Genomic DNA, 72,089 nt, shown 5'->3' with positions numbered 1-72,089 from the left:
AATCAGATTGTAGAGCTGTGAAGAACCAACCCAAGGTCAGCACATAGAACGTAGAACACAGAACGTTACAGCGCAGTACAGGCCCTTCAGCCCTCGATGTTGCGCCGACCTTGAATTTAATCTGATGCCCATCTAACCAACACCGTTCCATTATTATCCATATGTATGTCCAATGCCTATTTAAATGCCCTTAACGTCGATGAGTCTACTACTGTTGCAGGCAGGCCGTTCCACACCCTGACTACTCTCTGAGTAAAGAAACTACCCTGATATCTGTCCTAAATCTGTCACCCCTCAATTTACAGCTATGTCCCCTCGCGTTAGCCTTCACCATCTGAGGAAAAGGGCTCTCACTGTCCATCCTATCTAACCCTCTCATTATCTTGTACAACTCAATTAAGTCACCTCTCAACCTTCTTCTCTCCAGTGAAAACAGCCTCAGTTCCCTCAGTCTTTCCTCACAAGACCTCCCTTCCATAACAGGCAACATCGTAGTAAATCTTCTCTGAACCTTTCCAAAGCTTCCACATCCTTCCTATAATGCAGTGACCAGAACTGCAAGCAATACTCCAGGTGTGGCCTTACCAGTGTCTTGTACAGCTGAAGCATGACCTCATGGCTCTGAAACTCAATTCCCCTACCAATGAATGCCAACATGCTATCTGCCTTCTTAACAACCCTATCAACCTGGGTGGCAACTTTCAGGGATTTATGCACCTGGACACTGAGACCTCTCTGTTCATCTACACTACCAAGAATGTTACCATTAACCTCGTAATCTGCATTCCTGTTATTTCTTCTGAAGTGAATTACCTCACATTTTTCCGCATTAAACTCAATTTGCCACTGCTCAGCCCAGCTCTGCATCTTATCTATGTCCCTCTGTAACCACAACATCCTTTGGCACTATCCACAAGTCTACATAGTGTCATCCGCAAAATTACTAATCCATCGTTCTATGCCCACATCCAGATCATTGATAAAAATGACAAACATCAATGGCCCCAAAACAGATCCTTGTGGAATACCAATGGTAACTGAGCTCCAGGATGAACATTTCCCATCAACCACTACCCTCTGTCTTCATTCAGCTAGCCAATTTATGATCCAAACCGCTAAATCACCTTCAATCCCGAAACTCCATATTTTATGCAATAGCCTCCTGTGTGGAACCTTATCAAATGCCTTACTGTAGTCCACATAGACAACATCAACGCTTTACCTTCATCCACCTGTTTTGTCACCTTCTCAAAGAACTCAATAAGGTTAGTGAGGCATGACCTACCCTTCACAAAACCATGTTGACTATCCCTAATCAAATTATTCCTTTCTAGATGATTATATAATTACGAGGATTGTCCTGACTCTACTTCTTAAACAAGAGAACATTCGCTATCCTCCAGTCTTCTGGCACTACTCCTGTCAACAATGATGTCATAAAGATCTTGGCCAAAGGCTCTGCAATTTCCTACCTGGCTTCCCAGAGAATCCGAGGATAAATCCCTTCCTGCCCAGGGGTCTTATCTATTTTCAGATCTTCCAAAATTGCTAAAACCTCCTCTTTGTCAACCTCAATCCCATATAATCTTGTAGCCTGGATTCTGTATTCTCACTAGCATTGCCCTTTTCCAATATGAATACTGATGAAAAGTATTCATTAAGCACTTCCCCTGTGTCCTCAGATTCCACACAACTTTCCACTATTATCTTTGATTGGCCCTAATCTTACTCTAGTCATTCTTTTGTTCCTGATATATCTATAGAAGGCCTTAGGGTTTTCCCTGATCCTATCCACCAACAACTTCTCATGTCCCCTCCTGGCTCTTCTTATCTCTCTCTTTCAATCTTTTCTGGCTAACTTATAACTGTCAAGTCCCCTAACTGAGGCTTCACACCTCATCCTCACATAAGCCTTCTTCTTCCTTTTGACAAGAGCTTCAATGTCTTTAGTAAACCCCATGCCTCCTTCTCTTGACAACTACCTCTCTGCCTGATAGGTATATACTTATCAAGGACCCACATTATCTGTTCCTTGAATGAGCTCCACATTTCAACTGTGTCCATCCCCTGCAGTTTCTATGCATCCTAAATCTTGCCCAGTCACATCATAATTGCCTTTCTCCCAGTTATACCTCTTTCCCTGCGGTATTGTAAATGTAACCAAATTATGGTCACTATCGCCAAAGTGCTCACCTACCTCCAAATCTAGCACCTGGCCAGGTTCATTCCCCACTACCAAATCCAATGTGGCATCGCCCCTTGTTGGCCTGTCTACATACTGTGTCAGAAAACCCTCCTGCACACATTGAACAAAAACTGACCCATCTAAACTACTTGAACTATAGCATTCCCAGTCAATGCTGGGGAAGTTAAAGTCCCCTATAACAACAACCCTGTTACTCTCGCTCCTATCGAGAATCATCTTTGCTATTCTTTCCTTTACATCCCTGGAACAATTCAGAGGCCTATAGAAAACTCCCAACAGGGTGACCTGTCCTTTCCTGTTTTTAACTTCAGTCTCATTGGGTCAGTCCTCAAGCATTCTCTCAACTGCTTTAAAACTACAGAGCAAGAGTTAGTGTGGGTGAATTCAACGTGAAATCAGATACAGTAAGGGTAATGAAATACGGAAAGAAAGATCCATCAGGAGAATAAAAATAATGGAAAGCCAAATATTTGTAAAAATTTAAAAATGTAAAACCACAATCAAAAGCGGAAGGAATGAGATTCCATGATTCTAATAGTTAATTTTCATTGCCAAAGAGGCTAACTAGCAAGTGAACACTTATTATGTTCTTAAATGGCTACTTAGAATGCACTGGACAAGCCAACTTGCTGTAGGGAGTTTAGATAAGATCTAATGTGAAAAATAGCAACTTCACGCCACTCAAATGTATTCCAATGGGAACTCAACCAGCAAAACGCCTTCATGTGCAAATTTATTGGTGAATGTATAACTCAGACAGCAAACCTCACATCTCCCCAGTTAGACCATATACTTGCCCTTACCTGAAGTTGTTGTACCATTTGGGCTTAAGTAAGATTCAGTATCTTTGATAGTAGCCGGATAGCCAAAAATGTTTTCCTATTTGAAGCGAAACGGAAATTGCTGGAGAAATTCAACAGGTTTGGCAACATCTGTGGAGCAATAGCAGAGTTAACATTTTGAATCCAGTGAGTTCTGAAGGATGGTTACTGGACTTAAATCGCTTCCTTTCCACAGATGCTGTTAGACCTGTTGAATTTCTTCAGTAATTTCCATTTTTGCTTCAAATAGGAAAACATTTTTGGCTATCAGTCACTGCCAAAGGTATTGAATCTTACTTAAGTCTAAATGGGATTGAGTGTCACTAGCAATTTCTGTTTTTGTTTCAGATTTCCATGATCCAGTTTTTGGTTTTAGTTTAATGTTTTTTCTACTTTCTATTCTGTGAGAGTACACAGCATTACTACATCTGGTATATTGTATGTTCAGAAATATAGATTGACTGTTTTCCTTGTAAAGGGAGTAGCTACCTGGGGTGCATGTACGCAACCTTTTGAAGACAGTCGACCAAATTGAAAACACTATCTGAAAGCGTGTGCAGACTGTTTGGTTTGGAAAATAGAGGAATAGAACTTAAGAGCAAGGAAATAGTACAGTAATTGCACTTACATTCCAGCAGCTGCCATGGTGGGTTTAGAACATGTATCTCATTACCACTGCACCACTGTCTCCCCTCCCAGTCAATGGCATGTTTGATTACCCTGGTTCTAATTGCTCCCCTACCTCTGTTTGGGATCCAATCTCACCCTTGTTTTCATGAAGTGCCTTAGGACACTCTATGTAAGTAATGAAAATGCTAATAGAGGCAAAATATACAGTGACGCGGCTTCTTGCTGTTCTTCTCCACACATTGTAAAGAGTAAGGCAGCAACAACTTCATAGACACTTATAGGAGGAAGATGGGAATCACTGAATCCACAGGTCAAATATTCCAACATGTATATGTTAGTCTGTAAGTGGAAAATTATCTTCTCAGATGTTGACCTCCTTTAAACAGATGAATGACAAATTATTTAATACCCGCTGAAAATTAGTGAAACAGATCCTCCCCTCAGCAACCTGAATAAGCAGCTCCACTAAAGTCTGCTTTCTGAAGTATGCATCAAAGGCTCAGTATTTCAGCTGCACAAATTATAGGTGTGGGATTTCTTCCCAAGGTTACACATGAATAGAAGAGGTTTGAAGAGAGTTATTGAAGAGAGAAAATGATATACATGTAAAAGCAGGGGAGGTGAGAGTGATCTTCAATGATGCTGGGAATATATTACGATCCACTATATTTGATCTTGAGTCAATAATGCTAGTTTGTTTTTGGAGCTCAATCACACTTTAACCCTTTATGCCACATGCTTACAATGGGAGAGGGAAGTGGGTAGGAAGAGAATGGATGGACGTTCCCAGGATTCAGGACATTCTTGTGAAAGTAGACTAAGCAAGCTGGTCTTGTATTCTTTTAAGTTTTGAGGAATGAGAGGTGATCTCATCGAAACTTACAGAATACTTAAAGGGATAGACAGGGTAGGTGCAGGTAAGATGTTTCCTCTGACTGGGGAGTATAAAAACAGGGGCCACAATTTAAAAACAAGAGGGCTGCCACCTATGTCCAAGACAACAACATTATTTTCATTCAGAGATTATGAACCTTTGGAATTTTCTACCACACTGCTTTGGAGGCTCAGTCTTTGAATCCAGTTAAGGTACAGATTGAGAGATTTCTGATTACCAGTAAAGTACAGAGTTATGGGATTGCAGTGAATAAAAGACATTGAAGTGTTCAATCAGCCACGATCATAGAATTGTAGAGTTGTACAGCATGCAAGCAGACCCTTCAGTCCAACTCATCCATGCTGACCAGACATTCCAATTGAACATGATCCCATTTGACAGCATTTGGCCCATATCCCTCAAAACCCTTTCTATTCATGTACCCATCCAGGTGCCTTTTCAATGTTTTGGACTCCTCTATCCTGGAGAACAGATCTTGGCTACTCATTCTATCCATGCTCCTCATGGTTTTATAAATGTCTAAAATGTCATTCCTTAGCCACTGACACTCCAGAGAAAATAGCCCCAGCCTATTCATCCTCTCCCTGTAGCTCAAATTCTCCAACCCCAGCCACATCCTTGTAAATCTTTTCTGGACCCTTTCTAGTTTAATAACAGTTTTCCTATAGGAAAGAGGCCAGAACTGAATGCAGTATTCCAAAAGTGGTCTCAGTAATGTTAAATTGAACTGTGAGGCAGACTCAATGAACTGAATGGCCTACTCCTGATCCCATGGTACTACGAGGAAGGCTGCAATGAGATGGGAGTCTTTAACCAGAATTGTTTGTGTGGAGTAACTAATTTTAATGATTAATTTTGTAAGTGTAAAGTACAATTTATTTATGATCAATCAGTCTGATAAAGAAATTAATTGACATTTTCTAACTAACTTCAAAAGTCCGTTGATAATGGATATGAGTTGATGACAATAGTCCCAATTTGTACAACGTTGTATAATTCTGAAAGCTGATCAATGAAGTAAAGGTCAGACCCTGTCTCTGACAAACACTAGACATGAGCATTCATGAACATAGCAGATATAAATTCTCAAACACCAGCATAACCTTGCTGTGCGTGAACATCAAAGCATTGAGGACTACTCTCACGTGACCAGTTTAGTTTCTGAATTTGTCTTAATCAGCCAGACTCAATCTGGGATTATTCTGCTTTGGGTCTTGAAGTGTTTATTAATGTCAATATTCTTCTACATTAAAAGTTAAAAATCACACAACACCAGGTTATTATCCAACAGGTTTATTTGGAAGCACTAGCTTTCGGAGCACTGCTCCTTCATCAGGTGATTGTGGAGAATAAGATTGTAAGACACAGAATTGAAGCAAAAGTTTACAGTGTGATGTAACTGAAATTATATATTGAAAAATACCTGGATTGTTTCTTTCATATGTAAATCGTAAAACCTTTTTTAAAAGTTACATTCTCAAGTGCACTTTAACAATTAACATTTTAGACCTCTGCTACACCACTATGACAGTTGCCTACTGCTCCACCCCCCGCCCTCATTTAAGGAACTCTAACCACAATGCCATGTTTTCTATCCTGGCTTAGAGGCAAAAGCTCAAGCAGGAGATCCCCTCGCGGATACAGGTCCAATGCTGGTCGGAGGAGGCAGAGGATCAACTCCGGTGCTGTCTGGATTCGGCTGATCGGTCCATATTCAAACAGTCCGCAGGTACTTTGGACGGGTACGCCACCACCATCATAGACTTTACCAGCAAGTGTGTGGAGGACTGTATACCGAGGAAGTCAATCCAGGTGTTCCCCAACAGGAAACCCTGGATGAATCAGGACATCCTGATGAAGGGATTTTGCCCAAAAAGTCGATTTTCCTGCTCCTCAGATGCTGTCTGACCTGCTGTGCTTTTCCAGCACCACTCTAATCTAGACTCTGATCTCCAGCATCTGCAGTCCTCTCTTTCACCTAGAACCTGCTAAAAACCAGGTGTGAGGCCTTCAGATTAGGAGAACCACTCAAATATAAGGAATCCAAGCATGACTTTCACTCAGCCATTAAGACAGCCAAGGACCAATACCGATCTAGAGACCCAGGCGGACATCCGGCGGTTATGGCAAGGACTGGATGACATCACAGGTTCTAATGAGACAGTGCAAGATAGCAGGCAATGACACATCCCTCCCAGATCATCTCAACACCCTATATGCTCACTTTGAGCAGAATTTCAGCAGAGAGGTAACACCTATTGCGACAAGTCCTGATGAACCTACCCCAACAGTCACTGCATCAGAGGTCAGATCAGTTTTCCTTTGTGTGAATCCAAGGAAAGTGATGGGACCAGATGGAGTACCAGGCCGTGCACTCAGAGCATGCGCAGGTCAACTGGCAGAGGTCTTCTCAGACATTTTCAACCTCTCCCTTCAGGAGGCCACAATCAGTGAAGATTAGGGACAATATTTCATCCTCACTAACATTCAACACTGGAGCCCCCCAAGGATGCGTACTCAGCCCCCGACTGTACTCCCTGTATACCTATGACTGCGTTGTCAAATACCAGACACATGCCATTTATAGGTTCGCTGATGAGACCATAATCGGTCGAATCTCAGATGGTGACGAAACAGACTACAGATGGGAGGTGGAAGACCTGGGAAAATGGTGCACTGAGAATAACCTAGCTCTCAATGCTGACAAAACCAAGGAACTCATTATTGACTTTTGGCAGGATGTTACTTATGTCCCCCTACACATTAACAGCACAGAGGTGGAGTGAGTGGAGAGTGTCAACCTCCTGGGAGTGGTCATCCACAACAAGCTTTCTTGGACTCTTCATGTGGAAGGACTGGGTTATAAAAGCCCACCAAAGTCTCTTCTTCCTCAGGTAGCTGAGGAAATTTGGCATGATGGGGAATACTCTTGCCAACTTTTATAGGAGCACCATCGAGTGTATTCTGTCTGGATGTATTGCTACCTGGTATGGCAACTGTACCATTCAAGGTCAGAGATGGTTACAGAGAGTGGTGAACTAGGCCCGGACAATCACAAAGGCCAACCTCCTATCTATAGAATCCATCTACCAGGCCCACTGTCAAGAAAAGGCCACCAGCATTCTCAAAGATTCATCCCACCCTGGGCAATGCTTTTCTACAACCTCTACCATCAGGGAGAGGGTACAGAAGCCTGAACACATGCACCAACCAGTTTTGAAACTGTCGTTAGAATACTGAATGGACGCAAAAACTCTTAACATTCGCCTGAACCTTTGTTGCTATTTACCTATTATTTACTGATCTATGCTACTTCACTCTGTGATCTGCCTGTATTGCTCGCAAAACAGAGCTTTTCACTGTGCCTTGGTACACATGACAATAAATTCAATTCAATTCAATTCATAATATATATCAATGGTTTAGACTGAAAGGCCTGATTAAGAGATCTATAAATGATCCAGAAGTTGGTCATGTTATTAATGACGATTTTATTATTTTATGACTTCTTTAATGTTTTATGATAATAATGGTTATGAAAAGGCATAAAAGCACAAGGTGTTGATACTTAAGATATAATAATAGAAGAAACACAGTCAGCATGTAGGTACAGCAAGCAATTTGAAAAGTAAATGATACATGGATTTTTATTGCAAGGGATGAGAGTACAAGAATAAAGACGTCTTGCTGCAATTATACAGGGCTTTTGTGAGATTACACCTTGATTAAGTTGTGCAGTTTGGTTCCCTACATTTAAGGCAGGGTATATTTGCATTGGCAAAAGTGAGGACTGCATATGCTGGAAATCAGAGTCTAGATTAGAGTGGTGCTGGAAAAGCACAGCCGCTCAGGTGGCATCTGAGGAGCAGGAAAATCGACCTTTTGGGCAAAAGCCCTTCATCATGAGGAGACAGTACAGCAAACGTTCACTAGATTGGTCCCTGCAATGATGGAATGATGAGGGGCTAAGTAAATCGAGACTATACTATCAAGAGTTTAGAACAATGTGAATACCATTGAATTGCACAAGATTCGAAGGGGATTGACAGGGGAGACGCAGAGTTTGTTTTACCTAGCTCAGGACTGTAGAACACAAGACTCTGAAAAAGGGACTGATCATTTAGGACTGAGAGGGAGGGAAATTTCTTCACTCAAAGGCATGTGGGTGCTCCATCAAAAAATAGATTTAAGCCCAAGAAAGGCCAAGTTTTAATCTCGAAGGATCTGAGGAAGGGGTAGGAATATACAGTTCAAGCCCAAGATCAGCTGTAATCGTATTAGTTGTCAGAGCAGCTCAACAGGAAATTTCTGGTGAAAATTGGCAAAAGTTTTTTACATCAATACAAGTCACAATCAAAATGTCAACAAATGTTGGTGTGCCTCCGAGGAATACAATGGGTTCCTCAGGTACTGAAACTGTGGATGTTATAAATTATTAAGTGAAAAATTATAAATTCTGGAAATAAGAGAGGAAATAAGAGAGAATAGGAGTAGGCATTGTAAATCAAAACTATTACTTTCACCAGAAGGTACTTAGAATATGCACAAATCTTAGCCAATAAGTTGTCAGGTTGTTTGTGATACATGGTCATCTTTCGTGGGCGGCACGGTGGCACAGTGGTTAGCACTGCTGCCTCACAGCGCCTGAGACCCGGGTTCAATTCCCGCCTCAGGTGACTGACTGTGTGGAGTTTGCACATTCTCCCCGTGTCTGCGTGGGTTTCCTCCGGGTGCTCCGGTTTCCTCCCACAGTCCAAAGATGTGCAGGTCAGGTGAATTGGCCATGCTAAATTGCCCATAGTGTTAGGTAAGGAGTAAATGTAGGGGTCTGGGTGGGTTGCGCTTCGGCTGGTCGGTGTGGACTTGTTGGGCCGAAGGGCCTGTTTCCATACTGTAATGTAATCTAATCTAATCCAATAATCTCCCCACATTGAATCAGAATCCCTACAGTGTGGAAACAGGCCATTTAGCACAGCAAGTCCACACCAACCCTCCAGACAGTATCCCACACCAGATCCATTCCCCTATTACTATACAGTTATCCCTAAATAATGCACCTAACCTACACACCCCTGAACACTATGGGCAATTTAACATGACCAATTCACCTGACCTGCACATCTTTGGATTGTGGGAGGAAAACGGAGCACCTGGAGGAAACCCACGCAGACATGGTGAAAATGTGCAAACTCCACACAGATACTTACCTGAGGCTGGAATTGAACCCGGGTCCAGTGCTAACCATTGAGTCACAGTGCCACCCTCCATTGATTGAGGAAGTTTGATATTTTTATTTTGCAAGGGATTATCTTGATATACTTATTAATCCCTTTAACTTGGTAGATGTAACTTCGGTGGAAAAGCATGGACTCTCAAATCCAAGTTAAATCTCAGTCATGGTTAATTGCTTTCATTTATAATATATTTTTACTGGAGTCTTGGTTCCTGACACACAAACATAGTGCAAATTATGGTCTGTGCAAAATGAAGACGTGCAGGAATAGAATGGAGAAGATCTTTTGCTGGTGTACAGATGTTGGGGTGAAACCACATCTGATGTACTGTGCACACTTTTGTCTCTTGATTATGAAAAACATAGAATTGCTTTTGGAAGTAGTTCAAGAAAGGTTCACTTAATTTATTCCCAGGTTGCAGTGGTTGCCTTATGAAGGAAGGATAAATGGGTCCTACCTGGTTGAAGTGCATTGTTTCATTTAGTTATTTGGATACAGAACTGGCTCGAAGGTAGAAGACAGAGGATGGTTATGGAGGGTTGCCTTTCAGACTGGAGGCCTGTGACCAGTGGTGTGCCATAAGGATCTGTGCTGGGTCCACTGCTTTTTGTCATTTATATAAATGATTTAAATGTGAACATTGAAGGTACTGTTAGTAAGTTTGCAAAATTCACCATAATTGAAGCGAAGGTTACCTCAAATAACAATGGGATCCTGATCAGATGGGCCAATTGGCCAAGGTGTGGCAGTGGAGTTTAATTTAGATAAATGTAAGGTGCTGCATTTTGGTAAGGCAAATCAGGGCAGGACTTGTACACTTATTGGTAAGGTCCTGGGCAGTGCTGCTGAACAGAGACCTTGGAGTGCAGGTATGCCATGCTTTGTCACAATTACTGGAGGTGGAGATTGTGGGCTGTGCAGGCAAGATTTTCCAGTCTCTATTTTCTCTGGGCAGTTGAGTGTTAAATTTCTTCTCACCTTTTTCAGTGCGTCTCCATACATTCAGCGCCCGGAGGTCACGGCTCTCTCTCAGATGTCCACTATTGCATATCTTGATTATAAGTGTCCAGCAAATTATGAACCAGTGAGCAGTTCTTTGTACACTATGTCTCTGGGTATGCATCTGTCATCCATCTGATGAATATGGTTGAGTGACCTTGTGGAGGTTTACAAAATTATGAGGGGCATGGGATAGGATCAGATACCTAAGGGGAAACTTTTTCCACACAGAGGGTAGTACGTGAATGGAATGAGCTGCCAGAGGATGTGGTGGAGGCTGGTACAATTGCAACATTTAAGAGGCATTTGGATGGGTACATGAATAGGAAGGGTTTGGAGGGATATGGACCAGGTGCTGGCAGGTGGGACTAGATTGGGTTGGGATATCTGGTCGGCATGGACGGGTTGGACCGAAGGGTCTGTTTGCATGCTCTACAACTCTGACTCCATGACCCTAAGACCTCTGAATTAGTGACCTGGTTTTGCGAAGAGATGCTGAGAAGAGAGATTGGAGACAGCGAAGGCAGAAACCATCGAGCCTTTTTTCTTGCCAGGAATATTTTGTCCAGGTTTCACTGCTGTGGGGGAGTATACTGAAATCACAGGCTTGGTAAAGTCATAGTTTGTTGTTTTCAGTCAGATTGCTGTCATTTCACAATCTCTTACTCAGCTTGGACACAACAGCTGTTGCTTTTGCAATATGTTGATTTGAAGTGACAGATTTAGACATCTCTGTCAAAGTAGCTATATATTGATCCCAAATGATTGCCTCAACCATCTCCCCTAGCCACCTTATCCTTCATGCTTCTAGGCAACAGGATGGAAAATCAAGATTGGTTTGACAATAGTGACACAGAAATCAACTTTGTGAAAATTTTAAAAAGTCTTGCCTTCAAGACAAATAAAAGCTGATTGAGCTGAAGGAAATAATTTACAATTATATGTCACTGAATGTATTTAAGACCGAGATAGATAGGTTCTTGATTGGTAAAGGGATCAAGGGTTACAGGGAGAAGACAGGAGAAACATATCAGCCATGATCGAATGAGAGGGCAGACTTGATGGGCCAAATGGCCTAACTTTGCTCCTATATATTTTGGTCTTATACAGCACTTTTCATGCCTCCTGGACATCAAAGCTCATAGACATACTTGCTGCAGGACTGGACAGGAGCAAGGGTGAGGACACTGGCTTAATTTTTATTGCTTTTAGCCAAGAGTCATTGTGACATTTGTAACAATCTGATTGCAAAAATTCTGTCTTTATCTCAGCAGGCATTAAAACTTCTAGTTAAAATGAGCAAAGTCACACAGCAGAAACACCTGCAGAGAAACCTACAACTGCACATCTTTACTGCAATTATGCTGTAGTGCAGTTTTACAACAGGCTGTTCAAGGAATTCAGTCTGTCCAACTCCCTCTAGTTCGGTGCCACTGATCTTCGATTGTACAGATCAGTGCCGCATATTCACTCAACTCTGACCATTTGCTTTGGGAATTCTCTCTGAAAGGAGAGACCATTAATCTTCAACAATAATTATTGGAGTTAACATCTTCACCACCTGTAGGGTGTGCTTTAATGTCTGGGCAGTTTGTTCTTGCTATATCCAGTGCATTTCAATGTGTGTTCTCTGTAAACAGGTTTAGAATTTTACATATGGTACACTGAAGAAATCTCTCCCTCAAATAGCATCATCAGTAATTCCATCTGCTTCACGGGGTGAAGATGGTTTGCAGTAAGGGACATCCCAGGTGAATAAATTAATTGTTAGAGGGAGGGAATCTGTCAACCTGTTTGTGGAATACATCTTCACGTGTGGGTCTCAGAGGGAGGGCCCTGTGGTGCCTGCAGCTTCTGTCAATCTCTCTCACCTTGAAAATGTCCTTTAAACCTGGGCATTACCTCAGCCTCAGTCACCATAGAAACCATATCAGTTTGTATTCTGCTGCCACCTTCTGGGATGTCCAGGTATAACGGGACTCCTTGGGCTGCAAAACTTATGCAATGAAGTGGAAGGAAAATGGAAATTTGTTCCCACCCTGATAAATAAATATCATTGAAGAATACCATGCACACTGTATCTGGGGAGTCATTGTACAAGTGTTCTCTCTCACACACACATTCACACAGAAATGTTTCCCCCTAAAAGGCCAGAAACTTTATTTATTTGCTGTTGTCACAGTCGTAGTTGCAGACATAAGCAACAGCCCGGTCAACGGCCAGATGGAATTCTTCAAGGCCATCTTCAATTTTAGTCAGCGGACACTATTTGACAATGTGAGTCATTGTTTGGGCTGTTCCAGAGCTGCTTCCTGAAGTTGCAGCAAGCGAGGGCTGCAGAATAACTTGATTGTTTCAGAACGTGGCTGAAGAGCTTCAGGGCGGAGGAGATGACCAGGGGGTCGCAGTGAGAAAGAGAGACTCACTGAGATCTTTGCAAAAGGAGGAGGAAAATTTCTTCAAGATGGGCAACCTTGGAAGACTCTTCACAAGAGCGATGAAGGAACAATGATACAAGCCTAAGTAAGGACAGTCAAGGGGATTGACTGTTCCAAAGCTCTTGTTATAGCTTCCACGGTCCATTCTTTTGAACCCATCCAGAACGGTACTCTCCATCTCCACCACAATCTAAGTCCTGTCCGACCATCATTTCCATCAAAGCAAGAACCTCAAAATATTAATTTTTGACAAGAACATTTGAAGACGCAGAGGATGGTGCGTGTATGGAATGAGCTGCCAGAGGAAGTGGTGGAGGCTGGTACAATCGCAACTGTACATCTCTCTGACTCTATGAGTCTATGTCAAAACCATTTTCTTCTCAACCCATGTGTTGTGCATACCCTTGGCTAGATCAGCATTAAATGTTCACCTGTCATTTCCCTGTAGTAGGTGGTAGTGAGCTCCATTCTTGAACAGTTGCACTCCTTGTGATATAGATACACCCACAGGGCTGTTAGGAAGAGAATTGCAGGATTCTGACCCAGGAATAACAGCAGTACAGTTCCAAGTCAGGATGCTGTTGGACAAGGAGAAGTAGTGCCCTTTCCTTTCTAAGTGATGGAGGTGGTGGGATTAGAAAGTGCTTGGTGAGTTGCTACAGCATATAAAAGCTCTGAAGAAGTCGCTTAGACTCAAAACATTAACTTGCTCTCTCTCCATGGATGCTGTCTGACCCGCTGTGATCTCCAGCATTTGTTGTTTTCAGTACAGATGCCAGCATCTGCAGTAATTCGCTCCTATAAAAGGTGTAATACATGGCTGCCACTCTGCATCAGTGATGCAGCTATTTAAAGTGATGGATGAGATGCCAAACAGGATGTTTTGTTGTGGATGGTGACAATCTTCCTGAGTGTTGTTGGAGCTGCACCAATCCAAGCAAGTGAAGAATATTCCATCACTCTCCATCTTGAAGATGGTAGTTAGGCTTTCAGGAGGCAGGAAGAGAGTTACTTTCCATAGAATTCCATAGAAGTTTGATTTGCTTTTGTACTTAGATAGCTGGTCCAGATAGCTGATCAATAGTGACCCATAGGATATTGGTGGTTTGGGATTCAGCAATGGTAATGCCGTTGAATATAGTGGGAAATGTTGATATTCCTCTTTGTTGGGCATGTCATTGCCTGATTTCTGAGTCCCTGAACTGTGGTTTCACAGAGCTAGAAGAGGACAAAAATCAGTAATAGGACCAGCAGTGTCATTCAATCCCAATCCAATTGATAAAGTATAAAAGCAAACATTAATTCTTCTCTAAATAATTGGTTACAAAATTACATATAACTGCTGCTTGCCTACACAATTTCCCAGCTGCCTCATTTTACAGTTTTTTGAGCAACTAAAAATCAAATAAAGCAAATTAACTATGAACTGCCCCTTAAAGGGGCACCATACCTAAATCAAAAACTTCAAATACAACTTATCAAATTAAATTAAAATATCATTCCTGGATGGTTGTTGATTCTAGACCCTGTTGCACCTACCCATTTCAGAAGACCTAAAGTACACCGTAGACATCATGTGCTTCTCTTTCCAAGGACTGGACATAGCCACAAAAGAGAAAGGCAAGCAATAGGGCTGAACAACTCCCTCACCCATCCATTGCCTGGACCTTTAAACAGCCAGGAAAATCGAGGTTTGGGCCAGAGCCCTTCATCAGGAATGAGGCTGGGAGCCTCAGAGGTGGAGGGATAAATGGCAGCGGGGGGGCTGGGGAGAAGGTAGCTGAGAGCGCAATAGGTGGATGGAGGTGGGGGTAAAGGTGATAGGTCGGAGAGGAGGGTGGAGCGGATACATGGGAAGGAAGATTGACAGGTGGGACAGGTCATGAGGATGGTGCTGAGCTCGAAGGTTGGAACTGGGATAAGGTGGCAGGAGGGGAAAAGAGGAAACTGGTGAAGTCCACATTGATGCTCTGGGGTTGAAGGGTCCCAAGGCGGAAGATGAGGCACTCTTCCTCCAGGTGTCGGGTGGTGAGGGAGTGGCGATGGAGGAGGCCCAGGACCTGTATGTTCTCGGCAGAGTGGGAGGTGGAGCTGAAATTTTCAGCCACAGGGCGGTGGAGCTGATTAGTGTGGATGTCCCGGAGATGTTCCCTAAAGCGCTCTGAGAGAAGGCGTCTAGTCTCCCCAGTGTAGAGGAGACCGCATTGGGAGCAACGGATACAATAAATGACATTGGTGGATGTGCAGGTGAAACTTTGATGGATGTGGAAGGGTCCTTTAGGGCCTTGGACGGAGGTGAGGGAGGAGGTGTGGGCGCAGGTTTTGCAATTCCTGCAGTGGCAGGGGAAGGTGCCAGGATGGGATGGTGGGTTGTTGGGGGGTGTGGACCTGACCAGGTAGTCATGGAGGGAACAGTCTTTGCAAAAAGCAGATAGGGGGTGAGGGGGGAAATATATCCCTGGTGGTGGGTTCCATTTGTAGGTGGCGGAAATATCGGTGGACGATGTGATGTATGTGGAGGTTGGTGGGGTGGAAGGTGAGGGCGAAGGGGGTTCTGTCCTTGTTGCAGTTGGAGGGGTGGGGTTCAGGGGTGGAGAAGCAGGATGTAGATGAGATGCATTGAAGGGCATCTTCAACCACATGGGAGGGGAAATTTCAGTCTTTAAAGAAGGAGGCCATCTGGTGTGCTCTATGGTGGAACTGGTCCTCCACCTTACACCAGTTCCAACCTTCCAGCTCAGCACCACCCTCATGACCTGTCCACCTGTCAATCTTCCTTCCCATGTATCCGCTCCACCCTCCTCTCCGACCTATCACCTTTAACCCCACCTCCAACCACCTATTGCACTGTTACCATCTTCCCAGCCCCACCCCCTTCCCATTTATCTCTCCACACCCAAGGCTCCCAGCTTCATCTCTGATGAAGGGCTCTGGCCTGAAACGTCGATTTTTCTGCTCCTCGGATGCTGCCTGACCTGCTGTGCTTTTCCAGCAACACTCTCTCAACTCTGACCTCCAGCATCTGCAGCCCTCACTGTCTCCTTTAAACAGCCTTTAGACACAGGATCCAGCTGGAGAGAAGATTCATTTGATCTGCCTGTCCTTCCGTACCAAGTGTGACTCTCTTTATTAAACGATGCCTTTCACCTATGTACGTACCTTAATACAATAATCTTACCGTTAACAGGCAGCGCTGGCAAGGCCAACATTTATTGTTGGTCCCTAATTGCCCTTTCAACAACACTTGCTTGAACTGCTGTAGTCATTGGGCTGATAGCAAGGGAGTTCCAGGATTTTGACCCAGTGACAGGGAAGGAATGGCGATATATTTCCAAGTCGGGATGGTGAGCAACTTGGAAGGGAACTTGTAGGTGGTGGTGGTCCCATGTAGCTGCTGCTAGTGTCCTTCAAGGTTGTAGAAGTTTTGAAAGATAGTACAGTTAGTACAGAAGTGAGTTCTTTAGTACAGAGCAGTCTTGGTGAGTTCTTTAGAAGGAGAAAACACTGAAGACTAACAGAAAATTAATTTATATTATTTCACAGAGCAGGTTGTGCAGCACATTTCCTTATAACGTGATACATTTGGCCTTAATCTTTGCACATACTTTATTCTGCAGAGTTCATTGCTTGCTCCCCTAAAACTCAAAGTAGAAATAAATTCTTATCCTCAGCTTTAATTTTATAAAAGAAAATGCACACTGACAATTAAATGCAAAATGAATGAAACGTATAGAGAAAAGGTCAGTTGAGATAAAACAGGAAAACAGGTGGCTGCTAATTCACATCATATTCTTATCTACAGAAATTACAATTAAGTGCCAAAACAATTTGCATATCTAGCTTCCAACACAGTGTGATAATTTCTAGTTTACCTTGCGATGGAGCCACTTTCATTAGCTCAGTGCAGCAGTATTATACCATGTCTCTTCAGATTTTAACAACATACTCCTTGCTAGAACTCTGCCTCTGCAAAACTGATTCACTCACAACGATCGACGATTTTCCTGCTCTCGGATGCTGCCTGACCTGCTGTGCTTTTCCAGCATCATTCTGATCTAAACTCTGATTTCCAGCATCTGCAGTCCTCACTTTTGCCCAGCTCCCAAGAGATCTATCTGCCTCTATCCTCCCTTTCCCAAGCCTTTCTCAGCCCACTTTCAGCTTTTCATATAAGACCATAAGGCATAGGTGGCCATTTGGCCCATCCACCTGCTCCACTATTCAGTGAGTTCCTGGCTGATCTGATAAACACCAACTCTACGTACCTGCTTTTCTCCATAATCCTTCTTACATTACTGATTAAAGGTTTTTCTCGAATATATTTAACAACCAGCCCCTACAGCCCTCTTTATTCTTCCTGCAAAAGTATATAATCTCACAGTTTTCCACATTACGTTCTATCTGCCAAATGTTTGCCCACTCACTTAATATTTCTATCTCCTTCTGCAGACTTTTTGTGTTATTTTCAGAACTTGCCTTCCCACCAATTGTTGTGTCATCCACAAGCTTGGCAATAATACAGTCACTTCCCTAATCCATCATTACTTGTATGCATGTTGTATGTAATATTGTAATGGTGGCCCCCGGCATTGTTCCCCATGGCACACCACTGCTTATAAGTTACCATTATGAAATTCTATTTTTACCCAAACTCTTTATCTTCTACCGGTTAACTAACCCTCTCTTCACTTTAATATAATACTCCTAATACCATTAGCTCTTATCTTATCAAGTAGTCTAACGTGCAGTACCTTTTCAAACACCTTTAGAAAATCCAAATACAATATATTCACTAGTTCCCCTTTATTTATCCTGTTTGTTATTTCCTCAGAGAATTCTAAAACATTTGTCTGGTGTGAATCCCTTTCCTGAAGCCAAGCTGACTTTATTTGATTATGTATTTCGAAATGTGCTGCTATTACATGTTTTATAATAGACTCTAACATTTTCCCAAAGACTAATGTTAAACTACCCTGCCTATAGTGAACTTTTTTTTAGTCTCCTTGGCTTTTTGAATAAGGATATTACACTGGCAGTTTTCTAATCCTTTGGACCTTTTCCAGAACCTAATAATTCTTGGAAGGTGACTACCAGTGCATCCATTATCTCTGTAGCTACTTCCTTCAATATCCTATGATGCAACTTATCAGATCTGGGGGCATTTATTAGTCTTTAGTCCTATTAGTTTCGATCGCAACTTTTCTCTAGTAATCAATATTGTATTGTATTCCCTTCCCTACTTGTCAAGTTATTTAGTAATTTGGAATGCCAGTGTCTTCCACTGTGAAAGATGATGCAAAGTATTTGTTCAAATCCTCTGCCATTTCCAGTTTTCCCACTATTATTTCTCAGCCTCATCCTATATGTTTCAATAAGATTTCTCTTACTAAACTCTAATGGATAAGGGCTTAACCTGTTTAGCTATTTTTGATAAGTCAACCCCTCCAGCCTAGTGAATCTCTTTTGAGCTGCCTCCAATGACAGTATATCCTTTAATAAATACAGGGACTAAAACTGTATTTGTACTCCAGGTGTAACCTCACCAATAGCCTGTACAGTTGTAACAAGAATTCCCTAGTTTTAAACTCCAACACCCTAGCAATAAAAACTAAAATTTTATTTGCCTTCTTAATTACTTGCTACACCTGCAAGCTAACTTTGTGTTTCATGGATAAGAACATCCACTGTCTTTGTTGCAGAGAATAGCATCTATTCCCCAACTATACCATCCCCAATTACTACTACATTCCATCCCCCCCACACCCGCCATTTAAATGGCACTCTCTACCAATGTTTTGCACCAGTTCACTCATCCTCCCTGCAGTTTGTGCCCTCATCCACACCAGGAGTAGGAAGTTGATTTGCACTGACTACTACTGTCAGTCACCTTGGCGGGCAACTTACATTAAACAAACAGTAATGCGTCAAGAGACTAATATCATCTTTTTCTGTTGGTGCATCTTCAAAAATAAATGTTGGTCAAAGTTACAAATGATATCCTTCTTATGAATGGTTGTAGGGTTTCCATCCCTTTTTCATAACACCCTCAGAATAAAGAATAAAGGGTCGCACATTTAAGACAGGGACGAGGAGGAATTTTGTTCTCAGTGGGTAGTGATCCTGTGAAATTCTCAACCACAGAAGACTGTCAAGTCTGGGTCATTAGGTATATTCAAGACTAAGAGATTTTTAACTAGTAAGGGAATGAGGGGGAAACACAGCAAAGTGGAGTTGGGGGTTATAAAACCATTCACAATCTTATTGAAATGCTTGCTTCTGCTCCTACATTTTGTGTTCTTATTCTTACCTAGTCCAGCACCATGGAACAGCCCTTTGTCCTAGATCCCTGCCTCAATACGGACAGCACATGTCCTTACCTTCTAGCCTCCTGCAGCATCATCTTACACAAGAAGCTAAGTATCAGGAGCAGGAGTAGACCATTCAGCCTATTGGAATGTTTCCACTTTACAGGGCATTGAATCCTGTGCGCAGCTTTGGTCTCCTTATTTAACAAAAGGTGTTAATGCATTGGAAACAGTTCAGAGCAGGTTTGCTAAATTGACATATAAAAGGAGGGGGATGTATTATGAGGATGGGTTAGACAGATGGGCTTGTTTCCATTGGAATCTAGAAAAGTGAAGGGTGACCATAGAACCTGAACAATGATGACAAGGTGAATGTGGAAATGTTTCCTCTTATGGGTGAATCCAGATCTCGGAGACACTGCTTAATGATTGAGACGTGCCCTTTTATGACAGGGATGAAGTGAAATGACTTCCCTCAGAGGATTGTGCAACTTTGGAACTCTCTGTCTCCGAAAGTGGTGGTCGCCTGAACATTGAATATTTTTAAGGCAGAGGTTGATAGATATTTGCCAGAAAAGGATATCAGGGTCGATGGAAATTTGGAAATTGAAATACGGGTGAGCCGTGATCTTATTGATTGGCAGAGCAGGTGGAGGGGCAAATCTGCATATTTGCAATTGCAATAAATATTATTCCTTTTCTTTTTCAAAATAAACCAAAGCTATTTACAGTCACAGTTCAAAAACACTTCAGTAGCAAATATATCCTTTTAAAAAGAAGTGAGGAAAGGCCATGTTACCACCTTCATGCCCCACCTACCTCTCACCGTCTCTGATAGCAATGCTAGGATGCAATCATTTAGTTCCGAAGATGTCAGTCTTTCGTCTAGTCCCTTAGGTTTTTCTGCTGATAATAACTCAAGTTCATCACTCTTGAAAAACAATCACCTGTTCCTGGAATACCTTTATTAACATGCTTTGAAATATCAAAGAAAGAAGTGTTCATCCAATTTCAAGTGTTAGACGTCATATATATATATGTTTTCACTGCAATGAATGACTACAGGACTCTGCTTCATTAGGGTTGGCCATAACATTGGCCAACATTGTGTATGTGCTACCATGGATTATGGTCCTTTTCCCATTTGGGGGAATTCAAGACAGAACAAACCACTGCTTGGAAACTCTGGAGTAATTATCTGAAGTGATCTGAATATTCAGAGCCCTTGAAAAGTAACAACTTTCAACATGTATCAGCGAAACAGGCCCCAGGATGGCTTTAATTGACCAGAAATCTGGAATAACTTATATTGCTTTCTTTTTAGTTTTGATGGAGACCATTGCTTATATTTTCATTCGGCTCAACACATTATGAATCCTTGGCTGAGTTTCAACGGTCTAAATCTTTACAGGGGGGTAGATAGGATTACATTTTGCTTGTTGTTTAACAAGTTGTTGTTAATAATAATTTATCTGCCCCTGATATGTTTAATTTGTTTTTGCAACAGATTTATTACTTTGGGGGATTCAATCTTCTTAACTCAGTTTTATAAATGAGATATTTTCTCCTTTCAGTATGAATTGTGTTTGCATGACAGGGTATATTAAATTGTGAGAAGTATTTTTCCTCTCTGCATAATTCCTGATATCTTCCCATACACTGAGTAGCAATGGAGGGAATGGGAGTAACAGAGAGTATGGATGGGGAATGTCGAGCACAAGAAAGAATAGAAGGATATGTGAGGAGTGTGTGTTTGAGGCCTGATACTCATCTTTAAAACTGGGTCAATATCACAATAAACAGGAGTGTTCTAACCTGCTAGCTTAGCTATAGGCCTTCTTTTATTCTCACCACCGGTCTGCCTCTGGGGTTGATCGACCCACTCAATATGCCCATGTTCTAATCGGTTCCCCAGAGTGAAAATACAGCAAACAGGGATAGCTTTGAAGGAGATGGACCTGCCAGGACAGGACGTTACCTGACTTGATGGAAATCCACCAAAATATTTGGTCAATATATCTGCAATTTCTCATTCCTAGGTCAATATATCTGCAATTTCTCATTCCTATATCTATTCCTGTTTCTGTCTCCAATGAAACATTTTCTTCAGCTACTTTCATGTATTAGCTCATAATTCCTCCCTTTTTCATTGCTTTGAGGTCAACGTTTGCCGATTTCTACAACTTTGCCACTCATCAGGCTTGCTTGTGTTTGGCACAATATTATAAGCCTATTCTTTTAAGTTAGTACTAACCTTAGTTCTTTAATTAGATCCTCAATGTCACTTGTCAACTTAGAACATAGAACATAACAGCACAGCACAGGTCTTTCAGCCCTCGATGTTGTGCCAACTTCTTCTCTTCCTAAGCTATGTATCTTTAGTTCTTCCATACAGGTGACTTATACACTTTTTCTCTGTATCTTAATAAATACAAGTGACAATAAATTACGATAAAATAAAAAAATCTTTTATACTTTTCTGCTCCTTGCTATAATTTTTCCAGCAGGCCCCTCAACATGTCTTTGTTGAAAGATTCTCAGATGTGGGCAATACTGACCAGACGTGTGTTTGCGTGTGTGTGTATTACCCTTCCCTAGATGGGGCTCTTACATTTTTGAGGTAATTATACTCAATAGGAAATTGTAAGACAATGATCAAGGATTGCAACAAATTTAGAGGTGAGGTCAATTCCAGCACTGCAACAAAGTTCCACATCAGCATGCCAGCGATGGTCAACTGGATTTTCAACCGTCTGTGCATTTGAGGCAATATATAAATATTGGTCAGCATCGTCTTGGTAGTAACCCTATTATTCCAGTTTGGTCCTGAAAAAGGAGGTTTCCTTATCTTACCTTGACCCAGAAAAACCAGACGGAGACATTTGGAAGCTTCACTGGTGTTTATTCATGCATTTGTAAGTGAGAAACATGCTTCCCATGAGGAAACCGGATCTCCCTGAGCTGTTACAAAACACTGATTTTTATATTACTTTTTACATGAACGTTACATGATTTGAAAGTACCAGCAACCTATAATACATATGATTACATTCATTCAATCATTCATCATCTGCTGTGGCAGGATTTGAACCCAGGTTCCCAGAAAGACCTGTGCTGTGCTGTTATGATCATTCAATCATGTTTGAATGGTAAGTTAACACAAGGGCACACACACAGGTAATGGGGAAACAAACAGACGGCCAACCGCTGTCTTTAATCTCGTTTTGATGGGACACCTAACCTTTACTTACTGTAACATCCTATCTGTTCAATGCTCCAGTAACATCTTAGGGTGGCATGTCTGCCTCGTTTGTTCTGCTGACATATCTGACCCTAAGTGGCCTCAATAAGCTGAATTAATAAAAGGTAAGGGAAGAAAAGGCAATAAGAGCTGGAATAGGCCATTTGGCTTCTTTAGCCTGCCCTCCATTCCATAAAATCACAGCTGAATTGATTGTCATCTCAACTTGACTTTCCTGTCTGCCTCTCCAGAACCTTTGTCAATCAAAAACCTGTCTAACTCAGTATATTCAAAGGCACCGGCTCCAATTGTCAGGATTAGATAATAATTTCAAAGGTTTAAGGCTTTCTGAAACATGCAGTCATTTATTTAAATTCTTTGCACGTTTCTAGACTCCCTCATGAGGGGAAACATGCTCCTTTAACGACAGATGTGGCTTTGAAATGGAGGAGAGCTCTGCTCCTTGGTCAACCATATTCATTTGGGCATACTTGATGTCCATCAGTCATCCAATACTGATTTACCAAAAGTCAGAGCATTGGGACAAAAAAAAGATCATTAGAAATTCTTCAGAAAAGGAAAAGGAACAGTGACAATGAAAGTCACTGGATAGCATTCAGGAATCAAAGGAGCATCTGATTTGACCATTTGACCTTTAGCCAGGACATGAAGGTTAATCGTAATGTTCCATCAGCTGCCATAACTCAGGCTGACAAAGTCAGCACAATACAGGGGGTCAAGGTTGCGCTGTACAGCTCAGTATCTTTTATTGATTTTGATCAGTGATTGAGCCAGCCCTTCAGAAAAGCTACTTCAATTGTTGTCAAAGAATAATAAATAACAAAAACAAAACTGATCAGCGAAACATTAAAGCATCTTTTCTCTTTCTCAGCTTTTCAGCTTTCAATAACCAGTGGTAAAAATCATTGGCCCTTTTCATTTTAAACTGACCAGTCCCCTCTGCATTGTTGGCTGCCCAATGTCCCTGGGTGCTGCATTTCTTCACAGTTAAAATGCGATCAGAACCCTAGGTCAACTGGACAGCTCCAAACAAGTACATGGTGATGCAGTGCAAGATGTTTAGCCAAATCTAGTCATTGTCTTGGCATTGTTCATGTGTTACCAGAGTGGACTCTTCTTCTGTTCTGCTCCCCAGCAGTCTTGGGTCCTTCAACAGGGACTTGTGTAGACTTAGGGCTGAGGCAGTTACTGAAAACATCACACCAAAGACAGCAATCACAAAACTTTCACCCAGGGTTGCCTGCATCGCTATCTTCTGAAATTCCTTTCTCCTCAGTTTTGTCTTCACCTGAAAGAACAGGTATGAGCATAGTGCCAATGACACCATGTCCAAAGTGGCTGCAAAACAGAAAATCAAAGCAGTCTCATCATTCATTCTAACAACAAGACTTTTCAATAGATTTGATGGGGTAATGGTATCTCTCATATTGCTGATGTTATCTCCTAGATTCCCCAAGTCTGTGCAAGTCTCTGTTGAGTTAACCCTAAATTGAGATAACCTCATATCTACACAAGCCCCTAGACTCTTCAAAAGACTTAATCAGAGAAAGTCTTGAAACACACTGGCTGAGGGTTACCTTAACAATATGTGAATGGTTGCACTAGCAACTTCCATTTCTATATAACTGTATATGCACAGAATTTTACCTACCCACAGATTAGAGACAGGATAAATGGGATAGGTGGTAAGGGAAGCAAGTCCAGTAATTGAAGAGGTGACAATCTAGTGGTATTAATCCTGAGACCTAGGTAAGGTTCTGGGAACCTGGGTTCAAATCCTGCCACAGCAGATGATGAAATTTAAAGCCAATAAAAATCTAGAATTAAGAGTCTAAAGATGATCATGAAACCATTATCAGAAAAAGCCATTTGTTCACTAACGTCCTTTAGGGAAAGAAACTGCCATCTTTACCTGGTCTGGCTGACACGTGACTCCAGACCTACAGCAATGTGCAATTAGGGATGGGCAATAAATGCTGGTCTAGCAAGCTATGCCCTCATCGAATGAATTTATCAAGAGCCAAATGCATTGCCAAATGAAAGTGCATTTAAGGAACTATCCAAAATGCGGCAAATTAATGGCTGATTAATGCGCATTCAGAATAGTATTGACAGCAAGCAATAATCAGATATTCAACTCAGGTGTTGATTCTGTATAGATTACAAAGGAGAAATTCTGAACGTTGCATTGCTTCAGAACCTCCAACATGCCCACAGGAAATCAAAATATGTCAAACTCAACAATCACAATAAATATATTTTGGCCTTTGTTGCTGTCTTGTCAAAATTTCACTATTTACCCTTTCACATTTTTCAACTGGAATTTGGAATGTCTTTTCCTTGCTTGAGGTTATTAATTTTAATACTGTAAAGAACATCAAGATCCATTGCTATTAACGCCTAACAACTGCTCCTTATGGGGTCCAGAGACATAGAGTCATACAGCATGGAAAATGACCCTTCAGTCAACTTGCCCATGTTGATCAGGTTTCCTAAACTGAGCGAGTCCCATTTGCCTACATTTGGTCCATATCTCTCTAAACCTTCCCTATTCATGTACCTGTGCAAATGTCTTTTAAACACTGTAATTGTACCTGCCTCTACCACTTCCTCTGAGACAAAAAAACTGCAGATGCTGGAATCCAAAGTAGACAAGCAGGAGGCTGGAAAACGACAGCAAGCCAGGCAGCTTCAGGAGGTGGAGAAGTCGATGTTTCGGGTGTAACCCTTCTTCAGGACTGGGGGTGGGTGTGGGGGGGGGGGGGGGGGGGGGGGGAGCTGCAGATAAAGGGAGAAGTGGGGGCAGAGTGGTGAAGTGGGGATAGGTGAAGACATGCAGAAGGTATTAGCTTATTGGTAAATGGGAGGGATGAATCCGCTTGGTGGCAGGTAGCAGTGGAAGGGACCCTCTGGCAGTTCATTCCATATATACACCATTGTCTGTGTGAAAAAGTTGCCCCTTAGGTCTCTTTTAAATATTGCCCCTCTCACCTTAAACCTACACCCTCTAGTTTTGACTCCCTTATGCTGGGTTAAAGACCTTAGCTATTAACCTTATCTATGCCTCTCATGATCTTATAAATTCTATAAGGTCAATTGTCAGCCTTCTATGCTCCAGAGAAAAATGTTTAGCCTCTCCTTATAACTCAAACTCTCCAGTCTCATTAATGTCCTTGTAAATCTTTTCTGCACCCTTTTCAGTTTAATAATATACTCCCTAGAGTTGGGCGACCAGAACTGTACACAGTATTCTAAAGTAGCCTCACCAATGTTTTCTCTTCTACTCAATGCTCTGACCAAGTAAAGCAAGCATACTAAACACCTTCTTCACTACCTTGTCTACCTGTGACACAACTTTCAATAAACTGTGTACCTGCGCCCCTAGGTCTCTCTGTTCAACAACAGGCCCAGGGCCCTCCCATTAACTGTGGAAGTCCCGCATTGGTTTGTCTTATCAAAATGCAACACATCACATTAAACTCTATCTGACACACCTCAGCCCATTGGGCCAGTTAATATCTCATTGTACTCTTAGATAACCTTCTTCACTGCCTACTGTATGACCAATTTTGGTCTCATACTGTACTTTTTCAAAACCTGTAATCAACTCTCACAGGAGTTGGCAGATATAGAGGATTTTAAAAACTTGCACGATGTGTATATATTTACATAGATGCCATTGGGAATGATTAAAGATTTGGAGACAATGCTAAAATTAGACAAATAGCAAAGGGCTACTTATAAGACAAGTACAGCAATAAAAATAGTGGATGCTATTCATTGCTATGAAATGTGAGGAAATAATCATAGAATCATAGGATCTGTACGCTGTGGAAATAAGCCATTCGATCCATCAAGTCTGCACGAACACTCCAAAGAGCATCCCACCCACACCCAGCCCCCCCCCCCTTATCCCTCCAACACTGCATTTATAATGGCTAGCCTGGACACTACAGGGCTATTTAGCTTGGCCAATTCACCATACCTGCATATCTTTGGACTGAAGGAGGAAACCAGCGCGCCCAGAGGAAACCCACACAGACACGGGGAGAACATGCGAACTCCACACAGACTGTCATCCAAGGCTGGAATCGAACCTGGGTCCCTGACCTACTGTGCTGCCTTACTAATCCGTGATTAATAATAATTTGCCAGTTTTCCTCCTATCCTCAAACCCACATATTCAAACATATCCCTCACTACTGAAATTAAACCCTACATTTTCTGTGCTCGTGTCTCCCTCTGCTTGCTGACTGATGTCGAGTTCTTCAGCACAATTCCTGTGACTACAGAACTGCTAAACATTGATCTGAGCATCAGCTCCTTCCTTTCATATTTCCTTCAGAACATTAAGAGTCATGCCCCATCTGGTTTAGGTTTCCTGCAGGATTTCATTTTGTCTGTTAGTGCACTGTTAAATTCATTTGCATAAAATTCATAACATGTCATTTTAATTAGGTCATTCATCAACATAGAATAAGTAACTGCTTCAAAATTGCAACAGAACTTTCCACGAGCCCATTAACTTGTAGGGTACCAAAGGAAATTTAGCTCTTTAATTCACGGAGTTTCTGCATAGCACGCACTTTACTGATAGCACATTCTCTTATGGATTCTTAATGAAAGAAAATGACTGGGTCGAGCCTGAATATCAGAATAGCATGTCTGTGATCTCTCGGTTCTCCAAATCTCTCACTTTCGTCTTGTCTGTGTTATGAAGTTATAGGCATGTACTGTACCTTTAAGAGAGAGTGAAAGCTGGCAAGGACTTAACAAGCACAGAGTGTGCTGAAAAATTTAAAACTGTAACATTTCCCTGTGAAACAAATAGCTGGAGCTGAGTTGCTATGTTACATAACATATTTGAATTTGGCCAATCAGTTTAATTTATACCCCAGATACCGAAAGACTTATCATTTTAAATTATGCCCCAAGATACCAAAATCCAATCAAATTCGAATTTTATTGTTTTGATAATATCAAACCAATGAGACAACCTGATCTTTTGGGGTATAAAAATCAGGCATTTTGAACAGATAGCCAGAATGGCAAAGCGCATTAACAAACAAAAAGGCCCACAGAATCAGTCTCTGAAAGGTACCTATTCATGTGAAATCTGTGCAGCAGAAGACGGAAGAAAAAACCTTGAGCCAGATGAAGATTTTTCATCTACAGAGGAAGATTCAGAGGAGAATCGACACCGCTGACTGGTTTTGAAATTTGAATTTTTTGTAAATCTTAATTGAGGAGTTTTATCGGATCAGTATATTGTGGTAGAGTGGGAGGTCAATAAATCGTTAAGGAGAAAGTGAGGTCTGCAGATGCTGGAGATCAGAGCTGAAAATGTGTTGCTGGAAAAGCGCAGCAGGTCAGGCAGCATCCAGAGAACAGGAGAATCTACGTTTCGGGCATAAGAAGAAGGGCTTCCTGAAGAAGGGCTTATGCCCGAAACGTCGATTCTCCTGTTCCCTGGATGCTGCCTGACCTGCTGCGCTTTTCCAGCAACACATTTTCAGCAATAAATCGTTAAGACAAAGGAGGATTACAGCATTGATAGCTATTGTTTAATGTTCTCTTTTTCTCTTGGACTTAAAGAATAAATTATTAACTTTCCTTTAAATAGTGGGATTTGGTAGTTCTTTGTCACTCATACTTTAAAAGGACCAATTTTTAAATTCCAAGAAAATAAATTCCCTCCCTGTTTTATAATTTATAAAAGTCATAAAAAGTTTTCATTTATAAAATAAATTTAATAAGACAACAGTGCAAAAGAAGACACTAAATATTTGGATTGTAGCCCACAAGAGGAATAAAGAAGCAAGTCTCTGCGCAAAATAGAATGAGCGTTCCAACCATTCAATTTTAATGATTTGCACCAAGTAGATAATCCATCTCAGCCCCCGCCTGAGCCACTAACAATGCTGGTCTTCAGCTAATCTGTCTCACTCCATACGATATCAAAGTAACAGAGTCAAAATGTGTTGTGCTGGAAAAGCACAACCAGGCAGGCAGCATCCGAGGAGCCAGAGAGTCGACGTTTCAAGCAGAAGCTCTTCATCAGGACTGCCACGTTCTTGGTGAGCTTATGATCAAAAGGTTGACTCTCCTGTTCCTTGAATGCTGCATGATCGACTGTGTTTTCCTAGCACCAGACTGTTTGACTCTGATCTCCAGCATCTGCAGTCCTCTCTTTCCCCCGATATCAAAGTAACAGCAGAGTGTACGGAATACAACTCCGTGGGCTTCAACAACCTAGTATTAAGTACTGAACACCAATGCTCTACAACTAGTCTTGTCTTTTGCCAAGTTCTTTCAGTACAGTGCCATAAGACTGGAGGATAGCAAATGTGGTTCCCCTGTTCAAGAAGGGGAGTAGTGACAACCCTGGCATTATAGACCAGTGAGCCTTACTTCAGTTGTTGGTAAAGTGTTGGAAAAGGTTATAAGAGATAGGATTTATAATCATCTAGAAAAGAATAATTTGATTAGGGATAGTCAGCACAATTTTGTGAAGGGTAGGTTGTGCCTCACAAACCTGATTGAGTTCTTTGAGAAAGTGACCAAACAGGTAGATGAGAGTAAATAGGTTGATGTGGTGTATATGGATTTCAGCAAGGCGTTCGATAAGGTTCTCCACAGTAGGCTATTGTACAAAGTGCGGAGGAATGGGATTGTGGGAGATATAGCAGTTTGGATCAGTAATTAGCTTGCTGAAAGAAGACAGAGGGTGGTGGTTGATGGGAAACGTTCATCCTGGAGTCCAGTTACTAGTGGTGTACCGCAAGGGTCGGTGTTGGGTCCACTTCTGTTTGTCATTTTTATAAATGGCCTGGATGACAGTGTAGAAGGATGGTTTAGTAAATTTGCAGATGACACTAAGGTTGGTGGAGTTGTGGATAGTGACGAAGGATGTTGTAGGTTACAGAGAGACATAGATAAGCTGCATGTTATGAAGGTTTCATATTTTTATTATTGTTGAGGATTTGAAATAAATTAGTGTTTTTGCAATCCTTCAGAATTCAAGTTCAGCAGAGGTATCTTTTGTTTTTAAATGGTCAATGAACAGACATATTGAAAGTATTTTCAACAAGGCATTCCTTGTAAATTATGTGGTTTCAGTTAATTATCAGACTTGTTCACTCCCTTTGTGACTCTCTGTGGCTGTTTGAACAGTATTTTGCAGGCAGGATTTCCTGAAGAAGGGCTTATGCCCGAAATGTCGATTCTCCTGTTCCTTGGATGCTGACTGACCTGCTGTGCTTTACCAGCAACACATCTTCAGCTCTGATCTCCAGCATCTGCAGACCTCACTTTCTCCTTGGTTACCAGTTCAGGGAAGCCTGTTGAAGAAAAGGCTGAATTTGAGAGGTGAGGTTTGAGTGTCTGCCCTTGACATCAAGGCAGCATTGATACCATTAACCAAGTGTGGCATCAAGGAGCCCTAGCAAAATGGGCATGGGAAATTCAATGGGAATGAGAGGAAAGCTTCCTCTTTTTCCTGGAGTGTAAGAGGTTGAGGGGTGACTTATAGAGGTTTATAAAATCATGAGGAGCATGGTTGGGTAAATAGACAATGTCTTTTCTCGAGAATTAAAAGGTGCACGTTTAGGGTGAGAGGGGAAGAACTTAAAAGGGACCGAAGAGGCAACTTTTTCATGCAGAGGGTGGTGTGTGTATGGAATGAACTGCCAGAGGAAGTGGTGGAGGCTGGTACAATTACAACATTTAAAAGGCATCTGGATGGGTATATGAATAGGAAGGGTTTAAGAGTGCTTGGGGCCAAATGTTGGCAAATGAGACTAGATTAGGTTAGGATATCTAGTCGGCATGGATGAGTTGGACCTCAGGGTCTGTTTCCATGTTGTACATCTCTATGGTTGGAATCATAGCTGGAGAAAAGGAAGATGGTTGTGGTTGTTGGAGGTCAATCACCTCAGCTCTGGGACATCTCTGCAGGAGTTCCTCAGGATAGTGTCCTCGGCCCAACCATCTTCAGCTGCTTCATCAATGACTTCTGTTCCATCATAAGGTCAGAAGTGTGGATGTTCACTGATGATTGCACAGTGTTCAGCACCATTCATAACTCTTCAGACAAGGAAGCAGTCCATGCTTGAATGTAACAAGATCTGGAAAAGCTTGGACCAATTTGTTGCAAGTAACATTCAAGCCACACATATGACAAGAAATGAACATCTCCAATTTAACCCTCTCCCCTTGACAATCAATGGCATTACCATCATTGATTACTACCGCATTAACATCCTGGCTGCTTATTATTGACCAGAGACATAAGTGGATCAGCCATATAAACACTGTGGCCCCAAGCACCTGTCTGGAGTTGCATATTCGAAGCAAGTAACTCAACCCCAACCTATCTACCACCTATAATGATTGCAACTGAATCTCCACTTGCCTGGGTACATACAGGTCCAATGACAATCAACAAAGTAGAATCCGTACAAAATAAAGCAGGATCCTTTCCACCTCGTTAAACATTAACTCCCTCTGTATATGCCATAAAGAAAACCCCCTACATCAATTAGCCAATCAGACAGTGCTTCATCAACAGCACTTTCAAAACATACAACCAATGTTACTTAAAGGAACAAAGACACCAAACACCACCACTTGCAAGTTCCCTTCCAAATCACGCACCTACTTGACTTGAAAATATACCATCGCCATGACTGACATACAAAATGCCAAATGTTGTAACTGCAGTCAAATTCCAGTAAGACAACATTTCTGCTATTTGTGATGTAGATTTGCAGCATATTATTATTTGGGAACTTGGATTCAAAAGTGGAGGAAAAAATGATTTGCAGTTTCATTTCTGCAACTCAGGTTTTTTACACAAAGGTTAGAAAATTATTTTTAGTAGTGATCTAAAGACAGCTTTACCAAGAAAGCATGAACCTTAAGTTACATAACTAGCAGCTAACCTGACAGCTCGTTATTGAATGCTTAGAAAGTTGAGTTGTATTACCACAACAGAAACAGATGGTTCTGATGCCTCTAGTGGGTCGAAATCAGGATTAAGAGTCCTGAAGATTGTGCTGCCTGCCTAGTGCTATGGTTAAGGATACCACATGTGGGCTGCAGAGGAACTTGGAGTGAGAGGGAAAGGTTCAGTTGTTGTGGTATATTTAGGTACCAACAAAATAGGTACAAAGAGGAAAGACGTTCTGAAAGATTAAAAGTTTAAGGGGGATACACGCAGCAAGCACTTTACTCAGAGGGTGGTAGGTGCCTGGAACGCATTGCCAGCAGAGATAGTAGAGGCAGGCACGGTAGATTCATTTAAGATGCGTCTGAACAGATGCATTAGTAGGTGGGGAGCAGAGGGATACAAATGCTTAGAAATTACTCAGGTAGTAGTAAGGGTATGGAATGCTTCGCCTGCAACGGTAGTAGATTCGCCAACTTTAAGTACATTTAAGTCGTCATTGGACAAGCATATGGATGTACATGGAATAGTGTAGGTTAGATGGGCTTCAGACAGGTCGGCACAACATCGAGGGCCGAAGGGCCTGTACTGTGCTGTAATGTTCTATGTTCTACGCTGAGGGACTGCGTGCAGTTTGGTACTACCTTAAGCAGAACCCCAAGGGAAATAATCTTCAAACTATTACCTGAGCACAAGCACTTTGGGATTCAAATCCATGCCCCTCAGAACATTAGTTTGGGATTACCAATGTCCAATGAAATTACGACTATGCTACACTGTCACCATAAGGTTACTCAATTCAGTAAATGGGCAGTGACTAAAGACCTGATGAAATTGTTTCAGCCAACAAACCGAATATGCATAAACACTTTATTCCACAAACAAAGACCTCATCTTGCCTTGTATCAATGGATGAATGATGTTCCAATTGGACAGGGAAACCTTGTTTTTAGCACATTCAATCTGGAGACAGTGCAACAAAACCTGAAAGAAGATCGATGTACAGCCATGACAGGCAAGACCTAACCTACTGGATTTCAGACGTTTGTGAACCAGAGTGTCAGATTAGGGAGGTCCAATCTGTATACTTTAAAGTTTAGTCATTGTTGCCATGTAGAAAATTCAGTGGCCAATTTGCACATTTCATACTTTCACACACAACAATTTAATAATGTTTTTAATTGTTTGTCGGACAAATTATGGACAGGGCTCCAAGAGAATTTTCTTTGTATAAATAATGCCATGGAATCTTATAAATCCGACTGATGAGAGGGCCAGATGGGGTCCAATGTTCACTTCTCATCTGATAGACAGCCCTGCTGTCAGTGCAGCACTCCCTCAGAACTGCTCCAGTCCCTGGAGAGAGAATTGAACTCAAAGCTGTCTGACTTAGAGGACAGGCTGCCTCAACTGAAATCACCAGAAGAGTGGTAAGATTAGAATCAGAGACAGAGAAAATTTACAACATGTGAGGCCATTATGTCTATGCCTATAGAAAGATAGCAATCCACCCTAATGCCATTTACCCACTGTGTAGGTTACACAAGTACATATTCAAGTGTCTTTTACATGAAATGAGGATTTCAGCTTAACCCACTTTTTCAAGCAGTAAGTCCAGTATGCTGCTGGTTTCTAATTGAAAACATTTCTCCTCAAACATTTCCTCTAACTAGTCTGCACTTCTTGACTTCTCTGATCATGGAGAGAGCCTGTCCACTCTGGTCTCTCATTATTTTATTTGCCTCAATTAAACCTTCCCTTCAAATGAAAACAACCCCATCCTATCCTGTTATTCCCATAGGGAAAATTCTCCAGTCTGGACATGATCCTCATCAATCTGTGACCATCTGCAGTGAACCTGTAAAATAGGGAGACACGTAAAAAGCTGAAAACATAAAACAAAGAAAATGTTTACCTGTTATAAAATGCAGCGTAATCGGCAAGTTAAACAAAAGTGGATGTCTTGATCCCAGGAAGCTGAGAATGAAAGCTCCAAAGCCTGTTAATATTCCAAAGTAGCTGCACGTGGCCATCACAATAAGTAGAGAAATCCCTTCATAGTTCAGGACGGTATTGGGATCTGCAGATTCCAATTGAAGAAAGGCTGGTTAATATAAAGGTAAAGTTGCCATAGTCCTACTAGAGTCGAGAATGTTGGAAAAGCACAGCAATTCGATTTTCCTGCTCCTCAAATGCTGCCTGACCTGCTGTGCTTTTCCAGCGCCACACTCTCCACTCTAATCTCCAGCATCTGCAGGACTCACTTTTGCATAGTCCTACTGGACCATAGGGCTGCACTCTCATTAAGCAGAGACAACTGGTGGTGGGTTAACCTGACGGTCACTGCACCTGAGGCAAGGGGAGAAGGTGAGAAGGAAAGTCCTTCGTGGTAACCTTAGCTGCTGCAGGAATTGGACACATGCTGTTAGCATCACACTGCATAACAAACCAGCCGTCCAGCCAACTGAGCTAACCAACCCCGGGTTAACATAATGCATTAATCAAAAGAAAAATCTTGTACACAAGAGGCTATGTCAATCAACTGCCATTGGCAAAACCGTTAACATGTTTGAAGCAGGCAAGGTCAAGCCAGGTTCAAAAAGGTGTCTGTAACAATGTCGGTATTCTACCCTCGAAATGCTCTTGGGTTCAGCATCACCAGTCCCTTCTCTGATGGATGCTCCAAGCCCTGTGACCCAAAGTACAAGGGTAAAGAAGTGATGGTGAACTTGTATAAGACACTTGTTAGAGCTCAACTGGAGTATTGTAGATGACAGTGTGAGCCAAGTGAGAGGAAGGGTGTGGAGAGGGTGTGGAGAGGGTGCAGAGGTAGTTTGCGAGAATGGTTCCAGAATGAGAACCTTCAGCTCTGAGGATAGATTGAAGAAGCTGTGAAAAGAAGGCTAGGAGGAGATCTGATAGAAGTCTGGAAAATCAAGAGTGGGCTGGATAGAGCAGATAAGGAGAAACTGTTCCACTCGTAAAAGGAACAAGAGCGAGACGGCATAGATTTAAAATGCTCCAGAAAAGAAGCAGGGGTGAAGTGAGGAAACCCTTTCACACTTAGTGACTAGTCACGGTCATGAAGTGCACTGCCTGAGAATGTGAAGGTGGCAGGTACAACTGAGGCACTTAAGAGAGCTTTGGATCATTATTTGGATAAAAATAAGGTGCACGGGGACAAAACAGGAGATTGATACATGTTTGAAGAGCTGGTGCAGGAATGAAGGTCTGAATGGCCACTTTCTGCACCATAACGACTCTGTACTACTGACCACCTGGATCCAACAGGCTGCCCACCAGTCAGAATGTGGCTGCCAAGGATTCCTATCCAGCCCACACCATGTTCCAAATCAGGGAAGAATACATGGAAGAGACTGCAACTCCAATCAGATGCTCTTTCCCTCCCGTCTTTATGTAAGAACTAGGAGAAAAATAGGTCATTTAGCGCCTCACGCTTGCTGCCAGTCAATAGGATCATGGCAGATCTCATCACGCCCTTAACTCCACTTTCCTGCCTTGGTAAAATTAGATTACATGGGATTCTGGGAGAGCTTGCCAAATAAGTACAGATTTGGCTTGACGGTGGTAGAAGGTTGATTTTTGGATTGGAACCTTGTGAACAGTGGTGTTCCGCAGGGATTGCTGTGAGGTCCACTGCTGTTTCTCATTTAAATAAATAATTTGCATGACATTTTAGGAGGCATGGTTAGTAGGTTTGCTGATGACACACAAATCAGTGATATAGCCTGAAATAACTCCACAGAGGCCAGCATCCCATCACCTAATCACCCTTTACTCACACGTGGAGAGTCTTTGACACTGGCCCAGCTCCCTCAGAGCCAGCTCTCAAGAGTGTCAGAATATCTGACATATCTTTTTATCTTGCAGCCAGGGCTCCATGATTGGACCAGACTAATATGGGTCCCCCAATCAGGGGACCCATATTCTATCATGTTTAGCTAGTTCACCTGGCTGGCTACATTACAATCATTACATAGATAATCTTTCTTCACTGTTGACTAAGATTTAAAAGGGATCTTGATCAACTGGTCCAATGGGCCGAGGTGGGGCAGATGGAGTTTAATTCAGATAAGTGCAAGGTATTGCAGTTTGGTAAAATAAACAAGGACTTATACAATTAATGGTAGAGCCCTGGGCAATGTTGTTGAACAGAGAGATTTAGGGATTCAGATATATAGTTCCTTGAAAGTTGCATCAGAGGTAGACAGGGTGGTTAAGAAGGCACTTAGCATGCTTGCCTTCATTGCACAGATCTTTGTGTACAGGAATTAGGACGACATATTGAGGTTGTATAGGATGTGGTGACCCTGCTATAATTAGGAATGATATTGTTAAATTGGAGAGGTTCAGAAAATATTTCACAGGATGTTGCCGGAAATGGAGAGCTTGAGTTATAAGGAGGGGCTGGATAGGCTGGGACTTCTTTCATCAGAGAACAGGAGGTTGAGGGGAGACCTTATCGGAGTTTATAAAGTCACGAGGGGCATGATAAGGTGAATAGCAAAGGTCAAAACTCAAAATAGAATTAGAATTAGAATTCCTACAGTATGGAAACAGGCCCTTCAGCCCACCAAGTCCACACCGACCCTCCGAAGAGTATCCCATCCAGACCCATTCCTCAATGTTTACCCCTGACTCATACGCCTAACCCACCCATCCCTGAACACTATGGGCAGTTAAGCATGGCCAATTCAGCTAACCTGTACATCTTTGGATTGTGGGAGGAAACTGGAGCACCCGGAGGAAACCCATGCAGACACAGGGAGAATGTGCAAACTCCACACAGACAGTCGTGCGAGCCTGGAATCGAACCTGGGTTCCTGGTGCTGAGAGGCAGCAAAGCTAACCACTGAGCCACCATGCCGCCCCATTTTTTAATATATTTTTTGGATTTATATTTTATATTATTCCCAATTCTTCCGCCGTATATGCTCCCAAGAGGACCAATTCCACCATAGACCATCCCAGATGGCCTCCTTCTACAAAGACTGCAATTTCCCCTTCCACATGGTTGACAATGCCCTCCAGCACATCTCCTCCACTTCCCACACCTCCATCCTTGGACCCCACCCCTCCAATCACAACAAGGACAGAATCCGCCCCCACCCCCAATCCCGGCCCTCAACTTCCACTTCATCAACCACCAGGTACATCGCATCATCCTCCGTCATTTCTGCCACTTACTCACAGACCCCCACCACGAGAGATATATTTCCCTCCCCATCCCTATCTGCGTTCCGGAGTCACCATTCCCTCCGCGACTCCCTTGTTAGATCCATGCCCCCCCCCGCTCCCCCCACCAACCCACCCTCCGTTCCTGGCACCTTCCTTTGCCACCACAAGAAGTGCAAAACGTGCAACCACACCTCCCACCTTAACTCTGTCCAAGGCCCCAAAGGATCCTTCCACATCCGATAGAGTACATCTACACGTCATCTACTGTGTCCATTGCTCTCAATGTGGTCTTCTCTACACTGGGGAGACAGGATGCCAACTTGTGGAACATTTCAGAGAACATCTCTGGGACACCTGCAATGACCAATCCCACCGCCCTATGGCCGAACACTTTAACTCCGCCTCCCACTCCGCCAAGGACATGCAAGTCCTAGGCCTCCTCCACCAGCAAACCCTAACCACCCGACACCTGGAGGAACAGCGCCTCATCTTCCACCTTGGGATCCTCCAACCACATGGGATCAATGTCGATTTCATCAGTTTCCTGATCTACCTCACCCCCCCCCCCCACCCGTCCCGTCCCCCCCCCCCCCCCCCACCTTACGGGGATCTAACCTTCCAACTTGACACTGCCCTCTTGTCCATCTTCCTTCCCACCTATCTACTCAACTCTCCTCTCTGACCTACCACCTTCACCCCCACCTTCATCTACCTATCAAATTCCCTCCCCCCAGCCCCACCTCCTCCCATTTATCTCTTGGTCTCCTTGGGCCACAAGCCTCATTCCTGTTGAAATGCTTATATTTGACACATCGATTCTCCTGTTCCTCAGATGCTGCTTAACCGGCTGTGCTTTTCCAGCATCACACTCTTCAACTCTGAGCACCAGCATCTGCAGTCCTCACTTTCTCCTTGGAAAAATATCACCATTCCTCAAGGTCACTAGATTAAAATCCGGGAATTCCTTCTCTAATGGCATTGTGGGTCAACCCACAGCATGTAGACTGCAGCGATTCAAGAAGGCAGCTCATCACCATCTTCCCAAGGACAACTAAGGACAGACAATAAAGGCTTGCACATTCTGTGAGTGAATAAGAAAGTCCGCAGATCATGAGCGAGTAATTTCTGGGCACACATTTCTCTTCCTAATGAAAGATGCCAATTCCTACAGTTGGCACATGCTACATCTTTCCTGGTACAAGACCCTCCCTCCCAGTATTACTTTCTATCTCTGTTCACCAACATGGTAAACACCACTACAATGTGCAGGATGAGAAGCTAAGCAACATAGCAATCTGATTTATTCATATAATGCTAATTGTGGTCTGTCATCAAGTAAAAACAAATGAAATGGGATTTTTGACACTTAGGAAATAGCAGTTTTCAAATAATATAAATGTACTGTTTGAGCTGAGTATTGTTAATCATTGTTAAGTGTCCACTAATTTATAAGATTGGTAAGAGAGAGGTGTGATATTAATTAATGGACCGAAGATTGGTTGGCTACCAGGAAACAGAATAGTCATAAACAGGTCACTTGGCAAGACATGACAAGTGGTGTGTGACTTCAAGTTTTTATCATTGATATAAATGACTTGGATAAAAGGATCAAAGATTTGGTTGGCAAATCTACTGATGATGTTTAGACATATAAAAAAGTAAAAAATAAAAGCAAATTACTGCAGATGCTGGAATCTGAAACCAAAAGAGAAAATGCTGGAAAATTTCAGCAGGTATGGCAGCATCTGTAAGGAGAGAAAAGAGCCGACATTTCAAGTAAATTGTGAAGTAAATTGTGAAGAGAACTTTAAGAAACTTTAGAGGGATATAGATTAATTGAGTGGGCAAAGATCTGGCAAATGTGGGAAAATACGAAATTGTCCATTTTGGCAGAAAGAATAAGTGGTGAGAGATTGCAGAATGTAGATATGCAGAGGGATCTAGGTAAACTAATACGTGAATAGCAAAGTTTAGTATGCAAGGACAACAAGTAATTGGAAAAGACTGGAGAAGCTAGGGCTGTATCCATTGGAGTTTTGAACATATAAGGTGCTAAGGGTCTTGACAGGCTGGATGTGGGAGAATGAACACTGGAGGAACTCAACAGGTCTGGCAGCATCTCTGAAGGGAAAAAGAGGGCTAACATTTTGAGTCCAGTTGTCACCCATTTCAGACAGAAATTAGGAGAATTTTTCTTCACCCAGAGTGTCATGAGTCTTTGGAGTTCTTCAAAAGGCACAGGATTTGAATGCTTTTAAACACACAGGGAGATTGACTCCTCAGTTCTGAAGAAGCGTTATACCCAACATGAAACATTAACTCTGGTACTCTCGCCACTGATGCTGCCAAACTGGCCAATTTTTTACAGTATTTTCTGTTTATAAATCAATGGAAATTGCTCTCTTCAAGACTGCAGGAAAGAAAATTGAAAGAGCAAAGGCCTGAGTTAATTAATCTTCATTGTATTTCTAAGATACATTACAAAATGCGTGATTCGCTGACCGTGACTTGATAGTGACTCATTGAGTGGCAGATTAGCCCACTCATCAAGTTAGAAATTACACAGTTCTGAACCCATGAAATACCTACCACTTCTAGTGTACAACACGGATTGGAAAGTATGACTCTAAGATAAGCTGCACTGTATCACCCCCATAAAGACCATATGCAATGGCAAAGACAAATATAGAATCAATTTTGGCACAGGAAGAAACTCGATATGTTGAAGGTGCGGGGTGACTATAATCATTAAACGATATCATGTCACATCCACCCCAGCAGGCATTTTATTTCATTCTACCTTTCACGGAACTAATCTATGGTGATGTATTGATCATATTGACATCTTCCACTTTTAGACATGAACCCAGGTATCATGGCATCTTTGGAAAGTCCCTCTCCACATCCTCCCCTAATAACTCATAGGAAATGTTTGCAAGTCATGGTATGTACAATACTGTTCTGCTCATAATGCTCTACTTCCAACAGGTCAAGTTCTGGACACTACGCTCACAATAGATTAGACTCTCATCATTCAAATAGGTTCTGGTAAGCAAAGGTAGTACATGGGAAACAGCCCCTGGAAAGAGAGAGCTCCTGGGGGCTGTGTCTAAAATCGATGAGCTAACCCACATCACATGGCTAGAAGTGAACATTTTAATGCTTACAGAGCGTTCAAGTCCAATTGCTATTACTGAGGTGGTGAAGGGTACCATACCCACATGTAACTGGACCTGGGTACCAATAATGGAAAGTCATTTTCAAATGGCAGGCATTGACCAACCCCAACAGCAGTGGACCTAATCACCCTCACTCTGCCTAAACATCAAGGTCATGTCAATTATTGTTAACCTGCAGTACGTCAGCCACAATACCACTGCAGCTGGTGGAGGTGGCCACTGTCTGGGTCTTCTCCATGAAGCAGCTCAACTTCAGATTCTCCAAAGACTTTCCACCAACTACAATCCACATCAGGAATATGATGGAATATTCCTTAACCTGTCTGGTTCACTGTTGTCCTCTAGGGAAGAAAAACATCCTTGCCCAGTCTGGCTAACATAAGACTCCAGAGAGACAGCAATATGGCTGTCTCCTCAACTGGCCCAGCAACCCACTGAGTTGTATTCAAGGCCAACCACAGCATTAAATGCTGGCTCAACCAGCGACACCCATGAACAATAATTCTTTTAAAAATCTTAATTTGGCTATCACCTCACAGCTGCAAAAACACTCATGATGCTTGACACCCCATCCAGGACGTAACAGCGCACTCAGCTGACACAGCAGGCACTAACCTAAACATTCAGTCACTCCATCCTCAACACTGTATAGTGTTAGAATCATCAAAACATTAGAGCACAGAAAGGGCCATTCAGCCCATTGCATCTGTACTGGACAAAAGAACGCCAGCTGCCAATTCTAATCCCAACTTCCAGTAACTGAACCATAGTGTTTCAAGTTAGAGCACCTCAGGTGGGAATTCAAGGTACTTTTTTAAAAATGGGTTGAAGGTTTCTGCCTCCACCACCAAAAACCTTTTTTTAAAGTTTTCTTGAGCTATAGAATTTTATTTGCTTCAGATTTGGTTTATTCATTCACAGAATGGTTGCCCATCCTCAATTGCCCTTGCGAAGGTGTTGGAGGTGACCTACTTTCTTGAACTGCTGCTGTCCACATGATTCAGGTACAGCCATTCTGCATCATCGACAAAGCCAGCACTGATTGCTCATTTCCAGTTACTTTTGAATACAACTGAATGGCTCTCTAAGCTGCTTCAGACAGCAATTACGAGTCACCCACATTGCTGTGATCAGGAAACACATGTAAGGCCAGACCAGCATGGTAGATTTCCTCCCAGGAAGGACACTAATGAACCAGATGGGTTGTTGCAATTATTACTGAAATTAACATTTCGTTCCAGAAGTGATTTTAAATTCCCTCCTTTGCTATGATGGGATTTGAGCTCATGCATTAGTCCATTTGCTTAGGAATTACAAGTCGGTAACATTGCCACTCTGTTACCTTAAAGGATGCACTACAGCAACATTGTTTGGTACAGTTCCCTAACTGCCTCAGATCAGACTTGAACTAATTTTTCTGCCCTCAAGAGTAGCTGGGCAGAACACTGAACACTTTGTGATATTTCATTGCAGGCCTCTGCTCAATAACTATAACAATGCCTTAAAAGCTATAGATACAGAATAAGGGACACACGTTAGCACTACATATATTTAGGGATTACTAATTGCTCAGAATGTAGACATTGTCACTGTGGCAACCATATGGTCAAAACTGATAAAATAAATCTTATTCTTTTCTGAGGAAATCATTATGAGTTTCGGAAATAAGCTTCATTGACCCAAAAGTAATCAGATTTGGCACAGACCTTCTTTCGTTTATGGCTCCTATAAATATCAACCTATAAGTAGCCCATGTAGCTGTCAATTGTCTGTTCTAAGTGTGGTTTATAGAGTTCTCTGCTCGCTGAAGTAAAATTGGTTTCCTATTACTCAGTGGCACACATTTTCAAGGATGTTGAAGTCATGGGAGGTGGGGGAGGGATAAAGAAGGGTGGAATTAAATCAGGCCTAAAAGGCAAAAATGATTCATAAAAAGTTATCAGAATGTGTAAATGAGCATGGAAAAACATTTGAAAGAAAGTATTAAAAAACTGTACGCTGTGTAGAGATTATGAATCACAGTTTAGTAGGCAGGTAATGAACCTCAGAAGGTTAGCAAGCAGAAATTAGCAAAGCTAATACAATCTGATAATTTACTGTGAGAGAATTTAAATGCAAAAGGATGCTGGGATTCAATTTGACCAGCATTGGTGAGACCACATGTGTATGTAGTGGTCTTATTTAAGAAATCCACTTGAAGCAGTTACTAGGCTAACACCTTATGAAGAAATTGGACAGATTGTGCCTGTATACTATGAAGCTTAGGAGAGTAAGAGGTGACTTGGTTGAAACATATACAATATACTAAAGGGTCTTGACAGAGAGCATGGGTAATGGATGTTTCTTCATGTGGGAGATTCTAGAACTAGGAGGGCTAGAGTTAACCTGTCCATTGTCTACAAGGCACAGTAGGAGTGAAATGAAACACTTAGCACTTGCCTGGGTGACTAAAGCTCCAACAACACTCGAAGCTCGATACCATCCAAAACAAAGTAGCCCCTTTGAACACAGAACATTACTGTGCAGTACAGGCCCTTCAGCCCTCGATGCTGTGCCGACCTTTGGAACCAAACTGAAGCCCATCTATCCTCCACTATTCCATTTTCATCCATATGTTTATCCAATAACCATTTAAATGCCATTAACGTTGATGAGTCTACAACTGTTGCAGGCAGGGTATTCCATGCTCCTACTATGCTGAGTAAAGAAACTACCTCTGACATCTGTCCTCTATCTCTCACCCCTCAATTTAAAGCTATGTCCCATCGTGCTAGCCATCACCATCCAAGGAAAAAGGCTTATATCTTATATGTCTCAATTAAGTCACCTCTCAACTTTCTTCTCACTAACGAAAACAGCCTCTAGTCCCTCAGCCTTTCTTTGTAAAACCTTCCTTTCATATCAGGCAACACCCTAGTAAATCTCCTCTGCACCTCTCCAAAGCTTCACATCCTTCCTATAACACAGTGACCAGAACTGTACACAATACTCCAAGTGTAGCCACACCAGCGTTTTGTACAGCTGCAGCATAACCTCATGACTCTGAAACTTAATCCCTCTATCAATAAAAGCTAATAACTGTATGCCTTCTTAACAACCCTATCAACCTGGGTGGCAACTTTCAGGGATCTATGTACCTGGACACCAAGATCTCTCTGTTAATCTACACTATCAAGAATCTTATCATTAGCCCAGTGCTCTTTATTCCTGCTGCTCCTTCCAAAGTGAATCACCTCACACTCTTCCACATTAAACTCTATTTGTCACCTCTCATCTCAGCTCTGCAGCTTATCTCTGTCTCTCTGTAACCTGCAATATCCTTCAGCACTATCCACAACTCCACCAGTCTTAGTGTCATCTGCAAATTTACGAACCCATCCTTCTACGCCCTCATCCAGGTTTTATGAAAATGACAAACAGCAGTGGTCCCAAAACAGATCCTTGCAGTACCCCACTAGTAACTGAACTCCAGGATTAACATTTCCCATCAACCACCACCCTCTGTCCTCTTTCAGCGAGCCAATTTCTGACCCAAACCACTAAATCACCATCAAACCCATGCCTCTGTAATTTGTGCAATAGCCTACCGTGGAGAATCTTATCAAACAATTTACTGAAATCCATATATACCACATCAACTGCTTTACCCTCATCCACCTGTTTGGTCACCTTCTCAAAGAATTCAATAAGGTTTGTGAGGCACAACTTATCCTTCACAAAACTGTGTTGACTATCCATAGTCAATTTATTCCTCTCTAGATGATTATAAATCCTATCTCTTATAACCTTTTCCAATACTTTACACACAAACGAAGCAAGGGTTACTGGTGAAAAATTATCAGGGTTGTCTCTACTCCCCTTTTTGAACAAGGGGACAACATTTGCTATCCTCCAGTCTTCTAATACTATTCCTGTTGACAATGATGACATAAAGATCAAAGCCAAAGGCTCTGCAATCCCTCCCTGGCTTCCCAGAGGATGCTGAGATTATTCCCATCCAGCCCAAGGGATTTATCTATTTTCACACTTTCCAGAATTGCTAACACCTCCTCCTTGCGAACCTCAATCCTGTCTAGTCTAGTAGCCTGTGCCTCAATATTCTCCTTGACAACATTGTCTTTTTCCAGTGTGAATTCTGACGAAAAATATTCATTTAGCGCTTCCCCCATCTCCACGGACTCCACACACAACTTCCCACTACTGTCCTTGAATGGCCCTAATCTTTCTCCAGACATTCTTTTATTCCTGACATACCTAGAGAAAGCTTTAGGGTTTTCTTGATCCTGCCAAAGACTTCTCATGTCACTTCCTGGCTCTTCTTAGCTCTCTCTTTAGGTCTTTCCTAGCTAACTTGTAACTCTCAAGCGCCCTGAGCCTTTATATCTCATCCTAACATAAGCGTTCTTCTTCCCCTTGACAAGAGCTTCAACTTCTTTAGTAAACCAAGGTTCCCTCACTCAACCACTTCCTTCCTGTCTGACAGGTACATACTTATCAAGGACACGCACTATCTGTCCCTCGAATAAACTCCACATTTCAATTGTGCCCATTCCCTGTAGTTTTTTCCCCATCCTATGCATTATAAATCTTGCCTAATCGCATCATAATTGCCTTTCCCCCAGCAATAACTCTTGCCCTGCATTATATAGCTATCCCTTTCCATCGCTAAAGCAAACATACTGAATTGTGGTCATTATCACCAAAATGCTGACCTACCTCCAAAATCTAACACCTGACTAGATTCATTATCCAGTACCAAATTCAATGTGGCCTTGCCCCTTGTTGGCTTGTCTACATACTGTGTCAGGAAACCATTCTGCATTCCCTGGACAAAAACTAACCCATCTAAAATATTCAAACTATAGTATTTCCAGTCAATATTTGGAAAGTTAAAGACCCCCATAACAACTACCTTGTCTCTGTCACTCCTATCGAGAATCATCTTTGCTATCCTTTCCTCTGCATCTCTGGAACTATTCGGAGGTCAATAGAAAACTCCCAACAGGGTGACCTCTCCTTTCCTGTTTCTAACCTCAGCCCATACTACCTCAGTAGATGAGTCCTCAAACATCCTTTCTGCCACCGTAATACTGGCCTTGACTAACAATGCCACACCTCCCCCTATTTTACCATCTCCTCTGTTCTTACTGAAACATCTAAACCCCCGAACCTGCAACAACCATTCCTGTCCCTGCTCTATCCATGTCTACGAAATGGCCACAACATCGAAGTCCCAGGTACAAACCCATACTGCAAATTCACCCACCTTATGCAGAATGTTCCTGGCATTGAAGTAGACACACTTCAAACCACCTTCCTGCTTGCCGGTCCACTCTTGCAACCTTGAAACCTCATTTCTGACCTCACTACTCTCAATCGCCTACACACTTGATGAGAACAAAATCCACAAGCATTCACTCATTTGTTACTCATAGTCGGTAGCAGCAGTGTATACCATCATCAAGGTGCACTGCAGAAATTCACAAAACCACCTTCCGAACCCACGACCACTACAAGGTCAGGGGCAGCAGATACATAGGAACACCATCATCTACAAGTTCCCCTTCCATGTCACTCACCATCCTGACTTGGAAATATATCGTTGTTCCTTCAGGGTTGCTGGGTCAAAGTCTTGACACTCTTTAACAGCATTGTGGGTTAATCCACAGCAGAAGGACTGCTGATGTTCAAAAAGGCAGCTTAACAGACTGATTAGCCAGGTTAGATCTCACGGAATACAGGGAGAACTAGCCATTTGGATACAGAACTGGCTCAAAGGTAGAAGACAGAGGGTGGTGGTGGAGGGTTGTTTTTCGGACTGGAGGCCTGTGACCAGTGGAGTGCCACAAGGAAATGTACTGCGTCCTCTACTTTTTATCATTTACATAGATAATTTAGATGCGAAGATAAGAGGTATAGTTAGTAAGTTTGCAGATGACACCAAAATTGGCGGTGTAGTGGACAGCAAAGAGGGTTACCTCAGATTACAACAGGATCCGGACCAGATGGGCCAATGGGCTGAGAAGTGGCAGATGGAGTTTAATTCAGATAAATGCAAGGTGCTGCATTTTGGGAAAGCAAATCTTAGCAGGACTTACATACCTAATGGTAAGGTCCTAGGGAGTGTTGCTGAACAAAGAGACCTTGGAGTGCAGGTTCATAGCTCTTTGAAAGTGGAGTCGCAAGTAGATAGGATAGTAAAGAAGGTGTTTGGCATGCTTTCCTTTATTGGTCAGAGTATTGAGTACAAGAGTTGGGAGGTCATGTTGCGGCTGTACAGGACATTGGGGAGGCCACTGTTGGAATATTGCGTGCAATTCTGGTCTCCTTCCTATTGGAAAGATGTTGTGAAACTTGAAAGGGTTCAGAAAAGACTTACAAGGATGTTGCCAGGGTTGGAGGATTTGAGCTATGGGGAGAGGCTGAACAGGCTGGGGCTGTTTTCCCTGGAGTTTCGGAGGCTGAGGGGTGACCTTACAGAGGTTTACAAAATTATGAGGGCATGGATAGGATAAATAGAAAAAGCCTTTTCCCTGGGGTGGGGGAGTCCAGAACTAGAGGGCATAGGTTTAGGGTGAGAGGGGAAAGATATAAAAGAGACCTAAAGGGCAGCTTTTTCATGCAGAGGGTGGTACTTGAATGGAATGAGCTGCCAGAGGAAGTGGTGGAGACTGGTACAATTGCAACATTTAAGAGGCATTTGGATGGGTACATGAATATGAAGGGTTTGGAGGGATATGGGCAGGGTGCTGGCAGGTGGGAACTAAATTGGGTTGGGATATCTGGTCGGCATGGACGGGTTGGACCGAAGGATCCGTTTCCATGCTCTACATCTCTACGACTCTATGGCTTTCTTCAGGGCAACTAGGCACAGGCACTAACTGCTGCCCGCCACATCCTGTTAATTAATAAATAAAGAGATGTGCATCCATGACAAAGAATTAATCATTTGTTGAAGGAGATTGTGCTTCATTGCATGGCAACTCCAGAAGATATAATCTGAATTATCACAAAATGTGGATGATTCTGGGCACTGAAGACAGAATCTAGATTACAACATTGTACTATTTACCTTTCTAGAAACTGCTACTTGCTCTGAAAAATACTCACAATAATAACTATTTAATTGCTGTTCAGGAGCTATATTTTGACACAGATGTTACATGATAGGAGAACGCTTCAGGAAATTAGAATGTACTTTTTCAGTGACAGATAGGCTTGTCATTTGATCTAATTTCCTGTTAATGGAATAACAACAGCAAGAGGAACAATAACAAGTTATATCAGTTCTGCCAAACAGCTTTCTAGATTACCGGAGAGTAACATGTGGTTCTTGGTCAGATTGTCTGAAACACAAAGACCTTCAGAACCGTTTGAGCTTATACTTTGCCTTGCAACATCCCTCCCAAGCTTTACGGGCTTCTTTAAAATGATCACAAGGTAGGAACATCCACAATGCCATTAAAAAGGGAGCTCCACGAATTTGGCCCAGTGACAGTGAAAGAACACTGATGGATTTTCAAGTCAAGATGGCGTGTAGCTTTAAGCTGGTGCACTGCTGCCACTGTGCATTAGTTGTGTACGGAGAGAATGTTTAAGATGGTGAATGGGGTTCCAATCAGGAGCTGCACTCATCCAGGCAAGCAGAGAGCATTCCATGACACTCCTGGCTTTGTAGGTGTGTTTGATGATTTAGGAAACCCAGATTGTACGTTGCAGCGTTTCCAAGAGAAAGCAGTTTTATGATAGTGTGTTTATCAGGTAGTTATTGGGCCAGAGGAGGGCCAATGATGTAGTGGTAATGTTGCTGGATGAGCAATTCAGGGACCCACACTAACGCTATGGGGACACAGGTTCAAGTCTCATTATGGTGGCTGGTGGAATTTAAATTTAAATAAAGCTAGCTTCAGTCGTGGCAACCACGGCAACTATTACTGGTGGTTGTAAAAACCAAAGTTTAAGAGGCATTTACACAGGCACATGATCAGGCAGAGAACAGAGGGATATGGAGCATATTCATGGAGATAGGATTAGTTTAGAATTGCATCATGGTCAGCATAGACATGATGGGCTGAAAGGCCTATTCCCGTGCTGTATTGTTCTATACTGTAACAGAAGGCCTCAGGGAGCAAGCAGGGGGTGGGATTTGATTTTGCATCATGAGGGGAATCAACCTGATCAGCAAAATGGCATCTTTCTGTGCTGTAGATGCCACTGTAGCTCCCAGCAACTGGCTTTATCAGCAAGGCTCACATTTGCAACATGAAAATTCCTGTCTAGTTGTTCAGTTGGACTCCAAGAATCTCAGTATTTAAGTAAGAGTTGAGAGTTCTTCCAGGTTCTGTCAAATATACCTCCTGAACTATCACCGGCTATGAAAAAAACTCTGAAGTAGCAGCTTGTTAGTCTACTCAACGTAACTGATACAGAATGAAGGTCGCATTCACCCAGTTTAACAATCAGTGAATTCTGAAAGTCATATCAGAGATATTTTGACAAAGTGCTATAATATGGAAATATAGGAGCAGGAGTAGGCAATTCAGTCCCTCAAGCCCGTCTGCTACTTGATATGATCATGGGTAAAATCTCATATCCCTCAGATCAACTTTCCTTCCTGCTCTCCATAACCCTTTAACCCACTGCTAGTTAAAAATCTGTCTCTCTCCTCCTTAAATATACCCAATGTCCCAGCGTCCACCACACCACAATTCCACAGATTCACAATCTCTTGGGGGAAGTAACCAAACTTTCCCCTTCTTTCCTGAGGCTCCTGAATCCCAGCGAGTTTAAATCTCCTCTGGTAAATCAATCAAGTAACATATTCCACGTGTTCACTCAATTAATAACAGTGATCAGGCCAATCAACATGCGTATACGTCATGCAATTTAAAGCAATTCTATTCACAATCAAATCCACAATTTTAACTTTTCTGGCTAATGAATCATTTCAAAAATAGCTCTTAGCTTGTTTAAGAACTGCAGTTTCTGATTTTTCAATAAAACACACTCCACATGCCATCTGTTTTTGGTGGCATTTCACTCTAGATTAAGTGTTGCAATAAAGGTAGTTCAACTTGTTTGATCTCAGGAAGTGGGCAGCACTGGTGCGACCACATTTATTGCCCAGCCTTATTCAGACAGAACTGACAGAGTCAATGACATTGTCACATCAGCATTAAACACTGATAAAGATGTTGGCACAGGTTATACTACTTGCCAATACAATGTTTTCCAAATCTGAGATGTCAGTAAACAACTGCAGAGTGAGCAAAGAGTTGCTACTTTTGCAAAGTTGAATAAATAAATATTGTGCTTTGAGGTTTTAGCTGCTAATGAAAATTCATTGAAAACATTAAGAATCCTAATAGCAAACACCTCTTGTTAACAAAGTTTCAAAACGTTAGCATGCAGGTACAGCAAGTAACCAACTAATGGGAGGTAATCATTGACCATGAGGGAGATTAAATGCTGAAGTAGGGAGGTTATGCTTCATTTATACAGGACACTCATAAGCCCACATCTGTAGTGCTGTGCACACTATCATTCACCTTATTTTAGGAAGAATTACAGTTGCCATAGCTCCATAGGACCACAGGGTGCTCTCTCTTTACAGAAAGGTGACTGGTTTAACCTGAGGGTCACCATGTCTCAGGGAAAAGGTTGAGAAGGCAGGATCTTTAAGGAAACTCTAGCAGGTGCAGGAACATAAGGAAGAATATAAACACGTCAAAGGCATTTCAGAGAAACTGATAAAATAGTACTTGAAATGGGGAGATTTTGTTATGAGGTAATGACGGGCAGGCCAGGTTTGTAACCATCTGCTGGAGTTTAGAAGGGTAAGAGGTGACTTGACTGTTTTTTTTACATTCACTCATAGGACATGAGCATCGCTGGCTGAGCCAGCATTTAATGCCCGTCCCTAGTTGACCTCGAGAAGGTGGTGTTGAGCTGCCATCTTGAACTGCTGCAGTGTGTTGTAGGTACACCCACAATTCCCTTATGTCAGGTATTCCAGGAATTTAACTCATCAACAGTGAAGAATGGTGAGTGGCTTGTAGGCGAACATGCAGAGACGGTGTTCCCATGTAACCTCTGCGCTTGTCCTTCAAGATAGAAGATGGAAATAGCCGTGGGTTTGGAAGGTGCTGTTTGAGGATCTTTGAATTTCTGCAGTGTATCTTGTAGATAGTACACACTGCTGCTACTGAGCGTCGGTGGTGGAGAGACTGGATGCTTATGAACGTGATGCCAATCAAGCGGCTGCTTTGTCCTGAATGATCGTTGGAGCTGCACTCATCCAGGCAAGTCGGGAGTATTCCACCACACTCTAACTGGAACCAAGATGGCGCTGGCACGATAGGTAGCTTTCAAGCTCACTGGAACCTGCCCACTCCAGACCAGCAGCGCTGTTTTCTCTATGCACTGTTCATGTTTATGTCTTCTTCATCTGCAGGCAGAGTGATGTCAGTGGGGTGGGTGGCTGTGGTGTCGGTGGCATGGACTGGGTCTCCTGGTGGTGGTGCCTGCAGCAAAGACTCCTGGCTACAGCACCATAGACGATCGGGGAGGCAGAGGGGCAGCTCACTCCTGCAGTGACTGGACAGGAAGATTCTGTGGACCACCTTCCAGTGTCTGCTGGAAGCACCCAGTCTCTCTCTCTCTCTCTCTATCTTTGAGAAGAAAAGGCACCTTCAGGGAGATTAAGAAACTCTCATCACTCTCCTGTCGTGCAACTGAAGTAGAAAATCTACAGTTTGTGTGACGGCTTGCCAGTCCGTGCACACACCCAGCAGACTGTGGCAGATTTCCGACAGGTCTCCAACCTCTCCGTGGAGATAGCCAGAACAAGATTCATAACATCGGTGCAATCCTCCAGCCATCAATCTAGTTGGTTCCCGAGCCCGTCTGTGCAGTTTGATAACATTATTAATATCCCAGAACAATAGGACGGTCCTCCACCTGGAGTTGACCCATCGCCTGGCCTCTGGCAGTCCTCTGAGCATTTCCTCCTGACCCAGCAGCAGGGATGGGTCACTGAGGAGTCACCAGATTGTGCTTCTGAGGTGAAAGTCTCAGAGCTGCAGGAGTGTGTAAGTGAAAGTCTCCCCGGTGCACTCTCAGGGGGGCTCCCCTCGGAACTGATGGCGGAGCTGAGCATTGACGGCACTGACCTCTGCCTTGCTTAGACTCAGTGCTAACAGTGCCTGCATAAGACAGGGAATTAGTTCTGTCAAATGGCTAAAGGACGGACAGGTTAGCACAGCCCTTAATAGGACAGTGTACACAAGAACACAATAAACCTCACTGGGTTGGTCACCCAGGGAGTTCTCCACCTGAACAGTGCCCACCTTCTCCAGCCAACTCCTCACATGGGGGTGTTTGGCCTAATGCCTGCCACAGCCCATGCCAGCATTCACCCTGCCTACCTGCCTGCCAGGATTTGGTGGTGCCGGTGTTGGACTGGGGTGGGCAAAGTTAAAAATTACAAAACACCACTTTGTAGTCCAACAGGTTTATTTGGAAGCACTAGTTTTCAAGGTGCTGTCTCTTCATGAGGTGGTTGTGGAACATGACCATACGACACAGAAACAGCCTTGTCTGTTCCCTCCCAGTCAGGGAGCACTTCAGTGGTCCGGGACATTAAGCCTTGGACCTCCGGGTGACCATCCTCCAAGACGGATTTCAGGACAAGCAACAATGCAAATTCGTTGAGCAAAGGCTAATAGCCAAGTTGGATACCCATGGGGAAGGCCTCAACCGGGACCTTGAGTTCTTGTCACACTACAGGTGACCCCATTGCACTATATACTCTCTCTCACACACACACATACTCATGCAGATCCTCTCTCGTACACAAGCCCTCTCTCATACACACACAATGCACTCCTTCACCATCATACACATACTTGACCAAGTTTACACACGCCTTCACATGCACTCACATCCACACACACACATACTCTGTCTCTCCTGTACACACACACATATACGTTTATGGGGTGAATTTGTATTTGCAGAATTACATTTTATTTTGATCAAAAAATGCATAAATCCATGTAAAATTCTGTAAGGCTCACTTTAAAAACAGAATTGACTCAACGTTGGTGCAGACTTTATCTTCACACATTTAATGCATTGTCTGAGCTGAGATGACAGCTATTATTTGATAAGCTGACGTCCCCTTGAGAATGTAATTCTGGGATTTACATATTAAAGAACCTAAAGAACCTAACCCGGCATATCTCATTCTAAATATTCCACAACTACCTGATGAAGAGACAGCGCCTTGAAAGCTAGTGCTTCCAAATAAACCCGTTGGACTATAACCTGATGCTGTGTGATTTTAACTTTGCCTGCTTACCAAATTAGATTAGATTAGATTAGATTACAGTGTGGAAACAGGCCCTTCGGCCCAACAAGTCCACACCGCACCGCCGAAGCGCAACCCACCCATACCCCTACATCTACATCTACATTTACCCCTTAACAAACACTACGGGCAATTTAGCATGGCCAATTCACCTGACCTGCACATCTTTAGGACTGTGGAAGGAAACCGGAGCACCCGGAGGAAACCCACGCAGACACGGGGAGAATGTGCAAACTCCACACAGTCAGTCGCCTGAGGCGGGAATTGAACCCGGGTCTCTGGCGCTGTGAGGCAGCAGTGCTAACCACTGTGCCACCGTGCCGCCCAAATATCGAAGGGAGGGAGTCAGCGTGACTGTAGTGGATGGGAAAGGTGTTAACAGTACTGCAGGCGTAAGAGACGTAGTGAAGTAACCCCAGTGAGTAAGCAGGAAGTGTGGAGGGCAGGGAGGGTTACGACACTATGGAGTGTGGGGTGGGTGAGAGCTGTTGAGTGAATATGACACAGAGAGAAATATTTCCTGTGAGCCTTGGTGAGGGGTGTGCAGGGGCGGAGTTCGAGTGAGTGGTAGCCCTGTGAGCAGGGAGGTTACAGGGATAGATAATGGGTACTTACCCAGAAGCTCCTCAACCTAGTATCAATGCTACTGGGCATTGCTTTTGCCCATAGAGACTAGAATGACTCGGGTCACTGTCTCTGTACAAAGTGGTACAGCCTGGTTGTGTGGCCTGCTTTGCTGGTCTGGACAAGAAAACACTGTCATTTTATTCTCTAACAGACTGTGAATAAGCACTCACATGAGCTGCTCTTATAGTAAACTGACATTTTCCATTGTAAGCCATTTAACTTGAACCGAAATAAATGCTGTCTACCACTGGCGCATCCAACAAATTAATCACTAGCAGAGATTCTAAATAAAATATTCAGACTGTCTAAGTTGAGGCTGAAACCAAGTTGCAAGGGTAAAGCAGCCCATTTAATGTATAGCCTATCCGTCACCCTGAACCTTCACTCCCTCCACCAGCAGTGCACAGTGGTTGGAGTATGTACCACATTCAAGATGCATTGCAGCAACTTGTCAAGCCTCTGTGGTACAAATATAATGCAAGCACACTCACTCTACCTTTAGGAGGGGACTCACTAACTCCTTCCAAGCCTGCGACAAGGGCAGCAGATACGTGAGAACACCAACGCCTGCAAGTTCTCTTCAAAGCTACTCACCATCCTGACTTGGAAATATATTGCCGTTCCTTCACTGTCGCTGGGTCAAAATTCTGGAATTCCTTCCCTAACACATTGTCGATGAGGCAGCTCTCAACCACCTGCTCAAGGATAATTAGGGATGGACCACAAATGGTGACTTTCCAGTAACACCCACAAACCCCATGAAAGAATAAATCGTGTTGCAGACTGTGACTGTTTCTACATTCTACAGTGTCTGGCATTTTCTCAGCAATATAATTTGGTATTTATTATATTAGATTTTGTTCACAATCTAAGTGGATTGCCTAATTGCACATGTCTTGAGCATACAAATGAGGTTCCAATCCATGCATCCGATGTCTGTGAGCTCCTTGTTTGCCACAACAAAGTGAGATGTTCTGCCCCGTATTGCCATGTGCTCATGGGAAGTTATGAAGGAGTATCATGTGGTCTAGTGCCTTAAAGCAACCAATTGTGGAACCAGTGCTGAATTAATGTCTTAAAAACTACATGGTATTAGAAGATAACTGCTTATTTTCAGTTTTATTCAATCTTACCCGACCCCCATCCACCCAACTGGCAAGATCAGTAAGGCACCAGCACGTAGTCATTCCTCACCCTTAGCCTGAAACCAATGTGCTAGCTGCCCATTTACTCGATTCAGAGGAATGAATGAGAAACCCAACCAAATCTTACCCATACCCATAGGGGAGTACAGTTTCAACTCCAATTACTGGAAATAACCATCTGTGGCCAGCTCTATTTTGTTAACAATTACTTTTTAATTCAAGAATAGACTGATACAACTATTTTTTTCTAAAAATAATTCAGTAAGTGGTGCCAGGCATACCAAGGTATAAAAAATCCAGTGGGTATTTAAGAATGCAACAATGAAGTGAAAAAAACGAATGAAATAAAATGTATTAACTAAAACCCACACGTCAAATCGTATGGGGATCTTCCCACTTTGTCATCTGTGCTAACGTGCAAGAGCTACTTACCATGACCAAGGTGTTCAAGAAATTTCCAGATGCCAGAGATAAAAGATAAAGGTTGTAAGAGTGTTTTGAACAGTAAAGATTTTACTTCAAGAAATCACGCAGCTTTACAATGTACATTCAGACTGACAGCCCTCCCAATTAATTCTTCAGGAAGTTGTGGGCTCAAACCTTACTACTAGAGTTTCGCACACCAGCTCTGCAGACTGGGCTGATTGCAGTCACCCAGTTACTGATGTTAACCCTGGGGCATGGTAGGAAATTTTATAGATCACAAGGTACTCGTTGAATGACAGAGGGGTTTGTTTCCCTTACGTTCTGCTCAATATCCCTCCCTCAAAACCATCATTCACCTCATGATTATTTAAGGCCACTCAAGTCTATGGTGTTTAGCCTCCTCACTTCCGACTTCATCTCGTCGATGAACATGTTCCTCTATTTCTTTCTCCTTCATCTGATTAACTAGCCATGAGCTGCTGAATTTGCTCACATACTCAGAAATGCTGCAAGTTAGGGATTTGCACTAATTCATTGTGCTTGAAGCCATTTCGGTCAGAAACATGATTAAGCATTCTATAAATGCCAGCCTTTCCTTCCAAGAAAGTACAAAGTATTCTTGAAACCAGGTGTTATGGTTGCTACATAAAATTCTGTAGACTTTACAGATGGGAAACAAGCCATTCCACCCAACTCAAACAAAAGGTTCCACACAATCAGGTTCACAATATGCAATGGTTTATGTTAGATCAATTATTAAATACAACATCCTTTGAATCGTAATCATCAGCAGCAGGATCAAAAATTGAGCGATTTTTGTTGTGAATTTCCTAGCACAGAGGTAACAAATTAATTGCAGATTCCATATCGCATCATCTAGAACATAGAATTTCATAACACCGCTATTCCTTTTCCAACTCTATAAACATACATTAGTTTTATTGCTTTTCAGTTATAATATTCATGATGATTTTAAAAAATAGTTATAGACTTGTACACAACAGAAGGAGGCTATTCAGCCCTATTGAAACAGTTCTCTAGCATAATCCCACACCACACTGGGCAGGCACTGGATCTAGCGATAATATCACTGGATTAGTAATCCAGAACCCTGATTTAGTATTTTTGGGGGACATGGGTTTTAATCCCAGCATGCCAGACTGTGAAATCTTAATTCAGTGAAAAAAAAACTTCAAAGCTAAAAGAAACCTCTTTTAAAAACATTGGCCATGTTAAGATGCCCATGAGACAGGACTATCCTTCCTGCCATCCTTACCTAGTCTGGCTGACATATGACTTCAGAACCACAGCAATGTGGCTGACTAACTGTGCTCTGGGTAATGAGAGATGAGTACTAAATATTGGTCTAGCCAGAGACATTCACATCCTATCAACAATTGATTTTTTTTAAAAAAGATCTGATAACCTTGCAAAATAGTCCTCTGTCAGTACATATGCAATTTTAAGACTTTTTTTTGGAATCTGACTACACGACTCACCACATCTTAACAAAATCTCTTTGTGACAAAGAACTTTCCTTTAGCGCTTTTACTGGTTAGGAATATAGGAATGCTAAAGCATATAAGACTACAGCCAAGTGCTTGGTAATAGGACTAGATGCTTAATGACCAGCACAGAATGGGCTAAAGGGCCTTTTTCTGTGCTGTAAAAGCGCTGTGACTGAGGAGCAAGACTAAACTATTCGGCCTTACAGGTCTGCTCTGCTATTCAATAAGATCTTAGCTGCAATAAATGCAAAATACTGCAGTTGCTGGAGATTTGAAATTTAAACAGATAGTGCTGGAGGAACTCAGCAAGATTGGGAGCTTGTAGAGCGAGGAATGTTATTGTAGACGCACAATGCTGTTAGGGAGGGAGTTCAGGATTTTGACCCAGCCACAGTGAATGAACGTTGATCTATTTCAAAGTTGGAATAGCGAGTGGCTTAGAGGGGAATTTCAGTTGGCGGCATTCCTGTAAATCTGCTGCCCTTGTCCTTCCAGATGGAAATCCAGCACCAAACTCATAATGCCCAGAGCAGCCGTTCCCCACCCTCCCATTTGCATCAGAAACAAGGATCATATACAGAAGCTAACTCAAATCCCTGGAGAGTTATCACCAGTGCTGCCTTTGCAAAATCCTGAAAATACACTGGCAGGATCGACATGCCAATGTGAGTGTTCTGTTGCAGGCCAATACGCTCAGTATTGAGGCACTGGTCACACAGGACCAGTTGTGATGGGTGGGCCACATTGTCTGTATGCCCAACACAAGACTCCCGAAACAACTGCCTCTACTCTGAGCATCGGCAACGGTGAGTGATCACTTGGGTAGCACAGGAAATACTACACAGGCAGTGGTGGGGGCCTCTCTGATCAAATGCAATGACCTTCACTAAGATCCCACTTATGACCTTATGGTGGATGGAAGATCAATGATGAAGCAAGTAAGGATGGTTGGGGCCTAGCACACCACCCTGAGGAACTCCTGCAGAGACCTCCTGAAGCTGAGATGACTGACCTCCGACAACCACAACCATTTTCCTATGTGTCAGTATGACTCCAACCAGCAGAGAGTTTGCCCCCTGATACCTATTGATTCCAGGAGAATGTGAGTACTGCAGGTGCTGGAGATAGAACATAGAACAATACAACACAGAACAGGCCCTTCATCCCACGATGTTGTGCCGAACATTTGTCCTAGCTTAAGCACCTATCCATGTATCTATCCAATTGCCGCTTAAAGGTCACCAATGATTCTGACTCTGCCACTCCCACAGGCAGCGCATCCATGCCCCCACCACTCTCTGGGTAAAGAACTACCCCTGACATCCCCCCTATACCTTCCACCATTCACCTTTATGTCCCCTTGTAACACTCTGTTGTACCCGGGGAAAAAGTCTCTGACTGTCTACTCTATCTATTCCCCTGATCATCTTATAAATCTTTATCAAGTCACCCCCCATCCTTCACGTTCCAATGAGAAAAGGCCTAGCACTCTCAACCTACCCTCGTACGACCTATTCTCCATTCCAAGCAAAATCCTGGTAAATCTCCTCTGCACCCTCTCCAAAGCTTCCACATCTTTCCTAAAATGAGGCGACCAGAACTGCACACAGTACTCCAAATGTGGCCTTACCAAAGTCCTATACAGCTGTAACATCACTTCACGACTCTTGAATTCAATCCCTATGCTAATGAACGCTAATACGCCATAGGCCTTCTTACAAGCTCTATCCAGACCTGAAAATGTGTTGCTGGAAAAGCGCAGCAGGTCAGGCAGCATCCAGGGAACAGAAGAATCGACGTTTCGGGCATAAGCCCTTCTTCAGGATTTCCTGAAGAAGGGCTTATGCCCGAAATGTTGATTCTCCTGTTCCCTGGATGCTGCCTGACCTGCTGCGCTTTTCCAGCAACACATTTTCAGCTCTGATCTCCAGCATCTGCAGTCCTCACTTTCTCCTCAAAGATTTCAACCTACTGCGAATCCTCTTACAAGGATGCCTTCCTTGAAAAAGCTCTCTTCCTCCCTCTACAAAGATTTCAGTGAGTCCCTCTCATTTCCTGAAGAAGGGCTTATGCCCGAAACGTCGATTCTCCTGTTCCCTGGATACTGCCTGACCATCTGCGCTTTTCCAGCAACACATTTTCAGCTCTTATCTCCAGCATCTGCAGTCCTCACTTTCTCCTACAAGCTCTATCCACCTGAGTGGCAACTTTCAAAGAGCTATGAACATGGACCCCAAGATCCCTCTGCTCCTCCACCTTACTAAGAACCCTACCGTTAACCCTGTATTCCGCATTCTTATTTGTCCTTCCAAAATGGACAACCTCACACTTGACGGGGTTGAACTCCATCTGCCACTCCTCAGCCCAGCTCTGCATCATATCTAAGTCCCTTTGCAGCTGACAACAGCCCTCCTCACTATCCACAACTCCACCAATCTTCGTATCGTCTGCAAATTTACTGACCCACCCTTCAACTCCCTCTTCCAAGTCATTAATAAACATTACAAACAGCAGAGGACCCAGAACTGATCCCTGCAGAATTCCCACTTGTAACTGGGCTTCAGGCTGAATATTTACCATCTACCACCACTCTCTGACTTCAACCGGTTAGCCAGTTCTCTGTCCAATTGGCCAAATTTCCCACTATCCCATGCCTCCTGACTTTCCGCATAAGCCTACCATGGGGAACCTTATCAAATGCCTTACTAAAATCCATGTATACTACATCCACTGCTCTACCCTCATCCACATGCTTGGTCACCTCCTCAAAGAATTCAATAAGACTTGTAAGGCAAGACCTACCCCTCACATCCGTGCTGGCAGTCCCTAATCAAGCAGTGTCTTTCCAGATACTCATAATTCCTATCCCTCAGTACCCTTTCCATTACTTTGCCTACCACCGAAGTAAGACTAACTGGCCTGTAATTCCCGGGGTTATCCCTATTCCCTTTTTTGAATAGGGACACAACATTCACCACTCTCCAGTCCCCTGGTATCACCCGCGTTGACAGTGAAGACAAAAAGATCATTGCCAACGGCTCTGCAATTTCCTCTCTTGCTTCCCACATAATCCTAGGATATATCCCATCAGGCCCGGGGCAACTTGTCTATCCTCAAGTTTTTCAAAATGCCAACACATCTTCCTTCCTAACAAGTATCTCCTCTAGCTTACCAGTCTGTTTCATATTCTCCTCTTCAACAATACGGTCCCTCCCATTTGTAAATACTGAAGAAAAGTACTCATTCAAGACCTCTCCTATCTCTTCCAACTCAATACACAGTCTCCCACTACTGTCCCTGATCGGACCTACCCTCGTTCTCATTATTCTCATGTTTCTCACATACGGATAAAAGGCCTTGGGATTATCCTTGATCCTACCCGCCAAAGATTTTTCATGCCCTCTCTTAGCTCTCCTAATCCCTTTCTTCAGCTCCCTCCTGGCTATCCTGTATCCCTCCACTGCTCTGTCTGAACCCTGTTTCCTCAACCTTATGTAAGCCTCCTTCTTCCTCTTTACAAGACATTCAACCTCCCTCGTCAACCAAGGTTCCCTCACAGGACCATCTCTTTCCTGCCTGACAGGTACATACATATCAAGGACACGTCGTATCTGTTCCTTGAAAAAGTTCCACATTTCAACGACATCCTTCCCTGACAGCCTATGCTCCCAACTTATGCTCCTCAGATCCTGTCTTGCAGCATTGTATTTACCCTTCCCTCAATTGTAAAACCTACCCTGTTGCACACACCTATCTGTCTCCATAACCAAGGTGAAAGTCACAGAATTGTGGTCACCATCACCAAAATGCTCCCCAATAACAAGCCCATCACTTGTCTCGGTTCGTTACCAAGTACCAAATCCAATATGGCCTCCCCTCTGGTCAGACAAACGACTACTGAGTTAGAAAAGCTACCTGAACACACTGCACAAACACCGCCCCGTCCAATCTACTTGATCTAAAGAGCTTCCAATCAATATTTTGGAAGTTGCAATCGCCCATGACTACAACCCTGTGGCTTCTGCACCTTTCCAAAATGACGCCTCATTCACGATGAATGGCTTTTGCCCGAAACGGCAATTTTCCTGCTCCTCAGATGCTGCCTGACTTGCTGTGCTTTTCCAGCACAAAACTCTTGACCTATTGATTCCAGTTTTACTAGAGTTCTTGATGTCACCCTTGGTCAAATTCAATCCCATCATGCCTGATCCATGCACTTGAAGTCTCACCTCTTTCCCTACCTCCTCGAACGATGATGTGGTTTTTGTTGTCTTTAGCTTCCACTCCATCAATCTTTGTAATCAACAAAATATTCTCCCTCCCCTCAAATTTCCACCAGCTCCAAGGTGATGCCAACAACAAACAACTTTCCCCGGTCTCCCCTCTCCCTTTCCAATGGAACATTTCTACCTGAATGCAAGCGATGCAGAACATGCTCCTTTAGAGAGTCATACAGCATGGACAGAGATCTTTCAGTCCAACTTTTCCATGGTGACCAAGTTTCCTAAACTAGTCTCATTTGCCTGGGTTTGGCCCATAAACCTTTCCTATTCATCTCATTATCCAAATGTCTTTTAAATGTTGTAACTGTACCTACATCTACCACTTCTTAGAGTCATAGAGATGTACAGCATGGAAACAGACTCTTCGGTCCAACCCATCCAATGCCGACCAGATATCCCACAACCTTCTGTTTCCAGGGTAAGAACGGGCTGACCCCAAACCAGCACATTACATTAGAATTAATACTAGAATTAGTGTTATTGGATAATATAGGGCAAATAACATGGTTTGAAGCAAGTTTTATACTTTGCATTTGTGTTTCTACTTTGTCTCTTGATATATCTATAAGCCGGACCATTTGGATATTCTGATAGCAGACCATAAGGCATAGAGTCATAGAGATGTACAGCATGGAAAAAGACCCTTCGGTCCAACCCGTCCATGCCAACCAGATATCCCAACCTAATCTAGTCCCACCTGCCAGCCCTTGGCCCATATCCCTCCAAACCCTTCCTATTCATATACCCATCCAAATGCCTCTTAAAAGTTGCAATTGTACCAGCCTCCACCACATCCTCTGGCAGCTCATTCCATATACATACCACCCACTGTGTGAAAACGTTGCACCTCAGATCCCTTTTAAATCTTTCTCCTCTCACCTTAAAAGTACTCCCTCTAGTTTTAGAAGATTCAGTAAAGTGGGATCCATAGAGAATTTGTAAGTTGGATACAAAATTGTTTCGGTTTGAGAAGGCAGAGGGTAGTTGTAGAAGGCATGATTCTGGCTGGAGGTCTATGACCAGTGGTGTTCTGCAAAGATCAGTGCTGGGACCTTGAACACTTAAATGATTTGAATGAAAGTGTAACTGGTCTGATGAGTAGGTTTGTAGACGACACAAAAATTGGTGAAGTTGTGGATAGTGAGGAAGATTGTCAAAGAATACAGATATAGATTCAGTTGATAAGTTATGCAGATAAATGGCAGATGAAGTTTAAACCAGCCAAGTGTGAGATGGTGCATTTTGGGAAGTCAAATGCAAGAGGAAAGTATATAGTAAACGGCCCGACCTTTATGTCCATTGATATGCAGAGGGATCTTGGAGCGCAAGTCCAGCTCCCTGAGAGCGGCAACACAAGGGAATAAGGTGGTAAAGAGGTTGGAGGCATGCTTGTCTTTTTTGGTCAGTACATCGAACATAGAACAGTACAGCACAGAACAGGCCCTTCAGCCCACGATGTTGTGCCGACCATTGATCATCATGTAAGGTAAACCTAATCTATGAACCCTCAAATTTCTGTGACCATATGCATGTCCAGCAGTCTCTTAAATATCCCCAATGACCTCGCTTCCACAACTGCTGCCGGCAACGCATTCCATGCTCTCACAACTCTCTGCGTAAAGAACCCGCCTCTGACATCCCCTCTATACTTTCCGCTAAACAGCTTAAAACTATGACCCCTTGTGTTAGCCGTTTCTGCCCTGGGAAAAAGTCTCTGGCTATCAACTCTATCTATGCCTCTCATTATCTTGTATACCTCAATTAGGTCCCCTCTCCTCCTCCTTTTCTCCAATGAAAAAAGTACGAGCTCAGTCAACCTCTCCTCATAAGATAAGCCCTCCAGTCCAGGCAGCATCCTGATAAACCTCCTCTGAACCCTCTCCAAAGCATCCACATCTTTCCTATAATAGGGCGACCAGAACTAGACACAGTATTCCAAATGCAGTCTAACCAAAGTTTTATAGAGCTGCAACAAGATCTCACGGCTCTTAAACTCAATCCCCCTGTTAATGAAAGCCAAAACACCATATGCTTTCTTAACAACCCTGTCCACTTGGGTGGCAATTTTAAGGGATCTACGTACCTGCACACCAAGATCCCGCTGTTCCTCCACACTGCTAAGAATCCTGTCTTTAATCCTGTGCTCAACTTTCAAGTTCAACCTTCCAAAATGCATCACTTCGCATTTATCCAGGTTGAACTCCATCTGCCACCTCTCAGCCCATCTCTGCATCCTGTCAATGTCACGCTGCAGCCTACAACAGTCCTCTATACTGTCAACGACACCTCCAACCTTTGTATCGTCTGCAAACTTGCTAACCCATCCTTCAATCTCCTCATCCAAGTCATTAATAAAAATTACAAAGAGTAGAGGCCCAAGAACAGAGCCCTGTGGAACACCACTCACCACTGACTTCCAAGTAGAATACTTTCCTTCCGCTACCACTCGCTGTCTTCTGTCGACCAGCCAATTCTGTACCCAGACAGCTAAATTTCCCTGCATCCCATTCCTCCTGACCTTCTGAACGAGCCTACCATGGGGAACTTTATCAAATGCCTTGCTGAAGTCCACATACACCACATCCACCGTTCGACCCTCATCAACTTGTCTAGTAACATCCTCAAAGAACTCAATAAGATTTGTGAGGCATGACCTTCTCCTCACAAAGCCGTGCTGACTGCATTTAATCAAGTCATGCTCTTTCAGATGTTCATAAATCCTATCCCTCAGAATCCTTTCTAACACCTTGCAGACGACAGACATGAGACTGACTGGTCTATAATTGCCGGGGATTTCCCTATTTCCTTTCTTGAAGAGAGGAATTGCATTTGCCTCCCTCCAGTCCTCAGGTACAACTCTGGTGGACAGCGAGGATGCAAAGATCTTCACAAGCGGCGAAGCAATCACATTTCTCGCTTCCCAAAGCAGCCGAGGACAAATCTGGTCTGGCCCTAACTACTTGTCAATCTTAATGTTTGTCAACATTTTCACATCAGCTTTCTCAATCTCTATCCGTTCCAGCATGCTTACCTGCTCCTCAATGGTTTCATTCACTACCAGGTCCTGTTCTTTACATGGAGTATAAAAGTTGAGAAGTCATATTGCAGCTGTATAAAACTTTAGTTTAGGCCACATTTGGGTTCTGTGTAAAGTTCTGGTTGCCGCACTACAGAAAGAATGTGGAGACTTTGGAGAGGTTCCAAAATAGGTTTATCAGAATATTTCCTGGATTGGCATGCATTGCAAGATGAGGTTGGACAAACTTGGATTATCTGGAAATAGAGGATTTGAGCTATAGGGAGAGATTGAATAAGCTAGGGCTGTTTTCCCTGGAGTGTCAGAGGCTGCCAGGAAGGGAAGGTGGGTTGTTGGGGGACATGGACCTGACCAGTTGGTCACAGAGGGAATGGTCTTTGTGGAAAGCTGAGATATATTTCCCTCCCCGCCCCTTTCCGTCTTCCGCAAAGACCGTTCCCTCCGTGACTACCTGGTCAGGTCCACGCCCCCCTAAACCCACCCTCCCCTCCTGGCACCTTCCCCTGCCACCACAGGAATTGCAAACCCTGCGCCCACACCTCCTCCCTCACCTCCATCCAAGACCCCATAGGAGCCTTCCACATTCATCAAAGTTTCACCTGCACATCCACCAATGTCATTTATTATATCCGTTGCTCCCGATGCGGTCTCCTTTACATTGGGGAGACCGAATGCCTCCTAGCAGAGCGCTTCAGGGAACATCTCCAGGACACCCGCACCAATCAACCCCACCGCCCTGTGGCCCAACATTTCAACTCCCCCTCCCACTCTTCTGAGAACATGCAGGTCCTGGGCCTCCTCCACCGCCATTCCCTCACCACCCAATGCCTGAAGGAAGAAAGCCTCATCTTCTGCCTCGGAACACTTCAACCCCAGGGCATCAATTTGGACTTCACCAGTTTCCTCATTTCCCCTCCCCCCACCTTACCCCAGTTCCAACCTTCCAGCTCAGCTCAGTACTGTCCTCATGACTTGTCCTATCTGCCAATCTCCCTTCCCACCTATCCACACCACCCTCCCCTCTGACCTATCACCTCCATCCCCACCCCCATTCATCTATTGTACTCTTTGCTACCTTCCCCCACCCTCCTCTCTGACCTATCACCTCCATCCCCACCCCCATTCACCCACTGTACACTTTGCTACCTTCTCCCCAGCCCCACCCCGCTCCCATTTATCTCTCCACCCAGGCTTCCTGCCTCTATTCCTGATGAAGGGCTTTTGCCCGAAACGTCAATTTTCCTACTACTCGGATGCTGCCTGATCTGCTGTGCTTTTCCAGCACCACTCTGATCTAAACTCTGCTTCCAAATCCAGTCTATTGTTTTCATATAAATTCTAAAAATATATGTTATAGTTTCCAAAGATCAATGCACCATTTCTCTACACATTCCAGCAGGAACAAGTTATTAAAGCAAGGCCATAACCCATACTTACTAAGGCAATGATCTAAAGCCTACAACGTACAACATTTCAGTATTTTCTACCATAACTAACACTTGATAGTTCATCATCTCAGAATGAATAATTTCAACAGGATTAAGAAATCATGTTGGCTGCAGAATTAATATGTTCCTTTTTAAATTTCATAAAAGGCTTGTAAATTATTTAGCACTTCTAATTTTATTCTACATGAGAGAATTATTTAGACTACAGTTACTGATGGAGTTAAGAGTCCATCATACTATTCTCAAATTTTCAGCTTGTCTAGTTCCTTGTGCCCTTCCTTTAAAAGAAAGTGTGACATCACTGACCTTTGATCTTTCTCTCTAACATTCTCTATCCATCAAAACATATTCCATTTCACGTAATCGGGTAACTCTACACCAAGCATAATACAGCCAAGGCAAAGTAAAGTTCTCTCTAACTCAGCTACCAACCACCAAGCAGCAAACTGTATTTCAAATGGTGCAAAAATTTACTTTCTCTGCACCAGCTTTGTGATAATCCGAATTAAATTACCCAATTTAGGGCAGCTTTGACAAAGGGTCAGTTAGACTCTAAACGTCAGCTCTTTTCTCTCCTTACAGGTGCTGCCAGATCTGCTGAGATTTTCCAGCATTTTCTCTTTTGGTTAGGGCAGCTTTATGTTTTTGCCAAACATATCGTCGTTTCTGGCTTGAATTGAATTCAGGCCAGAAGTAAAAAAGGGTAGCACTCTGTATGCCACCATGTACTGCAATCCGCTGATATTATTACACAACTGGAAGAGCTGTACAGGGACTTGGGAACAGGTTTCGGGAGGAAATTCCAAATTGCTTCTCCACATTAGGTGCCACAACAAAATACCTTATGGATACCATTGAGGATCAATATCTGCCAAATGTGCCCCTAGGGCTGTTAAGAATGATCTGAAATTGCAAAAAGCTAAATGTGCAAATGCTGCATGCAGCATAGTGCACAATCTAATTGTTTTCAATGTTAGAAAGGGAGGGTCCTTTCCCAGCCTGAAGAAATTACATATTCAGCTGTTCTACTGATGTTACTCATGACAGAAGAATGAGAGGAGACCTTATCAAAACATAAGATTCTTTGGAAGTCTGAAAGGGTTCCTGTCAAGAACTTGTTTCCTTCCCGTTGTGGGAGAGGAGCGGATCAGAGGACATAATCTCAGAATAATTGGTCAACCATTTAAAACAGAAATAAGGAGGATATCTTTCTCTCAAAGAGGTATGAATCTGTGGAATTCTTGATCATAAAGAACATAAAACATAGAACAGTACAGCACAGAACAGGCCCTTCAGCCCACGATGTTGTGCCGACCACTGATCCTCATGTATGCACTCTCAAATTTCTGTGACCATATGCATGTCCAGGAGTCTCTTAAATGTCCCCAGTGACCCTGCCTCCACAACTGCTGCCAGCAACGCATTCCATGCTCTCACAACTCTCTGTGTAAAGAACCCGCATCTGACATCCTCTCTATACTTTCCTCCAACCAGCTTAAAACTATGACCCCTCGTGTTAGTCATTTCTGCCCTGGGAAATAGTCTCTGGCTATCGACTCTATCTATGCCTTTCATTATCTTGTATACCTCAATTAGGTCCCCTCTTCTCCTCCTTTTCTCCAATGAAAAAAGTCCAAGCTCAGTCAACCGCTCCTCATAAGATAAGCCCTCCAGTCCAAGTAGCATCCTGGTAAACCTCCTCTGAACCCGCTCCAAAGCATCCACATCTTTCCTATAATAGGGCGACCAGAACTGGACGCAGTATTCCAAGTGCGGTCTAACCAAAGTTTTATAGAGCTGCAACAAGATCTCATGACTCTTAAACTCAATACCCCTGTTAATGAAAGCCAAAACACCATATGCTTTCTTAACAACCCTGTCCACTTGGGTGGCCATTTTAAGGGATCTATGTACCTGCACCCCAAGATCCCTCTGTTCCTCCATACTGCCAAGAATCCTATCCTTAATCCTGTATTCAGCTTTCAAATTCGACCTTCCAAAATGCATCACCTCGCATTATCTTGTATACCTCAATTAGGTCCCCTCTTCTCCTCCTATCTCAAGGATAGGTCATTAACTATAAGGTTGAGAGAGGCATTCTAATTAATAAGGGAATCAAGGATTATAGGAATAAGACAGGAAAATGGAGTTGAGGATTATCAGGTCAGCCATGACCTCCGTGAATAGTGGAGCAGATCCATGGACTGAACGAATGGCCTATTTCTGCTCCGACATCTTATGGTAGAAGAAGGAGCCTGTTTAATTGGCATTCCACCATCAACACAACAAACGTGTTTGTAGAAATGTTGTATAGGGATCTGGGGAAAAGACTGGAGATTGACACTAAGTAAGAGCCAGACTAGATAACAGAAGCTGGTGCATGCATGGCGAATTGAAAGACTCCTTCTGCACCGTAATAATTCTGTGACTCATGTGAACTCATCAATGCTCTCTTGACAGCATGTTCCATCTCTGCAATCTTTACCACGTAGAAGTAGGGTAGGAGATCCTGGGAACACCAACACCTGCCGATTCCTCCAAATCATCCCTCATCCTAACTTAGAAATATATCACCATTCTTTCAGTAACACGGAGTCAAAATCCTGGAATTCCTTTTCTAACATTACTGTAGGTGTTCCTAGATCCCAAAGTCTGCTCCAGATCAGGGAGGCAGCTCACCAGCATTATCTTGAGGACAGTTAGGGATGGACAATAAATGCTGGGGGCTGAAAATGTGTTGCTGAAAAAGCGCAGCAGGTCAGGCAGCATCCAGGGAACAGGCGAATCGACGTTTCGGGCATAAGCCCTTCCTCAGGCTTATGCCCGAAATGTCGATTCTCCTGTTCCCTGGATGCTGCCTGACCTGCTGCGCTTTTCCAGCAACACATTTTCAGCTCTGATCTCCAGCATCTGCAGACCTCACTTTCTCCTCAATAAATGCTGGCCCAGCCAGTGACACCCATTTCCTGTGAAGACATTTCAAAAACATTACAGGTACGTGGTAGTGAATGAAACTCAGAGGAGTGACAGCAGTAGTCTGGGGGAGAAAATGCACTAAAATAAACTCTTGTGGAATCATGGAGCAATTTATAAAAAATGAGGAAGGTTTCTGAAATCAGAGGAATGCTAACAAGCAGGATTTTTGCACTAGGAAGAATGAAGGTTGCCGAGTTTTGATTTAACAGAAGATATTAAAGGTAAATGAGAAGTTGCAAGCACAGATTAGGGTCAAGGAAGCAGAAGAGGAGAACTTACATATACATAAATATACAGCATGGAAACTTTGAGCTCAACTAGTCTCTTCTGCTGTATATGTGACAATGATCTTTTCTCATCTTTTCACAGGTGGAGCAATATTCTCTGATCTTTTCTCATCTGAATCTACCACATTATCCATTTATTCCATTCTCCATCACATGCTGGTCTAGCTTCTCCTTCATCATATCAATACATTTCTATTGGTTTCAATCACTCAACGTGATACCAGTTCCACATTCTCTCCAATCTTTGGGTGACGTAGTTTCTTTTGGATTCCCGATTGCACTTTTTGTGGTACAATGTTAAACTGATGACCTCTCGCTATCATCTCCTCAGAGGAAATAGTCTCACTCTAAACCTTTCCAAATTTAAAGGTCTATCAAGTAGAACCAAAAGCAGAAATACTCTGGAAGTGAAAAATATTTCAGTTTCAGCAATCAATGCAATGGAAATATGAAGTCATTTTCTAAACAGCAGGCAATGACCAGTAGGGTACAGCACAGATCAGTATTGGCAATAGGACCCCCCAGACATTCACAACATCTGTGAATAAGGTTAGGGTCAGATTTAGATGAAGGAACTAAGTACAATATCTCAAAGTTTCCAGATGACACAAAGCTGATTGTAAGGATGAACTGTGAAGAGGATGCACAGATGTTGCAGCGTGATTTGAACAGGCTGAGAATGTGTGCAAATACATGTCAGTACAATATGAATAGGTGTGGGGCTATTCAGTTTGATAGTAAAAATTGGAAGGCAGACGCCTGAATGACTGTAATTTGAGTGAAGAGATTGTTCAAAAAGACCTGGGTGTTTTCTTCCACCAGACATTGAAAGTTAGCACACAGATGTAGCAGGAACTAAAGAAGGTAAACTGCATGTTGGCCTTCATGAGGATTTGAGTTCATCCCCAAGGATGTCTTGCTGCAATTATACAGGGCATCGGTGAGGCCACACCTGGAACATTGCATGCAGTTTTGGCCTCCTTATCCAAGGATGTTCTTACTATAGAGGGAATACAGTGATACTTTACTAAATTGATTCCTGAGATAACAGGACTGACTTATGAGGAGAGATTGAATCCGATACGATTAGAGTCACTGGAGTTTAGAAGAATGAGGGAGTAATCTCATAGGCAGCTGTAAAATTCTAACAGTACTAGCCAGGTTAGATGCAGGATGGATGTTCCCAATGGTGGTGGAGTCCAGAATCAGGGGTCCTAGCTTAAGGATAAGGGGTAATGCTTTTAGGACTGAAATGAGGAGAAATTTCTTCACACACAGGTTGGTGAATTTATGGAATTCACTGTCACAGAAAGTGGTCGAGGCCAAAATATTATGTTTTCAAGGAGGTAGATATAGCTCTCGTGGTGAACGGATCAACAATATGGGGGAGGAGGGGATTAAGGGTATTGAGCTTGATGATCAGTCATTATCAAATTGAATAGCAGAGCAGGCCTGAGGGGTCACGTGACCTGCTCCTGTTCCAATCTTCTATATGTTTCTGTGCAGCAAGATCACTTCAGGGTTAAAGTAATGAATTAAATAAAAAGTGGGATGAGAACACAGAAATTTTGTTATTAACTCAAAGCCACAATTCAGGCCTTACTCCAGGTCCTGAGCTTTGGTGGTTATTTTCAATGGGGTGCTACTTTTGGATGAAACATTAACCAAAATCTAACCTTTCGGTTTCCATAGTGTTAACTTGAAAAGGTGCAACCTGATTCTTTCAGAATCCTGGTCTTTATGGATCTCTCAGCAACCTCATTAAAACTGTATATTGTCTGGTATTTATATTGCTGTTGGTAGGATTGTGCTATGTGAAAACTTGCTGGTAGTCTTTCTGGTCAAACCTACTTCATGAACTCTGAACTTCTGGGTAACCTGAAGTGTTACCAAAAATGTAACCTCTCAATTTATTTAACTTCTTAATTTTTGATTTGAATAATTGAACTTTGCATCATTGATGACCTATTTTCGGTGTCCTATTTTACTGGTACAAGTTACTTTCGCTTCCCAACGTTAACGAGGAAGGGGGTGGGACAACTAGTGGTCATGTTTACAAAGCCCATGGGAACATTGCAAGTTCTCCGGAAATGCCTGTCCTTTGCAAAGTATAACCAGGGTCCATTCAGTAGTCAGAAACCGTTACTGCTTCAAACTGAAAGTAAATAGCTTCCTGTCTGAGTAGAAACTGCCTTCGTTTTGCAAATATAACGAACCTCTGAAGAATATCAAATTCCCATGTTTTGTTTGTTTTCTTTGCAAAAGGCTGTTTTAGAACCTTTTTGCTGCGTACTTATAGAAAATGTTACGGATAAAGTATATTTTTGAAACTGACACCGACTCCCCAGATACCATCACCTCTCCCCACCTTGCACTCTCTTCCCCCTCCTGCCACTTTGATTCGTGCTCAGTGAATTACCTGCTGTGAGGTTTCCCTGGAGGTGGACCACATAAGCCACTCCGTAGATTTGCGGAGAGGTTCCGTTCAGGGCGACCTGGAACCAGTTGGGGTCAGCCACAGCCGTACACAGTGCCACCACCGAGAAGCACTGAGTGACAGCGGCCGGTAGGTTGCGGTTCTGTGGGGCCCGGAATCTACTTTCCATGCCCGCCCCCCCCCCCTGACGGTGACAGCTCGGAGCAAAGGGAGAGAGATAAAATTCACATTACACAGGGCTGGCTTCTCCAGCTCCCTACCCTGACGTGCTCACTGCGTCGCCGTGATGACACACAAAGGATGATTAACTCTTTGAGAAACTGAGCTTGGACTATCTTCACCAAACTGAGAGGCGTCCCTCTGTGACATTTAATTATTGCTTAATATTTTCGCTTTGCCCAATGGATAAAATGAAAGTCGCCGTCACCAAACAGCTGAAGATCAATAAGAAACCAAACAACCTTATAAGTTCAATTTCTGTCTTCACATCCATTAGGGATCCTCTTTTCAAGGATTTAGTTCGGGAGGTAGAACTGATTGTACATTTTTGCGCTTGAGGTTCTCTGAGTTAGGTCCTGAATCATTCAGACCCGAGGAAACAATGACAGGATGAGGCTGCAAACTGGACTGAGGAGGAGGGGGGCACAGTTCGACTGTCACTTCCTTGTCCTCTTCACCCCGCCGCTTTTCACGGCTGTTACCAACCCGCTGCTTTATTTTTAATTCTTTTCCACCCACGAACTCGTCTTCACATTGGAAGACAGCCAGCTAGCTATTATTGTGGGGTTTTCTTCCTTTTTACACAGAACGTGTCAGCGTGAAATTCTGCCGCGTGAAACCTAGAATTAATGATGAGAAGCTACGAGGTGGCTTCTGTACGAGTGTTTGAACCGTTAACTTAAAAAACACAATTGCACTGATGCTGCAAGTGGAATCTATCTTTCCATATCACATATGCACTAAAATCGAAATTCTGTGTAAGTATTAGTTATGTGACCTTCAGCGTAGGTTTAAGGGCATTATCCTAACACTGCCTCTTGTTCATGAAATGCCAGATTTCGGAATGGGATACACCCTATCCCCAATATTTGCAGAGTGCTTGAGTTTCAGATTTCCAGCGTCTAAAGTCCTGGAGAAATTCAGCGGATTTGGCCACAAATGTGGGGGAGAAACTGCAGAGAAGTGCAAAGCTGATAGGTTGTATACAGCAGAAAACCCAGGAAGGAGCAAGTGGAACAGAAAGGAAATCAGGGGAAGGGTGGAATTAGAGATCATAGGTTTCACAGAGCAAAAGGCAAAGTGTGGGGTAATGATGGTAGAGAATAGAGGGCCAGAGTAGGTGTTAATGGCGCAGAGCATAGATCAGATCTAAGCAAAATCAGAGCCAAGATTCTTTAGGGGTGGTGGGTAGAGGCAGGGAAACAAAATTG

At 43.0% G+C, this 72,089-nt stretch overlaps 1 protein-coding gene across 1 annotated transcript; it reads right to left on the bottom strand.

Moving 5' to 3' along the window:
• Window positions 1-22,415: 22,415 nt before the first annotated feature.
• On the bottom strand, window positions 22,416-70,904 carry LOC122556123 (uncharacterized). The gene is made up of 3 exons (XM_043702636.2): window positions 70,642-70,904; window positions 33,653-33,817; window positions 22,416-24,128 (listed from the first exon to the last, which is right to left on the bottom strand). Exons 1-3 carry the CDS (start codon window positions 70,826-70,828, stop codon window positions 23,860-23,862), a joined length of 621 nt encoding a protein of 206 aa, XP_043558571.2. The 5' UTR covers window positions 70,829-70,904; the 3' UTR covers window positions 22,416-23,859.
• Between the last annotated feature and the right edge of the window lie 1,185 nt (window positions 70,905-72,089).

Source organism: Chiloscyllium plagiosum, unplaced genomic scaffold, assembly GCF_037043375.1.
Source record: "Chiloscyllium plagiosum isolate Xiang-an unplaced genomic scaffold, Cpla_swu_hap1 HiC_scaffold_1, whole genome shotgun sequence".
Lineage (NCBI taxonomy): Eukaryota > Metazoa > Chordata > Chondrichthyes > Orectolobiformes > Hemiscylliidae > Chiloscyllium > Chiloscyllium plagiosum.
This window is presented reverse-complemented; position numbering and strand designations above follow the sequence as displayed.

Bases quoted from the DNA above. Each gene is read 5' to 3' on its own strand.
- LOC122556123 (XM_043702636.2), bottom strand. From the start codon at position 70,828: ATGGAAAGTAGATTCCGGGCCCCACAGAACCGCAACCTACCGGCCGCT. The intron at 33,818-70,641 runs GTAATTCACTGA...TGGAATCTGCAG, and splicing joins CCAGGGAAACCTCACAGCAG to ATCCCAATACCGTCCTGAAC. The intron at 24,129-33,652 runs GTAAACATTTTC...TCTGTTTTGCAG, and splicing joins TACGCTGCATTTTATAACAG to CCACTTTGGACATGGTGTCA.